This window comes from Sceloporus occidentalis, unplaced genomic scaffold (assembly GCF_023333645.1).
Source record: "Sceloporus occidentalis isolate IW3139 unplaced genomic scaffold, rSceOcc1.0.p SCAF_261, whole genome shotgun sequence".
Lineage (NCBI taxonomy): Eukaryota > Metazoa > Chordata > Lepidosauria > Squamata > Phrynosomatidae > Sceloporus > Sceloporus occidentalis.
In genome coordinates, this window is record NW_028317241.1 from 284,939 (window position 1) to 357,027 (window position 72,089).

Consider the following 72,089-nt stretch of genomic DNA (forward strand, 5'->3'; position numbering starts at 1 on the left):
GACTGAGAATATATATATATATATAGTCAGGTAGCTTGTGGCATACGGATTAACCAGAAACGGATAATATAAAACTTATTCCTAGTGCAAGACAATGTATAGGACTCAGCTTGTACTGGCCAGCTAGAGGAAAATGCTGAAATCTGCGTAACGATAAGAGAGCCCTAACTTCAAATAATAAAAATACCATAGCTGACAATTTTACAGAATATAAAAATATTGTTAGATTGTACACATTACACATAATCTACATAACGGTTGAGAATGTATGTTTACAATAGAGATCTACAGAATGTTTTCCAAAAAAAAAAAAAAAAAAAAAAAAAAGCTGGCTCTTCAAACCCATCTATCCGATGTGAAAATTTTATTTTTTTTCTTGTTCTGGCAGTTGCATTAGCATTTGTATTTTTTTTTTTTTACAAAACATCTATGGAGGTGCTGAGTATTACTGAATTAAAATTAAACACACAAAAAAATATGAGACAAAATAAATTCAAATGCATTTTTTTTTAGGCACTTCAAAAACAGTCAGCGACAGCAGCTTTTTTTTTTTTTTATGTAAAAGACATTTTTTTTAACCATATAAATTAGGATTTGGTGGGGTCCATCTTCCTTACTGACTGTATATAACGTCATTATTATTATTCCAAGGTCATGCATGCCTTAATGACAGTTTATTAGTAACAATTGAAATCTAGTAGCGTGACACCTTTGGCTCCATCAACACACAATTATTCAGTATACCATTTCTTCGCAATAGTATAAAAAATGCAAGGCTAATTTTAGGCTTTTGTGAACATTGGGTTTTAACATCTTAACTTCCCATTTGTTGTCTAATTCGAGGTGTCGCAGGGAAAACAGAGACCACATAACTAAATCTGGTTACTTGGCTTTCAGATTAATATTCTAGAGTCAACCAAGTCAGTAGAGTATCAAATGTGATACTATTATTTTCCTAAATGAACTCTCCAGATAAGAGGTCCTTAAGCAAGACTTCGAGGACCAGTTTGAACATAGAGGAACATTGGACCCATGTCGGTCCTTGAGAAATTATTTCAGAGCCACTTCAGATCACAAGGCAATAGATTTGCTTTGAGTTGTTAATTTGGTTTTAGTTCTTTTTTCGCAAATTCTATCATTAAAAAAAAATAACTGCTCCTTAATCCCATAACAATAAATAATGTCTCTCATCACTAAAAACCAAGGGAATGGGTAGAATGCCTAATAGCAGAACAATAAAGAGAGATCAAGTAAGGAACGGGGAAGATACAGCATCTCCAATAAAAAGGGATATTCCTGTTTCTCCTTTTCACATAATAACACTAACAAATTCTTCCAGTGTTTATTTTTTTATTTTTTTTTTAAATAAATGTCTCTACACTGTTAAAAGTTACTTATACAAAGAGACACTGTATTTTGTAAATATGTCTGCATTTCTACAGGAGGCAAAATATTCCTATGTTTATACGTAGAAATATTTTTCGGGGGGGTTTTTTGTAACTTTTTTATTTTGTTTATTTTTTTTTCTGCCTCCATTTTCGCATAAAAAAAATATTAAAAAATAAAAAGTGGGATATTTGCATTTTTTGAACTTGTTAGACATACTCTACATCCAGACTAGAGTACCAGGAAGCATGTCAGGAGTTATAAAATTAATTCCTTAAAAAAAAATTAAGAAATCGTTTTGATGGCTCACCCTTGCAGTTTCTTAGCTAACAAGGGTTGCTCGCAAATTTCACTTTAACACAGGAACAAATCTCTCTCATTGACTAATGTCAGTGGAACGTTGACTTAAGCCTTCAAAGTTTAGCATTTTTGCCAGTTTCTAAAAAGAAATTTCAAACAGTCCATACTAGTACCGCATTTTTTTACATTATAACACTGATCAAAAAGGCCTATGTTCTTTTTTTTCCCCCTAAAGCACATGCCTGTTATGTCATTTCTAGCTGCATTTGCATGATTTTACAATCATGTTTGAGAGCTGTTCGATTTTTGGTGTTTTCCCAAGGTAGTACAATATGGTCAGCGATTCCAGATCTTGCGACACGCAGCACGGAGAGGCAGATGCTTCGGGATTGATGGTATTGTAGAGGCTCAGCACCTATAAAAACAAGGGGAATTATCATATATACATTTATATATATATATATATATATATATTATAATATGTATTCTCGGTACAGTTTTTATTGCCCGGGATGTCAATATCAGGAGTCATCCTTGATCTTCATCTGTTGACCACAGATCATATCACCTGGAACAAGGCTAGGTGAGTGTAAGGTAAAGGATAACAGCAGAAGATAGATATATATATGGAATGATAGGAACTGAAGGAAGAAAAGGGATGTGTAATGGAGATGAGAATCTACAGCCAGGGAAAGGTAGGTCAAGTAAATGCTTAAGACTTTAGAAAGAAGGTTTTATAACATAAGTTCAGGAAAAGTCTCAAGTTCTCAAGTCTCAAATTCTTAAATGCAAAACCAAATATTGTGAAGCATAAACAAAATGTTACCAATATTTGGAATAATATTGTGTTTGAAGGTTAGACTAATGTAAAGAGGCATGAATGGGAAGAAAATAAGCTAACTGGGTAAAGTTGAGACCATTAAAGGCATTATATTGCAAGCCTTCAAGATTACGTAGGTCCCTTTTTAGGGTATGCCTGAATCGTTAAAAGTGTTAAGTGTACAGACTTTAACATAAGCACATGGGTTCATATTAATGGAATGTATGTATTCCAAAGATGACCATTAATGTGTGTGCCATACACTGACCATTTTCAATAAAAAAAAACACTTTTGTTTTTACACCACAACGTTTATCCATTTAAGCTTTACTTGCCAGGACAAAAGCTGTGCCTGAGCAAAAATTATTGGACTGACTACATTATATGTTTGTCATCAGGGCCTCCATCTAGGGTGGTAGATCGGGTTAGCGTGTGGTGTTGCTGGCCAGTGGCCCACCAGACAATTACCTGGTGTGATAGATGGCCAGTCCTGGCCTGCTTGTCTTTGAATTGTGCGCCTTTGGCAACTTAGAGTGAATTGCTTAGCATTCCGATTAAATCAATCTTTATTAGATTATTCATGCTTTATGCTATTATGCATTATGTGAAACTAGAAATGTAAAAAACGTTTCTTGGGTCAAGTTACTATACACCTGTACAAATAAAATACAAAAAAAAATTATCTGTTCATGGAAATTAGGTGCTTACAGCCTTTGTTTCTGAAATGAAGCCGCCTCAACTTACCCGAGTGTGCTGAGTATCGGAACTCCACAAATATGGACAGGCTCCTGCACAAAAATTAGCGTAATAGCCCTTAGGTTCGTGTATCCATTTCCAGCCAAGATCTCTCTTAAAGTCGATATATAACTCACGTAGACAACAATTGTCCTGGACGTTTCTGTTAAACAAGCATGGAAATTTTCATTAATTAGTAGCGTTAATAAATATCAAGTATTTTTCTGATGCACAACTAAAAATATGGCAAAGTATTAAAAAAAAAAAATAATATGCATAAATATCTTCTTTGAAAACAATCGGAGAATTCTGTTGCACCAAAGTTCTAAACCTTCAACAGATTGAAATATAGCTTACATTTAGTCAAGAAATCTACTTTTTTTCTACAATTTTTTTTCAAAATCTGGTTATTAAATCATCATATTCACCTAAAACAGTAGGCAGCATCTAGGGCTCGCTTCTTCCGTCGACTTGATTGCTGCGACTCTTGTCTGTATGAAGGCAGCAACATTAGCAGAAGATGAGGGGTCCGACTGCCATGTTTCTTCTTTAGATTTTTGTAGTCCACACCAGGGTACATGTATGGATCATCAATGCCTTGAAGTGATACAACGGGAAAGTAAATATTCTGTTATGTGTAAAAACATTGAGATATTGTTCGCATATGTGTAATCGGACATTTTTGCAGGAAAGAAGGAAAAATAAACCTTGACTCTCATCACTTCTCTTTTTTTGAAGCTTATCAGGAAAGGTAATGTAGCCCAAACCAAACAAAGAAAGGGGTTACATGAGTTGCAAGAAAATCAGTTATGGGGAGGACCAGGGGTATTTTTATATTAGTATCCATGCCGGTTCTAGGTAGTTACTTTTTAAGTTTTGCCCATCTACGTAAAATAGATATTTCTAGATGTGTGTCAACCAAAGTATGTAGGTCACAAAGGAACAGTCTATAATTGTGCCATATTGAATGTTATTTTTTTAGTTACATTATGCATGTTCAAAGTTCATGACAAAGTTGCTGCATATCCAGTTTTAGATATTCATGAAGATTTATATATGGAGGCCATTATGACCGGTTGGGAAACAATGAAGAGTAATCGGATGGTATAGGGGATGCAATGGGAGGAAGACCGAGTGGGGTGGGGATGTATATGAAGGACGTAGGTGTAAATGGGGAGAGGTTTTCAAGCACCAAAATTTACCCGCAAATCTCGTCTCTAACTCTTCACTCTTGTTTGGAATGATATAGTTATTTGATGGTACGAAGGTGCAGCAAGGGCAATGTAAACTTATTTTAAATCCAAGATTTCTGTCTGTAATGAAAAAAAAAAAGAACAAAATAATTTTAAAAGAAAGAAACATCCAAATTTAATATGTAAAAGAAATCCAATGATCTTAACACAGATCCACAGAAATAATAGTAACTAGTTACCTTTATGACGGAGCCACTCAGTTACAGCCTCGGTGACATCAAATGATAACCACTCTCCCTCGGCTCTTGTTTTCACTACCTTACTGTCGATGTAACGCTGAGTTGGTGACGTTAAGTCTTTGGACTTAAGGATCTGCAATGAAGGAAAAATGTCACTGTCAGAATTGTGGATCTAGTAAAGTATAAATCAGGCCTACTAATACTCGCCATCATCTGTCCATTTAAAATAAGTGCAACCTCTTGAAAGGGAGCCAGGAAGTATTCTGGATTCAATTCCATTTTCAACAAAGTACGAAAACGTTTAAAAAAAAATATTTTTTTTTTGAAAGAATTAGGAACATTATTTAACTTTCTTAATTTAGTTCTACTGTTAATCATGACAGGCTAAGGGACAGCTTGGCAAAGGATATCATTGAAGGACATTATTTATAAATCAGCAGGAGAGTCACATATTTTTAGGCAATGGATGGATTTGGTCCTAAGCCGTCTAGGACTAGGGTAGGAGGTCTAGTGGTTTATCAATCCCTCTGCCACAAAACCGGAGGGAGGCATATTGCTGTTGGACAAAAAGCTCCCCAGTGCGCCACTACTCAGTGGCTGCTCAATGGCTGCTCAATGGCTGCTCAATGGCTACTCAATGGCTGCTCAATGGCTGCTCAATGGGCGTCTCTTACCTCCCTAAATAGCCCATTTATACTATGGAGGACAGTAGCAATTATCCAGAATACACAGCAAAGGACACTGCGCACCTTTAAATGCGGCATTCCAAGATATGACATCATATGCAAATCATTTTAGCAAAACAAAAGACATTTTTTAATGTTAAGCTACATTACTGTATACAGCGCTGTTTGTAACGCTGAAAGAAAAATAAGGATGTATTTGCCTAGTCAAATTATACAAGACATTATACTAGAGAAAAAGTTCATATTTTGAAGTAAAACTGCACTATTTACCAATAAAAACTAATATTTATTAAATAGAATTTCCTTCAATTGTAGCTGGACCTGATAGCAAAGCCAGCAAAATCCTTTAAAAGTACAAACCCCTTGAGAGCATCGTATATTGTTCTACTATTATCTAATCTTATTGTATACATCTCAAAGTATTGCGGGGTCATCAGTGTTAATACTCTTTTATCCTAAAAAAAATTGTAGGGCTGTTCAAGTTACACAAATATTTATCAAAGGATTTTCTTAACCCTTTATATTGAAAGAGAACTCAGATACAGAATGTAATTTTTTCCCCTCCATTGATGAGACTGTAAGTCTAAAGAAAATAAACTCATCTGATAAATCAGAGAGTCGACATTTCGGGGGGGGGGGGGGAAAGAATCGCAATAAAAATAAAGAGCGTGGGTTAAATGAGTGTGGGTCTTTCTACCATTGGTTCATGTGACTCAGTAAGGTGGAAGCAAGATTGAGACTATGAGAGAACCTACTACAATCATGGTATCCCATGGACTTATTTTACAGACTATACCCACCTTTCTACCTTCTTTTGCCCCCCCCCCCTACAGAAATAACCCTATGCCCTCTCTTGCAATAATCGGCCAATCTAAAGGAAAAAAAAGTACCCACATTTTCAAAACCAACCTCAGACGTAACAAGGTGCCCCTAGAATATTCTACTGCAGAACTGGATGCGTTCCAAAGGCTTATACCATAAAACGGCTTATAAAGAGCCAGCGAGAAAAAAAAGGAAATTAGCATCCATTTATACGCCTAAATTTTGTTTGTGAGATTCGGGATCACTTTGAGACTCGGTGGCAGTGGCTGCGTATACGAGGATTTTATAGCATGTGTCTCAAAACAGGTTTTGAATGCCGGGCTTTCAAGAGTAAGAACTTTTCATCAAATTTCCTGTGGATCAGCATTCATTATAAGGCCAAAGTTAAAGTCGTACCAGATAGCTCTATTTCATCATGTTTCCACAATCCTTAACCTTGAAACTGTAGTTTTTTTGTTTTTTTTTCCAGTTTCAGATGGGTCGGAGAGGGGTGTTAAGGACATACTTTATATATTCAACGCTAGTAAAAAAAAAATTACGTTTTATAGGCAGTATATATTTCCAACAGACCAAAATATCTGCAAAAATAATCAGCAATCGAGCGTAACACCCCCTCCCCCATATTGCATAACTCTACCCTTATTTATTTAAAACTCATATATATTATAGTGTCATGTTTCTCGGGTAACGAATATGCTTCAGAGAATAATGTCGCCTTTCAATTCAAAGTATCACCTTTTATTAAATCTTACTTAATCGAATGGCAAGATTAAACACGTGAGTTTTGTTTATCATTCAATCAGGGAGAACGTAAATGATGAAGCCGCATTCTATATACATCTATTCCAAAATCGTCAATGACAAACGTTTATTTTGTGTTTCATGAGCAAACCGTTCATCGGTGCCTGTGAAACATTGTGTCACATATAGCTAAATAACGTTTCTTTCCAGAAGGGCTGGGGTCGGTTGTTAACGTAAAGTATCCAGAACGTTGCGTGTAGTCCCATATCATGTCACTTCAGGTTAACGGCATCAGGTTTACAGAAACCATAGATATAATGAGTTACAATCGTGCTTTTATGTAAGGATTTGCAGTTAAATGGTCACGGTTCCATTTTTATAATCAACCAGAGCGCTGCTTTAAGTAAACCAAAAAAACGTAAACCGGAAATGACAAGATGCAATTACAAAAAAAAAAAAAGAGTATCTGACGCCCTAGCATCGTTTTTCTGTACCTTATTTTCACAGAAAGGAGGAAGGTTTGTATGGTGGACCTTCCTAAATCAAGGATTTGAACTTATTCCAGTGTCCTTATGCCTTTAGCTCTTTGGCATTACAGAAGGGTTAAAGCTCACACCTTATATTTGGCACAGATAAGAATATTAAACCCTGTTGTAAAGAAACCGAACAATGCTAATATTCACCACCCTTTCTAGAAAGCGGTGCTTTTTAAATATTTCCTTCAAACCCTTTTCAGGTTGCCAAAAATGTCCTTCATTTACAATATCTCTTCACATAACATCATAAATCATTTCACAAACTTGTTTCCCATTCCCACTGTACCTCTTTGACAAATTCCTCATTTCGACCTCAAAGTAAACATCATATTTGCTTCCGATCATCCATCACAATATACTTAGTGAAGGAGTCAAACGGTGGATTTACTAGTACAAAAATTCTCTTCTTAGACCTCCATTGCTAGTACCTCACACTTGGCAGACAAAGACCATTATAGAGGTTGGAGTGTTAGGTGGCCGGACGTGTGCCAACTCAACTTGGCCACGAGACTCTTCAGCTTCCACCACCCAAAGCTTCCAATGATAAATAATGTTATCAGAGACAGACTCTCTGGTAACTCGCAGTACGTACGATTACGCAAAGTTCAAACTACAAATGAGCATGGTTTTTTATTATTAAAATAGCCTTTGGGTTTCTGTAAAAGGGAGATTGATGTGCGATGACCAGATAAAAAAAGTGCATTTCAAAGATTCACACAAAAGGGTATTTAGTCGTGTCCTTACACATCTTTGTGCCAAGCCAATTCAATAAATATCAAAAAAGTATACGTTATAGTGAATAATAGACAAATGATATATTACATTAAGGTACACATCTCTTTCTAAAAACAAAATCCTAGATTTGGTTTAAAAAGTCTGGAAGATTAATTTTTACATTTTTGTGTGGGCCTTAGTTTGCTGCAGGATAACACAGAAACCATAGAAACCATAAGAAATCTTCTAATATATATATATATATATATATATATATATATATATATATATATATATATATATACACACACACACATGTATGGCATGGAACAATTCTGGGCAAAGTGTAAGAAGTACAGCAATCACCATAGAAACCACTAGAATGATTCCGTTGACTTCTCTGACATGCATATGGCATAAACCAGCTTAGCTATGAGAAATTATCGGCTCTGCATTTGATGCATTGCCTTGCCTTGTGTCATCTATAACATTATGAACATCCGTCTTATCTTTCTAAACAAAAACTGCCACTTTTAAAACTAAATTTATTGATCAAAATTTTGCACCGATAATATGGCACAGATGTGAGTCTTGTACCTCTTATGTTAATAAAGTCCATTTTAACTTATTCAAGTGGTTCATACAAATCATCAAGTTGCAACCGCACACAAGTATTCCTAGGAACTCCCTTGGTTTGACCCGGAGTCTCTGAGTGAAGCGCTGCTTCCCTCACTCTCCGGGTCAGTTTCTGCTTTCTCAGGGAGTGGTATTTGGCCACACCCACTTCCCACATATTCCCTCCCACTCCCCACACACACACACACACTAAAGGCTGTCTGAGACTAGTCCCACCTCTACATTTAACTAGCCCCACCTCTGCTCATGGCTAGACCAGCCCCTTCAGGAAGTCTACTCCCCCAGAATAGGAAGACTACCTTGCTAGAAGTTCCTTGTCATTAAAAAAATCATAAAGAAAGAACTTTGATCTTTACCTGATAAAGTTCTATTCGCTGTTCCGAGACCCGTGCTTTTGAGTTCTGTAAACGAAATACTCTAAATTCGGCCTTCACCAGGTTAGAAGCGTTTTTCTCCATCGCAGAGACGTCAAATCGTACAATTCTGAAGTACGGACTGAAATAGTTTGACGGGATGACATCTGCAAAGGGTTAGAAGAGTTTTTTTTTTTTTTTTAAAGACATGTAAGTTGAAAATGATAGCCCAAAGTAATTAAGACAGGATGGCCAACAATGGCCAATTTTGTATTATTAACAATTTAACAAGAAAAAATACACATCTGTAGTTGGTTAGAGAAACATATTATTACCAGATATTAACAAAACATTTCCAGCGATACATAAGGACAAAGATTTATCTCATAGATGGACGGGAAGGAAAAGCATGTAGACATGAATGAGTTTTGCGGTCTAGCAACCAGTCCGGAGCTAAATATATACATCCTTGATATAAATTAAGAGATTTCATAACCAGATATTTAACTCTTTTTACTAAAAATCTATTCTTTCATACAGTATATGTCTGTAGGATAAACCAAATTCTGTTTTTCCTGTGGAATGCATGTACAAAACAGATTTTACATTCAATAAGCACAGGTTATTTATTATATCCATATGCCATTGTTTTTTTGGGGGGTTACAATGTAATTGTGGCTAAAACATGTTTAAAGAAGGTTTAGAATGGACAAATATATACATTGAGGGCTTAGAATGTCAACCGTGCATTATTTGCACTGGGTTCTATTTTAGAACACTGAACTGTTCCTATTGATTCTTACACTATACGTTATATTGTATGTTTTTATATGTGGATATCTAAATCGTGATACGGAATAACCTTCGGGTGGTTCCTAGTAATAAGGTCTGTTATATGTACAATTGCAAGAGAGAAACAAAACAAAAAACTCAGATAATCAAAATGATTAAGGTAGTTTGTAGAATATGTAGAATAAGGTCGAGATGACGCAGTACAGTACAGTAAAATTATTGCCGATAAACCTTTATTTATTATCTAGACATTCATAAACCTGAACAATAAATCTAAAACTAGGTCTCTTTAGATGAATTTGCAGGGTCCCTCCTGTATCTGGGACCCCGGCACAGCGACGTAATACTGAGAGGAGCCATGAGCAGCAGAATTCCACATTGAAGTTGGTAGGCGTAGGAAGACTTCCAAGACCATCTAGAGCATTCCGGAGCCCTGTTGGCCGGATGGATACATTCCATGATTCATCTCTCTTCATTTTCTCTGATTCAGTATAGCCAAAGCTATACAACAGGAGTCTGTGACACAGGTACTAATTTATATATATATATATTGACTCATCAGTCTAGAGCATCTCAACGTCATCGAGCCTGTCTGGGATTACATGTAGAGAAAGAAGCAACCAAGGCGCCTAAATCCACAGAAGAACTGATGTTGTTTCAAACTGTGGTCACAAATATTTATTTAATATTTTGTTCTTCCTTTTTTTTTTTTTTTTTTTTTTTAGAAGCACTTGGATTTTTAAGGAATTAAAAGGAATTAAATTCACGCCTGCCTGAAACTTTTGCACAATACATATATCTATATTACAGATGCACGGACTGAATCAATATAAAAGAATAAAACACCACGATGTATCACTAGTGTTAAACATGACTGTACCTTTAAATCTAGAATGTATTTTGTTATTATGAATATCCTAGGACATAATTATCTGTGACATTTAGTATTAGGCAATGTGTGTTTTATCCCAAAGCTCTTATAAAAATATATGCCTGCTAGCAAGCATTCCATTGGCAACATACTATAAAAGATTAGCAAAGATCAGCAAAAAAAAAAACTAAAATCTCTCTATTTTCTTTAGTTGAGTCAGGAAACGCATTCAGAGTTCGGACTTCTGACAACGGGGATACCGTGCAGCTCGTTTGTCTTAGCTGTGAAAGGATCAGTAGCTTCACTACGTAAAGTCCTTTTCTTCTAATTGTTGCTGGTAAACAATCGCTACCAAGATTTATTTTTATGGCCTTTTGTGTTTACGGAGTGTTCATTCCTTGGTTCCGTGCCAACGTCTTACGGTCGGCTCTTGCCTTTCATTTCCAGGCCCCCGTTTCCACCCAGATCTATGAAATGCAGAAGCCATTCAGCTCAGAGAGGATTTGCAAATATTTACAGTTAATTCTACTTATTAAAGACAGTTTGTTATCCTTTTTCGGTTTGTAGCCAATTTTCCTGGCCTGCTGGCAATTAAAATAATTAAACGTTTTTTTTAATCACTAATCTGCAATGAAGTTTACACACATTCAGAAAGACCTGTTAGGTTTTAACTCTTTAATGGCTCTTGCCTTCTTGAGACAATCTACATGGTCTAAGCGGGGCAAATGTGGCAAATGTTACACAAGGCCTGCCTGGACCATCATTGGCTGCCCCTTACAGTGGTGGCCATTTTGCCCCATAAAACAAAGTTGGCAATTCCTTTGCAGTTCATGCAACCCAAGCACATGTAATAACCTTTAGGAAGGTACCCAACAGCACCCATAGGCATGGCAGTGTGACATCATAGCACTTGCTACCAAAAAAACATGAGCAGCATGATGTCATGACCTCATCTGCCTACAAAAAACACTCTCTTCATCACTTGCAACGTTTGCTCTGAATTTAGCTCAGCCAATGGGCAGCTACAGAAATCTCAAAGTGACCAAAATAGTGCCAAACTACACCCGTGCTAGAATGATCTTCAGTCGTAGACATTTTTTCCTCTCTTCCGATATACAGAATTGGGTCAATACATAAAGAAACCAACCGACCAGCCATGTTTTTATCCTTCCTTTCCATCCCCATCAAAATGTCCAATTAAATTTATACATAAAGAGCTTTTGCGTCAGTTTGGACGTCATTCTTTTAGATACGCTTCACTTTCGAAGAAGAGTAAAACTTGATGCATTCCTGCCCTGATTTTTGTTGTTGCCTGTTGCACATGTGATGAACTTGTTGTTGTTGTTTGTCACGCAACTGCGCGTGTGTGTGCGTGTGTGTGTGTGTTTTTCCGGTCTTCCCATTATGAAACCTATGCTGGCAGAAATCTCTTTTACATAAATGACCAATAAACATACGAGAATTTGGGAAAAAGGACTAATAATTTTGGATAGAATTCGAGCCCTTCTTCTCGGGGGAATTGGAAATAACAGTGGAACCTCTGTTTCCTTTTTTTTTTTCTTTCTCGGTGCAGTAAGAGGCATACACAAGGCTCAACGTCTGTCTGTTGCCAAACAGCCTCGTTGTCACAGCAGCGGTGCAAACTGCCAAAATAACATTTAATTTCTGTCGAACTCCGGTGCTTAGATTATCTCTACGACCAGCACACCGAGCCATGTCTTAGCAAATCCGACAGTAACCCCCGCTACGATCCCGAAATTACTACGCCCTATTTATTCTACCCGACGCTGCAAGAAAGAATGATGGGACCAAACGGAACACATACAGTTCGTGTTGGTAGCAAATGACCCTATCGTTAGACGTGCATGGGATAGGCATTTGCCTAGTTTGAGCAACTTGAGTTCCAGTGAGTTAGAAAAGTAATAACTGTCCGATTGGGTCAATAATGACTTTACTGAGTAGATGGAAGTGGAACCGCCTCCCAGTAGACATGGTAGGGGTTAACATAGTAAGGGAATTTAAGCATGCATGGGATAGGTGCACGGCTCCTTGGTCTCGTCATAGATCCAGGAGCCACGCTAAATGAGGACTTTAGGTCATTAGTTACATTAGCTTCATTTAAGGACACATTTTTATGTTAGTGAAAAGAAAATTACAAGTGATTGACATCGAATCCACAGTACGCTAGGGGAAGGTTACATTTACAAAACTTAAATTCTATATTTGGTGAAATGGAAAAAAAAAGGAAATGTAACTTGTCTGTCTGGGATACAAGCAACACTTAAATAATAATATTTATCCCATTAAGTATTCAATAAAATTAACTACGGTATTTTATGGGAATTTTATAATGTCACTGAGTATAGTAAATACTAATTACCATACTAATACTTTTGAACCATTGTTTAAAATCCTCCGGCCACCCCTGGTCACCATACCTGGGGACTCTCAGGGCTTTTGTCCCAATTTCAGGGTGTCAGGGTGACGGGGCAAATTCTTAGGGTTACACAGTCTGGAGCTGACTCCTTCCTATTCTACACGGCTGGTGATTTTTCATCCTTAACCCTGAAGGTTTAATAAACGCATAAACACAACACAGACAAGATCACAGAGCTTTTTCAGTTACTTTGGCAACAACATATCAGAGCCAGCAAAAAAATATGAATAAGGGCAAAATTTTACGCCTAAAATAATTTTTTCTGCGAAGGATTTGGGGTATTCGGCAGGACTTGGAATGCCATATTTGGCTTCAAAATTGTTGAATTTAGCCGAGTAGGTGGAACAGCACCATTAACCCATTTGGTTACACAAGGCACGCAACTCTTTTAAACGGTTAATGGCATTATCTATGCTGGTTTTTGAATCACCACATCAGCAAACACATTCCACAGATATATATATATATATATATATATGTTTCCTTATGATTTAAAAGCTTTAATAAAAGAGAGTATGAAAAAGTGATCAATGAAACCTCAGCGATATCGCATACAGGCAGTTTCCTGGGAAATTTACTTTTTCTATTATATCCAAAACAGAAAAAGCTGGTTTCCCCCCCACAAATGTTAGCCATCTGTCTACAAATTGCTCCAATAAACTAAAGATGATATTTTTTTGTTTGTTTTATATTACATTTTTGGTTACCCTGTAGCTAAAGAGGTACGTCATTTCTTCATATAATAAAAGTGTGTTCTGTGTCATTACAAAACAGAATACAGTAATTTAAACTTCCCAAAAGTCATGAAATAAATAAAAAAACATCAACTTTTCACAGTATCCCAAGCTCGTTTTTATCTATAGATACATAGCTGTCCCTTATGCTAAGGAGAATTGGCGCAATCACAGATATAACGTAATTAATAGCATTTAACCCTCCTTTGCATTTTTGGCGGATTTTATAGACATTTTTAGTTTAAGGCAAGCTGAGGCCTGCAAAGTAGGCAGATGCTGTGCTCATCCGTGTGTCCTTATGGTGTTATTGGGGTTATTCCTTATGTTAACAAGAAACTTCATGCAGTAGGGTGGCGATGGAGATAGTTTGACAAGGGAGCTAGAAACCGTGGGGTCTCCAGAAGTGGATCTTCACTGTGTTCCTCAGGACCATGCTGGGGAACGCTATGGTTTTCACCTGGAGATTATAGGTTAAGGCAGGCCTGGACTGGCCATCTGGCAAACACTTGGTGGGCCATCAGTGTTGCATACTGACCTACGGATCTGCATACGGATCTGCTGCTGCTGCAGTATGCGGCCACCGGCTGGATATGCCCTGCCAAATGCCAAAACGTAGCATGCGGCCCTACATATGCAACCTGTGACCACAATTATGGAATTTGGCAACTCACAAAATTCAAAAGATGATGTTCACTTCCCCAAAATTACCCATACCTTCCAACCACCCAGAATTTTTCAAGCACTGCCCTGCCGAAAACACTTTTGAGGACAGTGGGGATCATGGGCTGTGTAAGAAATCATATTTATACTTTTATTTTGTTCTGCACATTTTAGGGCTGAATGCAACTTGAGTGCTAGGAACATATGGTATCAATTAAGTGACGTTGCTTAGAGGGTCTTCTGTGGAATGCCGGTCTATCCTATGACTACTCCAATAGGATTCCTTAACGTATACCCTAACCAAATATAAAGGGGTATAAATAGGCATGATTACAAGGGCAAGGTCTCTTTCTACGCTCTTTCTACGCTCTCACCTTCATCTCACCAAGAATATTGAGCCTACTGGTTAGTGAGATCATCTAATCTCCCCTGACCAGCCCAGGAAGCCATGACATTGGTTAAGATATGGGTTCTTTTGCAACACATACCACAATCACATCTCCCACATGGTCTACCGATCCCGCTACCACTCTACCTAAACCCAACTCCACCCGTCTCTGACAACAACCACCAACGAATGTGTCATGATTTGGATACCTGAAATGTCAGAGGATGTGGGCTTCCTCCTGAACGCGCAATTCAATGGGCCACCAGATGCTGAATATCAATATCCATATTCATTCCAGAAATAATTATTTAATCATGGAAAGTCTTGCTTTGTTCTTAATTTATAAGTAAATGCTCAACTTCCATGTTAACCAATAAAAGCAAGTACTTATGGAGTGTTACCATATAAACTGAAAAAAAGCTTAACATAACGTGTGTTATTATTGTGTGACTGAACATGAAAAGAGTAAAATGCTAGATCTGCTAAGACACTTTAATAGTCTTCTTAGTGGAACAGAACCGTGACTATTGAAATCAGTATCCCGATGACTCTTATTGAAACACAACAAACAATTATCAGGATTCTGATGTCATGGGTTCATCTTCTGAATGCAGTCATTAATGGTTCTGTTCCACTTCATTTATCCTGGAGAAACTGATTGCAAAAAAAAAACATGATTCCCTCTTTAACGTTACTCTTTGGAAACATTTTGCACATCAGCCGGTTGTCTAACATCTGGTAATTTAACTAGAAGTTGAGAGACAACAATGTGTACTTCCTGCCCTAGTACTCAACAAAGAATTCCATAAATTAGAGTTTGCTGTATGTCGACAAGAACCCGCTCAGGTACAGAAAAGCATGGTATACGTACCAAGGATAGTCAACCTCCAACATTCAAGCTGTGTGGGCTATGATTCCCAAGACACATGGCCAGTTCTGTTAGTAGTCATTATCTACGGCAGTTGGAGTTCCTTGATCCAACTCGGTTATAAAGCTTGTGTCCTCCAAGTGGGTCACACCACAGGAAGAAATCTGGCACTGAAGACGCTGAGATACAACATTGGTTTATAAAATGTATAATCATCTCCAACCACTATTTACTCTGCAGCGAACATGTCTTCCTCATGTTTGAACAGGATCCGGCCCCGTGCCAATGGATAGTCTTAATGAGCATCTTCGGCGTAGGGTGTACTATGTAGCTTTCCAAGAGTTAAGTAGATGCAAGTTTTTTTCCACTCGCTAATGATAACCTTGCAAAAAACAATGTAGGCTTTATTTTGGCTCACTTGAGAAAACAGATCATCAATAACGGATGGAAATAAATAATGTAATGTAACACTCTCCCGTCAGCCCATTACAATCCCAAGATTTTTAAGGTTTGTTTGCAAAAGCTGTATGATACCAGACAATACGTCGACTATACTTTACAGACGAGGCTCCAGGGTAGATTATTTTAAAATCAGCTCCTTATTTACTACGGTCAGAAAGGAAAAAAAAAAAATCGGAACGCTAAAAAAGTAAGAACAAACAAATATCCTTTGAATTTATGATTTCACACAAGTGTCACAAAGTCTGGAAACCATCACATTGAACACGTTAAAACGATATTTTGATGTAGAACTGAAGTAAGTGGCAGAGACAAGACATTCTCAAGATATTGCACAACTCGAAAAGGGGAATTATTCAGGATGGCATTATGTGTCCCTAGCTCCAGGCAAGGAAATTGAAATGTAATTATTTTTATCGTGCTTCTGCATAATGTCAGTGTAATAAGCAGCGCTTCGGTTTTCAATTTGTCTAATTAACTTTTTTAAACAAAGAAACATGTGTGATAATGCAAGATGACTTAATCTGCTTGGCTTTTACTACTAAATAAATGGAATACACAGCGTGGGAAGGGGGGGTTATGCTGAGAACCCCAGCGGCACCAGCGGCTATCCACTAAAGCTCAGCTTCTGGTTTAATACGCAGCGACTAATGGAGGAGGTAGTATTTAGGTGGAGCTGCCACCAAATTGATAATTACTAATATCTGATTAAAAAAACATTTTATCGTACTGCCTTGTGGTAAACAAAAGAATGGCTCTGTCTTAATCGCCCACTCTGACTAATGAAGCCTATAGAGGAACAGACTTCATTAGCATAGCCATGAAGCCATTTCTAAATTCTTTCCAAATAATAATTGGGTCTTCTTTATAAGGGGAAATCTAAAAAGAAAAACTTATATACACATTGGACAAATCTAGTTAATGTCACTATTTATCTCTGTAAAGGTTATTTACTGTACAAAGGTATCCATAAAAATAAAAAAATAATTGCTGCCCAGAGCCAGAACGTTCTTGTGCCAAAAGGAATTACTTGTTAATGTGGCAGAAGTAATAAAAAATAAAAAATTGGCTTTCACCCAAATTATTTGCTATATTTTTGTTTCTGTGCCTCCAAATTATGACATTTACCATCTGGCTTCAAGAGTGCAGAACTGTGATTTTTATATTTTTTTTCTACCCCTATTTCAATTTGCAGAACTATAATTATTATTACATGTATCAACTTAAATATATTTCATTTTAATCCAGCTAATACATAACTGAATTTAGAAAACAAGTCACTAATCCTATTCAGGTGTTCCAGCTGTGCTGCATAATTACAGGCGGACGGTTTAACCCTTCGGTAAGCAGAGAGGCTCACTTTGTGTTCCTGGATTCTCTCATTTACAAATTACAAAGGTCTGAGCTGCCTTCGCTATAATACAGAAATAAAACTGACTTTCTAGACAACTCCCCATATTTACAATTAACTACGAAGGACCGTGCCTCCCGAGGACCTTGCTTTAGGAGAGATAGTCCCCAAATCCTTCTGTCCCCCTTTATTCTGCCGATGTCTTTCTAGGAAGTCACAAGTAACAAAATGCATAAAAAGAGCTGAAAATTGTAAATGTATTACAAAAAATAACTATGAATTTGTTGCAAAGTAATAAAAGAAATGTCAGGGTTTATTCACTAAAGGTAGAATTTGTGGGTTTCAACGCTCTCGCTTGAGCAGACCAGGTCACCCTCTCGTTGTTGGCCATGACCATTAATCTTGTGCCTTTAATATACTACACCAGTGTCATGTCAATGGCAGTCAAGGGTGGATGGAACATCCATACAGCTTCATGTGTTCCTTTACAGGCTTATAAGGGTTTAGCAAACATGCAGAAGAAGACCTTGCTATCCCAATCTGTGTCAACCTAGATGTAAAGTTGTCATTCTTTTCGTCGGAAACGCAACGACTAAGATTCTACTGGTAGTCTAACTCTCCTTAAAGATCTTCATGATTCAACCAAGAATCCTTCCCTTCCCCCTGTTAACTGTTTCTCTCTTCTCTGGACTACACGCCATAAAATGAGACCTGGTGTGTTATAAAAACCACATCTGCTCGTTTTTCCCCCCAAGATACACAGGAGCTTGTTATGTTTCACTACAGGTTCCTCCATACTCAGCATGGACTGGCTTTGCATATCATTTTTTTGTTTTGTTCTAATGTGTATATTAGTTTGTTTTGATATCCAGGATGTTACCCTTTCCAGGAACAGTCCTCAATTTTGGGTCATTATCTAAATAGCCTTCCTTCCTGGTATTTTTTCCCAGAGTGTGAACCTACTTCAAGCCCCTGGTTTGTTTTTTAATCCTCTAACTGCCGAGGGAGTACGGATTCCTGAAAAGCCAAGTATCTCACATGCATGGCTCCACAGATTTAACACTCATAGGGTTAATATTCCGAGCTCTTCCCAAACATGTGTTCAAAATTAAGCATGTTTACCATGTTGTTGTATGATTCACGTGGTTTTATGGAGCAGGAATATCTGTAGGGCTGCTTGTATGTCTCCGTATGCAAGTTCTCAAGGCGCCAAGCTATATATCTGTATTGTCACCTAGTCACCGGCGCACTGTGACCGACCATCTGTAAAGTCTTTCGGAAAATGTGGCTTTTAAATCGTTGGCCACTCTGACATATAGAGTTCCCATAAAGTTATTTTTATTACGCGGAGGATGTGGCCCATGCAGAATCTTTCCAGACAAGTGATAATGTATTTCTCGGCCTCCTTGTATATTTTTCTTTATAGAGACCCTTTCCAATATATTTAAGATACTCCCCACATGGTTTCCGTGTGGAGCTGTACTGTAGCTTGATTTTTCTTGTTTATTCCACCCCTCTGTCTTTGTATCTTTAACTTTGTGAAACCAAATAAAACTGTTAATTTAAAAAAAAAAACCTTAACAAAAACTCTGATTTATTTAGCAACAACAATTTACACAATGTAACATATGACAAGCTAGAAGACTATGAAGAACTACTGTTCTCAAATGTAGTGCTAGAACAAGACATGAAAACATGTATAACATTTCGAAATTAAAAAAATATATATTTAAAAAAATAGATTTTTGGACTGTTGACAAAATACACTGTTGAAGAACAATACTTCATAGCAAAAAGGAGCTTTTTTGCTGTCATATGAGAAAAAATTAGTTTTCCTATTGGTTTCTTGACATAGCCCACAATCCAAGCCTGGACTGGCCATTGGGCACATGCCTGGTGGCATGATGCCAAACTGCACCTCCAACTCACTCAAGACGTACGCATGTTATTTATTGGATGCTAGCCTTTTAGTTCGAGGGATGATTTTTTCTACTGCTAGTTCTTTATTGGTACGTTTCTTTCTATGAAAATGAGGTCTATTACCCAAAAAAAACTGATCTGGGACAAGAGCCCCACAAATGTCATCTCAAGTCCACCAGTCTGGTCAACCACTTACCTTACCCCACACAGTTTTATATTACTAGGAAATATGAAAATAGAATGTATTGAAACAAAAAAAATCTATAGCAATAATTCAGAGAACGAGCAGTGAGCTTCTTGTCCTTATGAAAACCTTAGTCTTAACAAACCAGGCCTAGCATATCACCGGCAGATACGAAGTATGTGTATTATTCAGCCGGTGATGTATGCTGCTGTAGCTGATTAATTACCAATTTAATGGAACAATTTGTTCAGGGATCAGGGCTCATAGGTCACTGGCCTAACTACAAGCTGTGATGTGACATGAGGGATATTAGTCACGGGGGAAAACTCAGACTTACTTAGTAGAGCAGGTGAGAGATGACAGGCCAGCAGCCGCTTACACAGATAAGAATGTCAAGCTTAACTCACTCAGCAGTCTGGAGCTGTCACCTTCATAGATCTCATCCGGCAAAATAAATTATTCTAAAATCTCTTGTAAAATACACATAATTTATCCTTATTTTGGACGGTTCGAGAATGGTTACTTATGATACATTTGGACCAAATAATATTTGTATATTAGGTTTTCCAGCATTTTTTTTGTTCTAATTTAGCATGTATGCTACCGTTCAAAAGTTTGGGGTCACCTTAAAATATCCTATTCTATTTTACATTTTTTTGAAAGAAAATGAAATTTGGTCTATTAAAATAAAAACATGAAATGGATCAGAAATCCAGCGCAGACGGGGTTAATGTCATAAATGACTATTGTAGCTGGAAACGGCTGGTTTTCAATGGAATGTCTTTATAGGCGTACAGAGGCCCGTTTATCACTCCCAACACTCCAATCCAAGTTTAAGTTTAAAAGGCTAACACATTTGCAATTGTGTTACAGCTAGAAATGTCCTTGTTTTTCATGAAAACAGCTGAGTGACTCCCCCCCCCCCTTACTAACTTACTGTGTTTGTGAGTATGTATGTGTAAGTGGGGTGAGATGGAGTGTGTGTTAGTGAGTAAGTGTGTGTCATTTGCGTAAGTGTGTTTACATGTATTGTATATTGGAAGGGGGAGCAAAGGTCAAAGAAGGCACTGACAAGTTGTTTGGGGGCAATGATGGCACTGACTAGCTGTTGAAGTTGGGGAGCAATTTTCAGGCAAGGACATGCAAGTTTCCATTAATCTCACATGCCCTCACCCGAAGGCAGCAAGATTTAAAGGTGCATGCATTTGCAAACAACTTCTATGTTAGTGAATAAATGAGTTTTTCAGAAATGAAAGGCCTGTCATACTTGTAAAGAGGGGATTATGTGACATTCTGTTTATATTACACACAATAAGATTGTAATATACTGAAGAGAATTGAAAATATATGCATTGTGTTTAGTATGAATACAATGACCATAACACATTTTTACTATATATGTTTCTACACTTATATAAATATATTTAGCAGAGTGACACATCAGTCTTTAATGCTTAACTAAAAGTGCTGGAATGGATGAACTACCCTCCCCCTATTTAATTTTTGCCACTATTTAGTGTTCAGCTTTAGAAAAAAGCCCTTATTCAAATACAGAAGAGTAAAGAGTCTTTTGACGGGAAAAAAAAGCATATCTAGTATTGCAGCATTAAATCAAGATTTAAATGCAAATTATTCTCAGTGTGAGTTTAAAAATAAAAGTGAATCTATGTTCAGCTGCAGCTCCTAAATCTGTTTAGGGGTCACTGGTTTGGCTTCTTGCACTGAACATCTTGCAAAGAAATGTATGCCAAGATAATCAGTCCATGTACCACAGATACATTCTACAGTGTACTGGGAAGGCTGGGTAAGCAGGCGAGGTGCATTGGTAGGGGTAAGGACTATGTTTTTTTTTTCCTTATTTCAGAAGCGATCACACAACATGCTTATAAACGGAGTAGAATACCGGTCCATACATTCCATAGGAGAATCCTTACACTTTTTACATTCCTGTATGTATAGAATGGGAATCACACACTTTATTTCCATTACAACACACTGCACTTTATATGACATACTTTCATGTACATACTGAAAGACTGTCTTTGATAAGGTTTACCAGGCCATCTCATGGACGCTGGTTGGAAGGTCATTCCTGGGGTGGTTGCAGGGATGTGGCCATGGGCGTAGTTTTACCTATGACAGCTAAAATGTTTGGTGTAATGGAGAATGCAGAGGAGAGACACAAAAACAAAAGAAAGAAAATGGGAGCGGAGACAAGATACAAATGAGAAGAGAAAGAATAAAGAGATAGGAGTGAAAATTTAGAATGATGAGGGGAGAAAGAGGAGGGGAAAGAGAAAATTAAGAGCAGAGAAAATAAAAAAAGGAAAAGAGAAAGATAGAGGAAAGACACAAGTGAAGAGATAGAAAAAGTGAGAAGCTAGAGAGAGGAGGATGACAGAAGAGCAGAAACAAGAAGAAGAAGGAGAGGGGATAGAGAAAGACAGAGAGAAAAGAAAGAGATGAAGTAAAGAGAGAAGGAAAAGGAGAGGAGAGAAAGAACATTTTGACTCCAAATGAACCCTGGACAGATGGCACCCCTAGTCCTTGCCTTTTCTCTACATATAGACCCTGGTTATGATGTGGGGCCTCTGGGCAGTGTTATGCTGTTCCTTTCTTAATTTGATCATCTTAGGGGTATCCAAAAAGGACATATGGGCCACACATCTTAAATATTATAGAACAAGATACTGTACAACATATCTATCAATACAACAAGCATTATTGTAGGTCTAATAAACCCTTAACCTGCTCCAAAAATCACCGATTAGAATTAATTAAGCGTACTGAGGGAATGGAGCATAGCAAAGCAACATCCCATGCCAACCTTTCCATTACACACTATGAAACATTTACATAACATAGTCATTTTACCATCACAACCAGAAACATGCCAACCGCAGCACAATCACAGGGGTGTTCCAAAGCTCGGCACGGGTGTAATCCACTATACCCCACTATACCCCCAGCCTGGGGAGAAATACCAACAGCTGTGAGGGTTATAATGCTAAAGGAAAGAAAAAAGAAAACAAGCCCAAGGAAAGTTCATAGAAGGACTAAGCTTATTCCCTTTATAGGAGCTCCTAGCAGCTCCCAGCTGACTGACGATTGACCTCCTCGCCTCCAGACCTTAACCTTTGCCAATGAAACCCCAGCTTTACCCAATTTAAGAGAGTTTGATAACGATATATAGTCAAGGAAGTACCCCTGTCTTAGATGGGGGTATAATATATATGTAACACTAAAACTTGCATAAAATGGTTAACTGAACTGTAATCCACGAAGCTTGGCTGTCAGTTACATTATAATTGTGAATCAAAAAATGTTACATCAAATTCAGCAAGCACTTCTCTCAGGGAGCACTCCATAGCCGCTCAGGTCTATCATCTATAATATTACTGCAATATATCACCTAGAATACGACACAGCCAGCTCAGCAATTGTAAACCTTTCCGATTACGACTTGTCAGAACCTGAGAAAGGGATTATCATGCTGTCCAAACATTAAACTGGATCACATACGGTTATATTCTTACTTAGAAGAATTATTCAGGAGAACGTGACAAAGGAATATTATTTTTACAACAAGGATATCAAAGCCCTGGACTGTACAAAAAGTAACCCGTCAACTCCGTAATTACACCGGACAGCTGGAAAAGTACTGTTTTTACATAGCAATATAGAATTCTATAACAATATAGAATTTGACGTTGGATAGGACCCATTTTGCCTTGGTCTTGTCTTAGGTTCCTGTCTATCCCATTCATGTTAAATACCCTCACTGTATGAACCTCTCCTGCTGGGAGGGTTTTCCAGTTATCTATCACTCTCCCTTTCATTACGTGACCCTCTGGTTTTAGATTGTGACCTCTTCTTCTAACATGTCTCCTCCTCCTTTGAAATAAACTTCTCTCCTGGACATTATTAAATCCCTTTACGTATTTAGAAAATTCTATTACATCCCCTCTCTCTCTTCTTTCCTCCAAGCTATACATATATAGCATGCATTAGTTTTTATCCTGCAAACCATTACTATTTAAGTCATCCTCCACTGAACTCCTTCCAGAATGTCTAGATCCTCCTGTAGATGAGGTCTCCAGAATCGTACACAATACTCTAGGTGAGGTCTGACCAGAGATCTGTAAAGTGACAGAACCAGGGCTGGCCCAAGACATAATGCCGCCTGGGGCGAAGTTTAAAATGCCGCCCCCACCATTATCTACCCTTCCTCTGCTACCACCCCCCGTTATCTAACCTTACTCTCCCTCCCTCCCTATTATCTACCCTGTCCCCGTTTGTACTTACCTTTCAGCAGTCCTGCAGCGAGTCTCCCTGCTCGGTCTCGGTGCCGGCTTGTAATGCTGAGCGCCGGAAATGACGCAATCTTCCGGTGCTCAGCATTACAAGCTGGCACCGAGACCGAGCTAGAGGGCTCGCAGAGGAGAGAGAGGGGTGCGGAGCGGGTACTGACACCTTGGTAAACGAAAAACCACTTGGCGCCCTCTCTCTCTTCTGCTTAAAAAAAAAACACTGCTTGCTCGTTCTGATGCTTTGTTGCATTGCCTTCTTACGTTGCCTAATGCTTTGATCTATACCGTATTGGGGGTTTTTTTACCACCATATATACCAACACCATATATACCACCACAAATAATGTCTTTTGTTTAGTATTATTTTGGACTTGATGAAGGGAGGTTGATACTCTTAAAAGCTTATACTAAGAACTAAATGTCGGTCTACTTAAAAAAAGGTATCACCACATATTTCGGTACTTTGCTTTAGTATTATATATATATTTTTTATTGTTTTATTATTATTGTGTTGATGATTAATGACACATACTCTTGTTTGTTCTCTCTTTCTCTGTCTCAGTTCTGCACTTGTGCAGAAATTTATACGCAGGTTTTTCGATGGAAAAGTAGGGTTGAAGAGTGACTTGAATACAAATATCAGCACATTATGTAACCAGCTGCCTTCCTGAAACCACTAAACTAATAGCCGTTTTAGGATCGCACTTTGTGTTTTTTGGATGACAGAGAACCCTTGAATATTTTAATCCATCTGTCTTCATTCCTCATATTTTGATACATTTTATACTCCCTGGCATTCTAACCTGGCTTCGTTTAAACTTGTCAAAGGGAGCCGACAAAGAAACGATGACACGTATGTGTTTCCAACATGTTAGATTTTCCCCTTCCTTTGCGAGAGAGGCCTTGCCGGGTCTGAAAATATTAAAGGAGAAGCCCCACATTTTTAAGTTATTATTATTGGTAGCGCTTTATGGGCAGCCTTTGACAGTGTTGCATATTTTCAAAGTTTCACAACAGTGTCCGTTTTCATGAAATACAAGGATTTTGGCAGCTATGCACTTGAATTATTTATTTGTGTGTGAAGCTGGAATCCTATTTCATTTGGCTAAATGAACATACCCTGTACTTACCTCATGCCATTGTGTTATATACATAATCCCTAGCTATTTGTTAATGTATGACTAAATATTTCAGAAAAAAAGTTGGTTTTTTTCTTGTTTTATTGTTAAAGGGACAGTCACGTCCTTTCAGAGGTATTTCTTCGTTCAGCTGAATAAGCGTTGGTTAGAAACACAATTTCTTGCCGCTCATTCACTTTCCATGGTGCCCCCTGTCTGTGCCATTGGCATGCTAGGCTACTTTCCAAGCTAATGCGCCATGAAATTAAAAGGGGCAGAAATTCCAGAGAACACAGGGAGGCGGGAGAGGCTTATATCGACAATAATGGATCAGTCACATGAAAACGTCAACATTTTGATATAGCTGTTCCTTTAAGATGAATACGATTGGTACTTTTTCCCTAAGACATGCTCATACCTGCCAACTTCCCAGAGTAGGCTACGGAGAGCCAGTTTTAGGTTGTGTGGCTTTGTTTGTGGGGCAGTACAATGGCTTATACTCTGCATTGGATACTGATATGGGGGGGGGGATTTAAACATGCATGGGATAGGCATATGGCTCTTGAATCTAAGACGAGACCAACAACTGATTAAGGTTTGAGTCTTTACAGCAGGACAATCTGGCAGACTAGATGGTTCTTATTTGCTTCCAATGAAATCTATGACATCACATGGAAACAAAGTATCATTAAGAAACGTATGATACCGTGACTCGAATATTCACGACATCGCACTATATTTGAAGGTGCTGGTCCGTATAGACAAAACATTCTGTAGCACATTAAACAATTTAACCTTAGCAGGTTTTCTTCTCCCAGGAGCATTTAACAAGCCTTTTCTGTTTTTATAGCAGCAACCTATCAGGGTCTGGTATCGTGTGACGTGACCATTGACCCCAGCTAAAAAATATGAACACGAATAAATCTTACTTGATTTAAGAACTGTTTCTGAGAGGGGTTTGGACATTAAATAGTACTAAGAAAAAATATTTCCAATAATGCATTACGTTCGAAAAGTGTTAACATTTAGCAGAGTAGGTGGAACTGCACCTTTAATGTTTGAATTTTTTTAATGTTTCATGGGACAAAAACCTACATAATTCAAGGTCTGTTTGTAGACCTTGAGGTTTATTGCTTGAGACTCATGTTCTTCCAAGGAAGACTTCCTAAGGCTTACAGTCAGACAACCTTTGAATAACCTTTCTAACACAAAGTTAATTTGGCAAGATGGGATCATTCTTAGCTCACCGACTTCTCACTGCTTAGTGAATAAACCTCACGGTCTTTATTCCGGTGTTATCCTTGTTATAGGACACGGCTGGCCTGCTCGAAAACTCTAGATACAACAAGAAAACCTAGATATGTGTTCACAGCTTAAAAGAATAATACAGAGAAAGAAGGGATTTGGAAAGGAATGGTACCTAAGGGGCGAATGAATACCATAATACATTCATGAATAAATAAATCTACGAAATCATATAAAATGGAATAAGATGCAGAGCCATGATGCTGCAACAATATTTCAGGACTTTTGTCTCAAGCATCTACTCAAACAAAAATAAAAGCCTCATAAATTAACATTGAAATGGCCGGAGGGAGTCATAGCAAAGTAAAAGCAGCACATACTATAAAAATCAGATTACAAAGCAACTTCAAAGTTTGCCAACTTGTCTACTTTTTCACCGGGACACCGTATTTTGCAGATTTGAAAGGACTTAAGGAGCACGTGAGTGATATACAATGTTTTAGCTGCAAAGTATCTACGGAAACCAAGTGAAAAGTTGGATCTTTTGAGAAAATGATAGGGTTGAACCAAATATCCTTGTGTTTTAGGCACCGAGTCAGAAAGCTAAATCTCAGGGCAAATTAAGTACAGATATAGTGCACTCGAGCTGAACTTGGCCGTAAGCCCTTGACAAATTCACCGCTAGCTGGATTCCTCACAGCCAACATCAATGGGGATTCGTGAGTTCAGTTGCATGAGTTAGGTTAAAGCTGAGTTCATCTAAGAAGTTCGGTCTACTGGTTCATACAAAAGGATATTTCATTTTTTAATGCAAGATTTATGGCATCAAGGCCGCATATGGGGCCATTTGGCCATTAATGAAAACATCTTTATGTACTAGAGGCGTCAATGAGGTCAATCTCCGGACTGGCGATCACAAGGTGAAGACGTAGGTGCTGGCGACGGCTGGATATATGAGCAACCACACGCTACATTTTTATGGTTGAGTATGCAATGCCTATGTCCAGCAGCCCACCAGGCATTTGCCTACGGTTCCGGATCGCAAGTCTGGACCATGGGGGCGGATGTCCTCTCTTCTGCTCTAAGCTAAAAAAAAAAAACTTGGCCCGTAGAGGCTTTACTAAGCACACGTGAAATATCAAGGTGAATTAAGCATTTGAACTCCCTGACTCCACTATGCATTATCAAGGACCATCCCTTTTTAGTGTCTCCAACAAAGAAGGGTTGGGGTGATTTCATAATTATCCCCAAAAAACAATTATTCCAATGCAATTAATACTAATTATGGTTTAATCTCCAGGATTGCCACAATCTGTGTAAATCAAATCAATTACTTATGTATCTGAAACCAGATTTTACTAAATGGCTTCCTCAGGAAACATTTAAACATCTTCTTTTTTTTGTGATATAAGGTTACACTCTGTAAATTGGTTCTAATTAGTATCACAAATGTTACAAATGCAACAGTGAAATTAAATAGTAGGTTAATTTCCAACCTCATGTAATGGTAGGAAGTGAATAATTATTTAGAATTGCTTCAAGGGAGAAGTGATGAGAAGGCACAGTCTGTTCTCCTAGACACAATGGTCTGAAGAAGAAATGTCAAGCCTGAGAAAAGGAGCAGATATATATATATATTAAATTAAAGGAATTTGGTGCCATAGGATCAAAAATGACAAGCAAATGATAAGCAGAGGCAGCTCTTGGGTTTTATCACAAGACCAACAATGTTTGACCAACTGGTGCCCTTTTACACCTGAGCAACTCATCCAGTTAACTCATCAGCCTTAGTCCAATTGTCTATATAACAATGTCGGCCATATCCATCAAGCAACCATAGACTCAGGTCTGACGGACAGGAAGATGTCATATGTGATGCATCTATCAGAGAAGAGAATATTAGCAGTGGCACCGCTAGTAGCACAGAGCCTAATGGTGTCATATTTATGGACGCACCATCCCTTTTAATATTTCAGTAATAAGAAACTATATTTACATAAGTATATTTGCATGTTGACAATGCCTTTGTAATATCTACTGCCACCATTGGGGATTATATCTCATTAAAAAGAAGTATAAGTTCAACACTTTTAATAAGTTACCTAATGATGCTAAAAACCTGAAATAATTCCTACTGATGGATGATCTTAGTGCACATTAACTTATTATTATTGTGTTTAAGTAACAGTAAGTGTTACCTCTAGATAAAACTGTGAACCAGTCCTAAAATATGAACTACAAAATCCAGGGGTGCAGAGATTATTGTCAAACCCCCAACACAACGCATTGTATTAAAAGTGATTCTGGCATAGAGTTTGAAAAGTAGCCTTACCCCCTATAGCAAATGAGTAAATCTTCCTACTGAGTGGACCAATTCCATACAACCATGTTTCGAACTTTGCAACAAAATTACTCTTTATATTGAACATAATCCCCATTGTACCACCATACTGGTCACCAGATGACTTCAATGAAAAGGAGATATTAATGCCACCGTTATAGGCTGTCGTGGCTATACAGCTATGGAGAAGGCCTAAGTCTTAACTGATGACGTGGCATCTCAAGGAGGATGGTCTGGGCTTCCTGCAGAGCTATAAAACTCAAGTATGAAGAATACATTCCTTCTCCCAGTGAGCTGGAAAGGCAACACATGCCATTTCAAGTAGATTCAGTGAAAACACACACATAAATGTAATTTTTACGCTCCTGGGGCGAAAAAAAACTCCCATGTCTTCACAAATATGTCTAAGCAACTGTTGCCCAACACTGGCCTGAGCAGCCAAGCTCAGCTAAGGTTCATTTCCCGAATAGTGGTATTTTTTCCCCGTTGCTGGACTGAAATACCACAATTTATAGTTTGGTGAATGTACCATCTTGTGCCTAAAAAAACAGCCCATCTCTCCCTCTTTCTTCTGCTCTGCCTTTTTTCCAACTTAATCCACAAACAGCCACATTCCTGGGCATTAAAAAACACAGCTGTTGTCTAGAGTAGGGCTACAGCCCGTGGTACAGGCGGCTGCGCTGATTACGCTCAGGCGTTTCTGGATGAGGATTAACTAGGTGATAAGGGGCCAATTTAAACCCACTGATGCTTGCAACAAATTTTCCCACCAAAAAAAAAAAGAAAAAGTACTGACAAAAAATTCCAAGATATTAAATTAACTATTCTAGTGGTTTACAAACCCAGGTTTCTCCTAAACGTTTTTAACGCACCAGGGTCCCTCCAAAACAGCAGTGTACACAAAAACACATTAACATGTTTTTTTTGTTAACAAATAGAGCCGTTTTAAGCCGTCATCAAGTTCTGCATTCCTTTCCCTCTTTTCTCGATTGTCTAGATACAGACCTTTAAGGCATAGGGAGGTTGGTTGGTTGGGTGGGTGGGTAGTTGGGGGGTTATTCATTATTTGAAACATAAAATGTTCCCAAGATTTTGACAATGGCTAATATTCTATGACATTATTTTGTTGCGCAGATAGATACAGACGGATATTACGGAGACACACAGACGTGCTTTGAGAACATTTACAACAAGAGTGAGAAGACAAGAAAGAATAATGTATTCTGGAACGACCGGTTCCCACAGCATTCCTGGTCAGTAAAAGTATTCAGAGGAAGCTTCACATGAAATTAATAAAATCGCACATCAAAGGAATTACATTTTTTCTCCTCAATTTTTCCTGTCTGTGGATAAATCGAATTTCTCATTTTGTTTTTTATGAGAAAACAAGGTTAGCTGTGGCCTAGGTAGGAGTAAGCTGGAATATTGTCCATGGTGTCGTGTCAAATGAGGTTTCTTATATGAAACCGAAAGATAAATATATGAAACTGGGGTTCGGTTGGATGACCCGGCAGATTTATTTTGAAGCTGGATTGGCAATGACAGGGAAGCCATGGCACATTAACCCCTTAATGAAAATGCATTGTTTTCAATGGGTTTTGGGACCACCCATTGTCCTTAAGGGGTTAAGGACACCGTCTGCTTGATGATGTAAGAGGATGCCAACGGTTGGATCTGTGTGGCCGCATACCATGTTTTTACGCTCACGTAGCATGATCTGCCGGATAGATCGAGCGGCTAAATAAAATATAAGCGTTTGTCTGGCGAGCCAGATGGCCAGTCTGGGCCTGTTCGGAGGCATAGCTAGTGGTCGGGACAGCAGTATGTGGATATCCAGCAGGGCTGTTTTAAATTAACTCTATAATGTTTTAATTGGCTATAAAGCATTATTAATAGTCCTGCCAGCAGAATACCAGCTCTAAATCAGGGCTATGAAACATTTTACGGCGCAGACTCTTTTAGATTCAGATTGTTATTCTCATAATCGTTTATAAAATGCAGACTAATAAAAGCACAAACTATATACCTCAACCAGGTTGGGAGGTTTGATAAATGTCTCGCCGGCATTCATGAAAGTTCTGAGGGTTCCGAAACTATTAACAGGGAACAGACCGATCTTTAACATTCATTTCAGAGGGAATACTTTCCGGCCAATGATTGGCTGCTTCATGTAGCCAATCGGTGGTGTGCAATCTCGGACCACGGAGGGGTTCTGCTGCAGCTGCGGAGATGCAGCTTCAGCTAAATGTAAGTGATTATTTTCAGGTTTAATTAATACATATTACAGTACTTTTGTTCACCTTTTAAGGGAATTTATTCCAGATATCTTTACCCTCGCATGATTTGTTAAAAGTTGCTTAACATTCATAGGCATTTAAACTCTACTGATTAAGATCAAATTTTGGTGACGGGGGCACTTTAAAACAGAAAACAGCGTTACCTTATTTCACGGAAATAGTGCAAGAATCCGATGTTGAAATTACCTGAACTATTTCTGTTTCAAAGCTCCTCAATTCATCACTGTTATAGGGAAATCTTGCCCAGATTTATAGAGATTTGTGGAGCTTATAAATAAAAGCCCAGTGATGGATTTCACCTACCATGCCATGCAAAACAGATGCACGCTACATGCCGTAATCTTATACTGAGCTGGCTGCTTTTGTGACTCCGAGGAGCCCAAATTCTTTACAACAAAACCATCGCTTATAACATGACAACGTTAACCTGGAAAAAAAAAAGACAGCAAAAACTGGAAATGAACACGAGACCCGCAATTTGAAGAGACATTAAAGATTACAAATGAGTTCAGCTTCTCCAGAAAAAAAAAAAATAGTTTTTTTTAAGCTGGTGTCTCTCAGTTGACCAATATTCTCAAAATTCAACCAATTTTTTTTCTCACTGCTCCTGCCATGATTTCTACCGCAAATGGGTACGGTACTTAAGGCAAAAGTTGTTTTTTAAAAGAACAATATTTGTTGGTTTTTTTAAAAGGGGACTTTAACAAGGCTTAAAATTTGGAAGACCCTCTGTTTCTCGTGTCCTGGAGAGTTTTTTTTACATGTGAAATACTTTACACAGCCCCTTGGACTCTTTTATCTCATCGTCTTGCTTGTAGTCCAATGGCATGGATGGTTTATAAGAGGTTTCATTTCCACTGGAAGCTGCTTTGCCGGAGTAACTAAACGGATACTCACCACCGGTCAACAGACACTGGGTCATTTCAATGCTTTAAACTTTAATGTAGACATCATTTATTGATGGGTTGAACTAGAGCTCATTGACTCTGTAATAATTGCCCAGTATCTACTTGGCTTAAAAGCTAATACTTATCACCTTGTCTCGTTTTCTTTATTTTTCTTCCTTTTCCATGCACTTTACATTTTGCGATATGTACATTAAATAATTCCTTCCTAAAATACCTAAAAGGTATTTAGATGGCTCTTCTCCCATGTGAGAACATGCGGACTGTTCATAATACCACGAGTCCATACTGAATGTTGAATAAGAGGCTGGAACCCTGGTTTCCTCTGGTTCCGAATGATTTTAAAAGCTATTGTTGTTGTGCGAACCTGAAAACCCTCCAGCCAACAGGACACTTATCTCAGGATTTCTGCACCAGTCAAGATGATAAAACAAACATCTGTGGTTATATATTCAATACGTGGGGCCGTTGATGCAAGGAAACTTTCACAGTAAAACACAATAAATATATGTTGAAAGCAATCCAGAACAAACAAAAAAAAGAACACCTGAAGACCATTCTCGCGCTAAACGATTCTCATCAATTCAGAAGTTGACGCGAGGTTATAAAATGGTCCCCCGGCTTTTTGGCACTGGTCATTCTTCCTTCATCCCGTACTCAAAATCACACTTAGTATGGAGAAATTCACTTCACTTTTTGGAACCAGGCCTCTTGGCAATTGACATTTTTTTCTGAACTACAGTTTCCAAAACACACACTCTCTCTTTGGAGGCTCAGCAATCGCCAATTAGAAATGCAGGTTTTGCAAATGGCCAACTATGTAACAAAAAAAGAAAAAAGATTCCATAAAAGAAAGCGAGAAACAAGAGCCATAGGCACTGTAACTATTTCTTATAGCAAAACGAATCAACAGCATGCCCTGGCATTCTCTCCCGTCTCCTCTACCCACCTTTACAAAGGCTGCCTGAACCAATCAACCACAATCAGCGACTTAACAGGAGGGAGATAATGTGGATAAGATGCAGACCCTGAGACCAGGAAGTTAGGGTTAATGTCCCCATGGCACGCGTCAGGTGGGTTTCTAGTACATATATGCTATATATTTCAATTTAACAATACTAAATTGTTTTCCGTAGTCTGTGTTGACCTGTAAAATGTAGTATTTTCAACTTTTTGACGTTGCTTGCGTTTCTTGTGTTCAAGGGGTTTGGCACCTGTTCAAAATTGTTAAAACGTGTTTTATTTAACTATGTAACACTCACAACTTTTCCACAAGCCTGATACATATTAGGTTTCCAACTATGTCATTGTAATGTATGGGTAAGCATGTTCCTCTCGCACAGAATGGACTTTGAGATCTCGTAGCTGATGTTTTACTGATGAGTGTTTAAACATTCTTAATACTTCTAATTATACACAAAGGATTGTAAGGGTTTAGCAGAATGTTTACTTTTGGAAACTTCTCGGCCCAGACTGTTGTCTGCTTTCTTTGTGTTATCCCACGTTAAATGAAGTTTTTATCTTGAAGGGGGTTCAAGCATCTCGTCCTATCTCCTTAGACTAACTGTTGAGTGATTGAGGAACTTTTACTCTATACATGTGATATATTATGACTACTAGTATATTTGCAAAAGCTTCAACAGTTGACCATTACAAGCAATTCAAACATTTGCAGATGCCAAACAATCCTTGTTCTTTTGTATCATGAATCTCCGTTAACTCCTTATTTATTCTAATACACTGTAAGCCTTCTATCCATTCTGAATGAAGTGATTCCAATGGGGAGAAAAGAAGTGAATTGTTTATTTTTTTAACATCCATTTTTGCATGTTTAGCTCTTTTAAAAAAAAAAAATAAATAAATATATATATATATATATATATATATATATATATATATATTGTGCCCATTCTTTCCAATTTTTGTGACTGTCAAAAATTACATAAAGGGTTAATAGTTAGGAAGATCAGGTCATCGATGTGTTTGCATCTTACTTTACTTTCCTGTAAACTCAACAGAAGGATGGAAGAAATGGGTATGATTGACATCAAGTCACATGGTGTCCAGTTGTCCATTGTCACTACAGTCAAAAGTTGACAACATGACAATTTGTGGACAGCACACAATTTCATGAAAAGCTTCAAGAATTATGACCGGGTCACCTTGTCTTTAGAAGGTACGAACAATGGCTTCTCATCAGGGAACATTTACCTCGCCACAGGATGAGATACTCTTGGAAAGCAAAAATGGGTCCAACATTAGTGATTAATAAGGACAGATATTTTCCTACCCTGTTTGTAAAAGTTCATGTTGGTTTTCAAATATCTACAGTTTAAAAGACAGTTTTGTTCTCTCGCAGTGAAATAAAAATAAATCAATGGATCTGGTGCGCCAAACAAAGTAGCTAACTTCTTCTCAAGAAAAACTCTCTATTAAGAGGTTTTTTTGCTAAAGGTGGAGGTTAACCTCAAGATTCTAATTTCTCAAAATAACCATTTTGGTTAATTTTGGAGTTTGCTTAAAGTATGAAATACATGTCATGTTTAATGTTATTTTTTTTTTTAAAAGCTAGGAGGATACTTTTATCCTCTCTAAACCAATCTGCTCCAAAGTGCCCTCAACGATACTTGGTAAGCAGTGCTGAGCAGACAAGTTGGACGACGAGAAGAATGGACAACCTCTATATTAGCTTTGATGTTCAAATTCTGGATTCAAATAATCAATTGTTGATTATCTTCTGGCCAGAAGCATTCAATATCAGGCCACTGTCTGAGGAGGTTCTACAGTTCTACCACGGTTCGATGTCATTATACGAGGTCCTACATCAACATAAGAGGCCAAATATCCTTTAACAGAAAGTTACACTCAATATAAACTTCCTTTAACTTCCCAAATACAGGAAAAGCCACATGTCCACCTTTTCATGTTTGAGGTTGTTTGTTATATTTTTATTATGCATGGATTGATGAAAATACTTTAAACCTACAAATAAAAAATGTCCAATTTTAATTATCCATCCTAACGTATTTAATTGAAAGAAATGCTGTCACCCCACATTAGTGAGGAGATTTGCACAATTAAACTCTATGAATAAATGGGGGGGGCAGCACAACAAGCCTTTCTGCCTTTCAACAACTTGCTGCTGTTTAATTCAATGTGGGTGGTAAACTCGCCAAGAAAATTGATCTATTTGGTTTTAGGATTTAACCAGTCCGACAGAAATAGAGGTAAACGCTTAAACCCAGGTGTATCCCACCTCGTAATGAATGTTTTACAAAGAGCTTGTTAGAACGCTGTTTGCTTCAATGAAAAGACCGTGTTATTTACTTACAAGAATATGTGTTATTTTGGTAAGTTAAAGAATCGGCATCATCATCACCAAACAAACACAAAATTTACTTGGATATGGGAATGGTGTCAAATTATAAGGGGAAATGGAATGCCAAAATTTTAATATGATATATATATATATATATATATATATATATATATATATATATATATATATATATATATATTGTATGCCTCCAACCATCAAGTTGCCAAGATTTCTCCTGGTTTGAAATATAAATCCCTTCTCTGTGTCAGGTGCTGCTTTCCTTGTCATCGAAGATGCACAAAAAAAAACTAGCAGCACATACACTAAATACAGAGTGAAGGCCAAGATCTCAAAGACGAGTCACGGCTAAACTAAAAAAAAACTCTAAGGGGGGGGGGATAAGAAAAAAAATATATTTATTATTTATGTGTATTTTTACAGCCCTTTTGGGAACAGGGGCTAGATTTACAGCTGGCACCCCACTGGCTTACTGACTCCATCAGTAATACACCAAGACCTCCCTAACCTCAAATTAAAAAGGCAAGCTGTCATTGACCTAGAACTGTAGGAAAGTCAAAAGCTACTATTCATAAAAGAGTAATTTAAAACAGCAAAATATTTTTTCTGCCAAATTGCAATCCCAGCTCCGCGAGAAAAAAAAAATGTTGATGACTATGGTTGTTAATTAGGTTCGCATACAATTATTTAACGGATCTACTTAACAATCTTTCTTTGTTCTGCATGTAAATGGAAATAATTTTCAAAAAATATATATTATGTCTTTTTATTTTTTTTTATTTTTAAATATGTATACCTGATTTCCGAACCCTGCTGTGCATACACCTTTATACAATAGTTTGCATATCATTTTTTTTTTTTCTTTTAGAAGCCGTTTGAAACTAAATGTATGTTCTCTCTGTTCCTACCTTAATCTTCCAAATCTTGCACCAACAGTGGCAAAGACTGAGCTACTGTTTCGGTACAGAAAAAAAAAAAAAGTGTGTCATAAAGAAAGTATCCCTAGGGATTTCACTGAATATGTTTATTAAATACAAAGTTGAACACTAACAACTCTCACAGAAGGCAAAGAACGGACTCCAGTGTGAGAGGGTACGTACGTAGAAACCTACACTACGCGGGGAAACTGGCAGCATTGATCACCCAGCGAGTAACACAATAAATTTCAAGAGGACATATTACCCCCCCCCCCCCGTAAGTTTTTAATGCACACGATCTTCCTCGACCTTAAAAATCCTGTGTGGCCATCCCTTAAGCAACATATTCATTTAATATGCATGTGTATTGCAGTTTGTTATTACTTAAAATGTATAATCACACAGTAAATATATGGATGATATTATTCTCTATTTTTATTATTATATTATTATATTATATAGCGCCATCATATTACACAGTGCTGTACAGGATTACATGGGCAGTCCCAGAAGAAAGAGTTAGGTCCTTTGTCACAGATTTATCTCTGCATGTACTGTTTCATGCTGATTGATAGCCCAGATTCCCTAGGTGGGAGGTTAAAGGACATGGAGTTTTTCTCTCTTTCCTCCTTTCCTTCAATCCTCTTTTCTCCCCTTTCTCTATTGTATCTTCTTTTTTTCTCCTGTCTTTCTAGTCTCTCCCTCGCCTCTTTTCTCTTCTAAACCAAACATATATATATATATATATATATATAGAACTATACTCGTAACCACACCCCTGACCACACCCTAACCACACCCATTTCACACCCTCTGGCACAACCTCTTCAAGAGTGTACTGGAAAAAGGGTGGCAACTCTAGATCATTATTAACATTGTTGCACTTTTTAGAATTAAACATTGAGGGTGCAACCCTTGGGCAAAAGTCTTCTCTACCTTTGGGCAAAAGTCTTCTCATCTAGGCTAAATATTGGCAATACACATATTACATGTTTTGGACATCTGGATTGGCCCGAAATTTTACTCCATTTTACTATGTTTCCTGGTTAGAGGGGAGGAGTTGAGTTTCTGCCTCTGCATCTTGAGAGTTATAACATTTATGTCACATGACCATGCGTCACATGACAACATTGATATCGCAAGAATCTTTGACGTTGGTCATGAAATCAGCAAAGCCGGAATTTGGGGGTCTCTGTTTACTTTTGCGCTTGTTAATGTTTCTGCAGTGGAAACAGGTGGGGGTGAAAAATTTGCATTCTGTCTTAACTGCCCAAGAATATTTTTTCAGCTGTCAACCCTCTTCAAGAACAACACATTCCGAATGATAAATCTGCACCTGATTCCTTTTGTCCACTGAATCCAGAATGACGTGTATGACTCTTTTCTCTTGAAGATGTCTGAAATAAAATGTTCAGGTTGATGTCTCTCAAGCTTTTATTTTAAAGGGGTCCTAAATACTATAATATAGTAAAATAAAATAATAATATAATAAAATAAGACCCTGAGAGAAGTTATAGCAAAGTTTTGAGACATGATTGATTTTTTTTTTGTTGCTGCAAGAAGACCTGAATTTTTGTAGTAAACAAATAACAAGAATGAAAAAAAAATGGTGCATTACAAAATGAAACAGGATTCTGATTGGCTTCTTAAATTTTTTAACCAATCAGAGGACTGCTGTATTTGATAATGAGTAGAAAAGTAGAAACTAATGTAAGTCCAGTCTACAGGAAAACAGAACAAGACTAAAAAAAAATCACTACAACATTGAGTGTGTGTGTGTGAATTCTCCATATTATCTTTCCTGTACATAGAACCTAAATTATAGGGTTATGTTCTGAATTATTATTATTATGTTCTAGAATAAAGAAAAGGTACGTAAGAAGAAAAAATCTTTGGGTAGAAAAAATCTTTATCCCAGACTCTCATATAAAAATTTTGCCACCTACTAGAATACAATAATAGAAATCTCTATTATTTCATAATTAGGTATTGTGATTTTGATTTGACAAGAACCAAAAAAAGAAAATGATAGAATCCAAACAAAGGAATTATATGAGTGAAAAACCTGGAAGCAGAGATAATGACGGTTTTACTGCTGTACTTGGGAGAAATACAACTGCCGATGTTAAACTTCCACAGGAAGTGTTGAAATTGCAGTTACTGAATTGGATCCAGCATTTAAAAATTCAATTATCCTTCCCAGAACATTTTAATTTCATCACTGTCAACAACAGATATTATCGTGTTAGATTTTAAAGTCCAAACTAACTCCTCGCTCTCTCTCTCTCTCTCTCTCTCGGAGCGGAAAACGTTCAACATTCCCAATTGTTGGACGTGGTGAAGACGAGGGCAGCCCTACTATCTTTGTGTCTTATGAATGAAAGTCTTTCTTGGGAACGGCCTACTCAAGACAGATGTAGTATTTCTCAATGTGGTGTGGGTTGGATATAGCAAGAAAAAGCCAAATAAACATGACCAAGGTCAACGTAACAGAAAGCAGCTTTTTTTTTCCATGGAGGAAGAATAATGCCTCAGTATTAGTTAATCGAGTTAATCTAGAATAAACACGAAAATACTGTTGGCTTTGTTTTGCTGTTGTTTTTTAGTGGACAAAAAAAAGCATTATTTAATCCTCATGAAACCTAATATTCTTATTTTTCCTGTCTGTGATGAAAGGTCCCAGTTCAAGTTTTTAAGTAAGATAGTCTATCTTAAACCAAAAAGAAAAAAAATTTAATCTAATATTAGAGAATTCTACATCTAAAAAGCATACATGGGTATTGGTTGAGCACACCTTGATTGATCCAAACATTGGACTTTCCACCATGCTTTTTGGAGCTTTTAATGCTTTTTTCACTAGGGGCAAGGTTCAGGAGTGATGCCGGCCAATATTTGTCCCGCACAAAGGCTGAAAATACTGATTCTTTCACGAGGAAGAAGAATAATGCAGATCCCGAGAACAGGAAGTTAAGATGGCTGCTTCACCAGTATACACAGAAGGTGAAGATTAGTGTCTTCACTGCATAGAAAAACGTGATGTGGCGTCATATCCAGGCACTCCGTGTCTTAAAGGATTGCGACACCTCTTAATGTGGTAAATATGGCGGCTGGGAGGGTGGCTGGGAGCATTTCCCTGGGTTGGACCCAGGGCAGCGCTAGAGGTACATAGATTGCTGCCTAGCATCTAGGGATTACAGGTGTCCTGTTGACAGGGGAATGTGTAAAACTAGATGTAACACAATGCATTCCAGGTGAGCCGGCACAACCTCCATAGAGTACATAGACCAGTTGGCAGTAACCGGGTCATTGAGCAACAGGACATCAGTAGGGTGATTTCTGCCACCCTAGGCTGGCTACGTCACTACGTAAAGTGGCTTTAAACATGATTACATGGGTTAAATTAGGGCATTGAACTTAATAATATATCATTTGAGCGTAGCAGCAGATCCCCTTTCAATATATTGCTCTGGAAAAGGCATCTTAGGGTTAGGTGACCACTTTAAGTGGAGATTGTGAATGAAAGTCCTCTTCTAGAATATATGGATATTGATACATTTACTGCCTATTTCCATCTGAGTCATTCATAAAAAAATAACAATTATTGTTGTATTCTTTGAACTAACCCTTTTAAAACATCCTAAGTAAGTATAACCTTCCCTTTATAAATCTGATTTTATTTGCTAGGCCTTTTGCCAAAAAAATATCTGTAATTTCCTCTAACGGAAGTAATGGTTTGCATCTTAGTCACTCAAGTGCTTATTATCCTACAGGAACTACTCTAGAAAAATGGTCAAAATGTTTACTTTCGTTTCCTTATGTTGGTGAAATTAATAATAAGGATAGTAATTGAGGGCATTAACAGAAAGGAAATCCAAGATAAACTGTAGGTCTTTTCTAACTGAACAAAGAAAGAGTTAAGAGTTATGATGCTGACCTTTCTATCCCCCTCCGTTTTACTAATTCATTAATTCCATACAAAAATACCAAGCTTTAGATATCCCATAAAGTAATGTCTTGCACACGTTGTAAGTGACCATTTTTAGGAGAGACGGTCCCCCTCTTTGCTCCCCCGATGTTCCTTCTTTCAGGAATTAGTGAACATGAATCTATCTACAGGCCTAAAACTCAAAATAATATGTCAACAAACATCAGAGAGTCGTACTTTGTAATGACAAGTTTTCGGGAGCCTTCCCTATCAAGTCAAAAGCATTTCTCTTTCCTGCTCTCAGTTGCTTTTGACTTGATATAATGGAAGACCCCTGAAAGCGTCTCATCACAAAATACTTAGTCCAATAAAAAAAGGTATTACAAGATTCTGCAACATTCTGTTACTTTGTATCTACTGTGTAAGCAAAAGACAATCGAGGTGATGCTAGGGCTTTCTACTAGAGCGGGAGTCCCCAGAACCAAAGCAAGGTATTCCTCTCCAAAAGTCTTGTCATTACTATGGGATTCGTATTTCTCCTTCCATGAGACCCTTCTTCACCCTTTAGACCTTATAAGAATCCCACCAGTTCAAACAGGCATAAAGACCCTACCTAGCAATTCCATAAGGATAACTGAAAAACCTAGTTCTACTGTTCAGTATAACACATCTTATATGAACCGCCTTAACTGTCATTAGACTGTAAGATTTTGTAACCTTTCACTTTATGTAAAGCGCATCTGCTTTTTTGGAATTCCACAATATTGAACGGAACTACAAGGGTTACTCAAATAACAAATGACATGGGTAATTAAAAAGTCCATATACGCGTGAAACATGAACATAATTGGTTGTTCAATACTGTTAGAATATTGAGTTATGTTCCCAAGAACATTTTGCTCCAGGACAAGTACATAATTTGATGATTTTTGGAGTTGTTCCAATACTTTTGCCACAAGCAGTTGTAAGGGAATGTTGCAAAAGGTTTTTGATCAACATCGAGCTTATTTGAAACTAGTGGCCTAGAGTCCATCATATTGGGACATGATGGTCTCTAGGCATCCTATATACGAGCATGTTTCAAGGTCAGGCTTTCTCCTTTCAGAACAGCTGAGCTGTATAAATAAACCAGTGAGATCACTGGTTACCTCCTGTAACTAGTGAGTATAGAATTTTCATTTTGGATCCTTATAAGATGAAGAATTTAGCAGGACTGTGGAAAATTGACCGATATTCCCAACTTGACTAACTGACAGGCCTGGATTAGCCATCAGGCACACTGGTCAAATGCTGATGGTTCCACTGCCTTCTGCCGCACTTATGTCATCAGGCGACCAATGGCCTTAAGGTGCCAGAGCCGCCTCGTCATCCCTAGTTTGGCCGTGCTAGTTGGCATACAACCTTTATATAGGTTTACATCATATGCATCAAAGCAGTATTCGGATGCTTCCTAAAATTATTTTTCCCCCACAAACTAAAGGCCTACTGGCCGTGTGTAAATGAAAGGAAAATAGAGAGAATTATCAACGGGACTAGCACTCAACATTGCAACAAATTCTCATTGTAGAGAAAGAGAATAGATAATTCTAACTAACTATCTTTAAATCTCTCATCCCAGTTTTCCAGATCTGGATAAAATTCAAGTGCATTTCTATACTGAATTAATTCTCATACTGTATAAGCATCATCCAATGTCACATCATCAAAAGCAGGGTGGTATATTGTAAATAGCAGGAGATCTACTTTAACCAAGAAAGCATAGGTAGCATGGAATCCAATCGGAATGTACAAGAAGATGAAACTACAGCTCCCATGATGTTCGGCTAGCAGGTGGACACTGGTGCATCTTGGGAGTTGTAGTTGTACAACAGCTAGAGAACTCCCTGTTGGCTACCAATGGAACTATGGTTCCTATGACACTCGTCCATCTATCTGGTGTATCTTGATAATGTAAGCTACCTGTTAGCTATCCTTCTAGTGAGTTTATGGATTATGTGGATGTGTAGAAAATACTTGAATTCCATATTGGGGGTTACAAACCCACCCGAAACTTAAACAGTTATATTCTCTTTGTACTATAGCACAAGGTCCTAAGAGAGGCAACGTTGTCTTTTAAATGGTTGGCCTTATGTCAAGCCAAAGTTTTTAGCCGACTTTGGATATCTGCCATTAAATGCCTATCGTTCTTTAGTATGCCGTCAATCATCATATCAGGTTCTTAATCTGCTGCCTTTGAAGGTTATAATAAATTTTTTTGCACAGTGTATAATTATAAACAGCATATTTTGGCTGCTTTGTGAGCAGGAACTTGTGTTTGTTCTATTGTTCTTCTGAGAAGTCAGATTCAGTGATGTCTTTTCAGTAGCTCAGTGATTTTTTCGTGCTGTGTACACAATCGTAACAGATGTGAGGTCATCTGCAGTTTGGCAGGAATTCCGCCTTAAAAAAAGTCAGCAATTTATACATATAAACTCACAGTACCCTGTTTGCTTATTGTTTACATTGAATACTAATCTTTGTTCAGCATTCGTATGATCCTCCTTTCACACATGTTCTTCCGCTAATCCTTCAGGACATTAAGTATATACTTTTCGAAAGCTCAACCAGTTCCTCCGCATTCAATGTTCCTCTAGAATCGCTATTGTTGATATAGTGAAAAGAGGATGAAAATAATTCTAAATGAATACTTTGTAAAAGACCTTATTATCCCGCTATCGACCCTTCATCACTCTACCCAACTCGTTATTTGTTATTGTCTTCTTTTTGTCAAGATTTCATATCCTCCAAATTTTATGAAGACCATCTTTTTCTTTGGCCATTGACTTGTCGATAGTAATTAGAAAGGGGTCATGGCACTTCATTTATGGAAACCTTTATTACAAAAGAGAAACAAGCTATTAAAGTCTTCAAGACTTTCAAAACAAAGGTACTTTGGATGTATGGAAAGCAAAGGGGTTAACTCTTCAATAAATTGACAAGGGTGAACTCTACAGTTGGATCTGAGAGGTTGTTGAGTTCAGCTGAAGTTCCATATGGAGCTGCTGGGTTCATCTAACTCTAGCTTAATCTACTCGCTCCTACTCAGTTCATCTGGAGAGCAGAGTCAACCTTTGAATAAATATGGGATTCAGGTTGGCAGGACTCAAAGCAGCTACTCAAATAGTGAACATCTTGAATGATATCTGAACTCAAGGCCATTTGTCATGCATTCAAGGTGAGAAAACTCAAGGGTCCGTGAAACAACCCAAACCTTGGGCCAAGTATCAGACAAATGAAGGGACCCATGTAACGGTAGGTTATAAATCTAAACGGGACCTCGGTTTCTGAATTTTATTATACTTGCTGCAAATTAATATATAAAAGACCAAAATGCAACTTACTTACAATGAAATTTTAACTTCTGAGCCTTGCTTCTAAACCAGAGGCATAGCACAGCTATTTCCAGTAGACCCAGCTTCACGCAGAATACCCATGACCTTTGAAAGTACTCATAAAATTTCTCTAGCATCCCGTTAGTTGGCTTCCTGTTAATATTATTAATTCTGCTATAATGTAAGGTTTGTAAAAACAGTTTTATCTAATCTCTAGGGGCATGCTCTGTATGAACAGGAACTCTAGTGATAGAAGAAAAACAATTTCTGGGGGGAAAGAACTTTAACAAAAAGACACGACCAAAAGACTTCATAACATAAGATAACATTCAAGGTACAGAAGTGATAAAAATGTGCCGACCGATTAATGCAGCGGCATAACCAAAAGTGCTATGGGGGTCTCCGGAGCACTAGGAAAAACGATATGTGGGGGATCTCTGACTCAATCCGTAATAAGAAAAAAGTTCCATTTAGTGATGTCATTTTTGTGAATCTGTAACACTTGTATCACTCTCTCCCTTCATTTGTGGGGCTCCATAGAGCACAGGGTACAAACAAGCAGCTCCATCTCTAACTGGGCTGTAACCAAAGCATTATGTTGCTAACCCTGGAAAGGGTTAAGCCATTTACGTTGGAGAGAAGCCTGACCAGATACTATGCACCAGTAATAAGTATCCATAATTCAAAAGAGAGCAACAGGATGTCTCTGCCTACAAATCATTTGCTCAGCAAACTTAAAAGGAACAACTCAGCAGGGAGTAAAAACAAGAAAGAAAAAAGGTGAAAACCTCAGAACTGCACTTTATTGTTATGGCCAAATTGGTTGACAATAAACAATGTTAATAAAAAAAGTGTAGTTAAATATATATATATATATATATATATATATATATATAACAGTTCTGTTCATGAAATAAACCCACGCAATGATGTTTACAGACTAAAATATTGTGGTGGACAGCCACCTAATGTGCCCCTAGGAGCAGCCATCTAAACTTCCTGCCTTTTCTAAGAATCTGCATGATTCCTCCCCATTGAGTTATCTCTCCCTGCTACGTTGCTGATCATAGTTGAATGGTTCATGCCCACCCTTTATATATATATATATATATATATATATATATGCTCAAGTACATATGAACATTCGAAAAGAGATAAAATATTGTTTTTGTGTTTCCCTAGTATTTTCCTTTAATATTTTAAGGATCGCAGAAAGATGGCAACACATTGCAAAGCTACTGGCACTGAGGGTGTTAAATCCCAGTGCTCCTAAAAATACCTCCTAAATGGCTTACAGAGAAGTCACAGCAATGCAATATATATCTTAGTACGGATAAAATTAGAGCATATCTGTAATACTTGGGATGAGGTCACTACTGAACTTTGCTAATAATATTGTGGTACGAATGAAAGGCTGGTCTTTCCCATGCATTTGGGTTAAATCTGTTCTGACCTTGCGGTTTGTGCTTATATTTTAATTATTTTTATTTTTTGTTTTCTCTATACTGTGTTGGTGGTTGGGGTGTACCCAAACAAAATGCGTAAGTGAATCCATTAACATATTCAGTATAGCTAAGTATGGACATACAATAGATATATTAATGAATGTTAAAAGACACCAGATTTGTTATGTCAGGCTGTTAGACTCCATAGCCACTGGTGTTTAAGTGAACTTTGGTATTGCTTTTGGGTTAAAACTACGATAATAAGGATAGTTTTATTAAAATAATTACCATCTCAATTTAATTATATAGGAATGGAAAGTTATCCTCATCCTACTCTGGGCACACTCTTATAAATGTGCTCTTTATTCTAAAAGAGCAAACTACTGGCGCCCTCTATTGGTAGATATGGGACATTGCACTATGGCTAAAAAAATGACATTTTTAAGCAAGTGTTTACAATATTTTACTCTAAAAAGAAAACTTTAAGAATTGTTTTTTTACTTTAAGAATCATCTTTTTCTGTTATGCACGAACTATATATCGACAGTCCACAACTCTAGTGTAATTAATTCCACAATTGTTATATTAAGGACATATGCATAAAGTGCATTGGGAAACACAGTGTAACCTTGTAGAAATGTAGACAGAAATCTTGAATTATTCCAGCACTTTTGTTGAGATTAAGCATGGGAGGAGATATATATATATATATATATACACACGTTATTAAAACAACATGAGTAATTTTACCCCAGAGGACAGGCATGGGTGGAGTATGTTGCTCACTGAATTGCCAGCATACCCAGGGGATATGGGTTGATGGACTGTGTTGATGGGCAAAGCTTTGGCTTTAAATGTTTATGGGTTAATTAATACAAACACTTACACCCTGTACATGTGTGAATTTATCTACTCTGCCTCTAGACAAATCTCTAAAAACCTAGAAATACAGAATTTAACAGCAGATAAAACAATTTGCCCTCCACTCTGCCCATAATGCAGCTATTAGCAGATGCTTTTTCCAACATGCTCTGCAGCATCTCAGCAATAGCAAACTATTCTTCTGATTATTAGCTATGTGCATACATTTTCTATAATAATAAAAAAAAAGAATGTGTCCTATTTTAAAGGCCAGGTAAATAGTTTAAGGAAGTTTTTCTTCCTAGATGACTGGTCCATATTATAATGAGAAGTGTCTTTTGGAAAATATATTGAAAAAATAAGTTGAGTTAAATAGCTTAACTCTGGAACTTCAGGGGTTAACCTACCAGTATAACCATTTGATGTTACTCAACAAAACAGCTGTGGGGAATCAATAGCAGAATACTATGGTTTCCAGTATAGGTATGAGTCTCCAGGAGGCAGCTAAAATTGCATAAGAAGATGGTTATTGTTCTGTGTCTGTAAACCTAATCTAAATTGACAGCCCAGAAAACTGATCTGAAAGTAGCCTTCTAATGACTGTCTAAGGGTATGTTTTCCCACATGAAAGCAGTCATAACATATAGTCCCACAGGAGTAATTGGATCTAGTATTGATGATCAATTGTATCAATACTAAACACAGTAGAATTCTAGAAAAATACTAAGGATTATGGCACTTCAGGGCAATTTCTCTCTGCAGGAGGGATAATAATGACAGGCACCATTACTATTACACCTTATATGAATACAGGCAGCAACTACAGTAATCAAGTGGCAGATACTTAGTTTAACAGTAAGTGTATATTATAGGAAGTATAGCAGGCCACATCTAACGACTCTATAAGAGTAGTAACAATCATCATCAGTGTTGGGATCTGCAGTGATGTCACCGAGTGACATCAAAATCACCAAAATAGTGGAAAATGCGACAGGTTCCCATCAAGCAACCCAGGGTTTTTGGGATAGATAGATAGATAGATAGATAGATAGATAGATAGATAAAGAGGTACTCTGTAAATGGGAAATCTCTAATATAAGGAATTAGAACCTGGTAGACCATCAAAATAAAGTACTGATATGGGGGGGTAGCAATATCCACAGGGAAATAGGGCACCAACAGGTCACTTGGCATAGATGCCACTAAGTAAGAGGTAGAAGAGAGATGTAAACCTTTAAGTGCCAGCTGAGTGACAACTACCAGCTACATGTTCTATTAACCCCTCCTTTTCATGGCTGGGGGGTACACTTACTTTCAGAGGAGTAATAAGGCAGCATGTCTATTTTGTAAACCTCCCTGGCATAGTACTCGTCATTCCTCTCCCTCTCGCATGATGTGGCTCTCTGGTTGGCTTTATCCTGCAGTAGGTCCCTGGTGCTGTTGTAGATGGCGATGATGTCTTGGGAGACTTCCTCAGGTTCAGGATAATCCTCTGGGGGACTGTTGAGCTTCAGTTTGCTGAGGATCTGCCCTCTGATCGCCTCAATCCTTTTGCGCATAAATTGATTCATGTCCAAGGCACTGCAGGTAGACAGGGGGAGAGCCACTGGGGCCAAATCCAGGACCATGAACACGCTCAGGAGATAGTAGTGCATTTTCTAATGGGCTTTAATTTTTTTTCTTTAAATATATATATACATATATATATATAATATCTATAAAAAAAAACAACAAACTGATATATATATATATATATACAGAATTTCCTTTACAAAAAAAAAAAAGAATGTGCAAAAATATTGTATGAAAAATGCAAAGTAATTAAAAAAATACCAAAATATAAAAAAATCAACAAACTAAAATAAAAAAGTGAAAAAGGTTCAATGTGATAGGGTCACAAGTCCAACTCATGAAGGTGAAGTAGTTTTAGAGTGAGTCTCCCTCCAAGGTTTAAAGAGCTGGAGAGTAAGTGGGGTGGTAGGAATTCCAGATCACCTCCAGATCCGAATTAAGGCGGTGGAGAGGAAAGGCTAAACATATACGTGTGGTCTGGGAAAGGTAGATCCTGGGGTCCAATAAACAGCAGGGAGATCCTATCCCCCCTGAGCTGAGTAAGAGAGCTTTAGATCCGACGTGTCCTGCAGGCTGCATCCAGCCAGACTTCTCAGCTCTGCGTGGATCAACACACAGGGAAAACTAGCCCACTCTGCAGCATGAACCATCAGCTGGAGGCTGGGCTGCTCTAACTTGCCACTTCCCCCAGCGAGTAACCACTAGGAACTTGCAACAATGTATCTGGAACTTGCAACAATGTATCTGGAACTAGCAACACTGTATCTGGAATCGATTCGCTTGGAAGCAGCTGCAGCTTACACCAGTTGAACGTGGAGCTTCCAGGAGTGGAGCTGTCACTGCTTGTGGAGCTGCAGATTGTCCTTGTCACTCGGGTGATGTCTCTTCCATGTGTCAGCTTCTCACCGACTGAGCTGGCTGCTGCGGCTGCTCCTGCGGCGGCTGCTGCTGTGCTGCTCCTTCAGCTCTGCCTGAGAAACCCTGCCAGCAGATAACATCACGGTCTTACAGGGCAGGGAGGGAGAGATTTATAAGGTCTCACTGAACCACGTGTTTGCCTTTCACCAAGTGACGTGGTGGGTACTGTGGAGCTAGTTGAATGCGGAGGGTTATGCTAATGGGACTGCAGCCTTAGTGAGCACAGTGCCAGTCAGCCCTAGGTGTCTGAGTCAGCCTGCCCAGTAGGTTAGGTAATTAAGATCTTTTTTTATATATATCCTTACTTAATTAGTCATATGTATACCCAGTGTATCTACTGTACATTATTTTAACTCAATAAAAGCCAATACAAAATTCTGCTGATTTTGGATACCCAGGATCAGCAGCAGTTTCATATATTTTTGACATACATGGCATACAGAAACCAATAGGCTCATCTGCCTTTTCTTTTTAATTACTTTTAAATTAATTAATTGTTAATAATATAAAGCTGTTTTCTAGAAATATTATTGAATAAACATGGTATCTAAAGCAATTAAACAGATTTGGGCTATATTATGTTACAATCTGTCTACACTCTCCTATATATACATATATATATATATATATATATATATATATACTCACCCTCTGTAGAGAGAGAGAGAGAGAGAGAGATACAGTATATATGCACATACACATACTATACTCTATTATACTATGCCATAATATACTGTACTATTACATACTATACTGGATAATGGTGTATTAAATTTTAGTATAGTGTATAGACTATGCTGTATTATACTCTGGTAGAAGGCATTATAATATTATATACTATGCTGTAATACACTGTATACCAAGCTGTGCTACTATGGCTTTAACTGGTGTATATTTTTTCAATCCTATAGACCCCTATGTTATACTACTTTATACTGTAATATATTGTAATTCTGTACTACATTACAGTGCCAGACTTAAAGGGTAAGTTCCTGGAAAAAAAATAGGTTTTTTGGAGCATGGAATACAATGCTATAAACAGTAAAGCAGGTTAGCATTAGGAAGAACTTGGTTTCATTTTGTGACTTTCCCTGTATGGGCACCACACTGAGCTGATTCTTTATGGCAATGCTAATGAAGTCCATTCTTCCTTAGATTTTCATTACTCAGAATGTCAATGTCTATGCGATTAAGACATATTAAGAGTCATTCTATTTCTTACTACAGGCAGTATGATAGGGAGTCAGGGTGTTTGTCTAGTAGATTGGGGCTCAGATAACAGAGCGAGAACTCATACAAATGACTGATATGCAGCTGTCTGAAAACATTACATTATCCAAACAGCAGAACTATTGTTTTGTTTATTAAAAAAAGAAAAAGAAAAGAAAACCACAATATTTTTGAAAACTCATTTTAACTGTTTGAAATCCACCTTAAACTATAATATAGTGTATCCAGCAGTGTATTCTGGCCTAGACCTAGGGTGGTAGGTCTGGAGGGGAATGCACCCCCTGTGGCACATTACTGGGGCAGATTACGCGATCTCAGATATTCCTTGTAACCGACCTCTTTACTCTACAGACGTTGAGTAGACAGCACGCTCTCCATGTCTCCTACCCTGCACTTGGTACGCAGGATACGTGGAGTGGAGATCCTGGTTCAGGTGGGTCCAGGGGAGCTGTCATACCTTAGGCCCAAGGCAGTGCCCCATATAATAGCACTACTGATTATACCACACTACAGTTATGTATAATATAATACATCGATATCAGTGGACACCATAACCGGAATATAATAATCAGTGTATCAGTGTAATAAGCGTATCAATCTGTATCTGTGAGACCCTCAGCTCTTCTAGCTGTAGCCCCTGTGTTCTTCAATACACTTCTGATTACGTAACGTTTGGGTAATGTTATAACATGGAGCTTTAACTGATATTACTCATCATAATTATATAACATTGGGATTTGAAAGTGATATAAACCTTATTATTCACTGATCTGTGTATTATCTATCTATCTATCTATCTATCTATCTATTGTTGGGTTATATATTGTATAATGCCAGCGTATGCATTATGGGTTATATGTTGTTGGGTCTCACTTGCCATAGCGTGGTCCGCTTCTTGTATATTTTGCATATGTTGCCCCTAACCATGTATACATCATGTTTTGGTCTATACGGCTGTTTCTTGGAACATGTTGTTGAACGTGTAAAATTGGTTCTCACCCTCCTGCACTATGGAGCAAATAAAACCACAGGGTTTTCAGGGGCCCATATTATGCCCCGGTGGCAGGGTAACGTGAAACCTTTTATAACACAACGCATTGCGCTTAAATCCACCACAACTTATATTTAAGTACTATTTTTTACTTCTGTACCTTAGCAGTGGAAAATATTTAAATACATTTCAGTTTTAACAAAAGTACCTTTTACGTTAAACGTTTATTGTTTATTCTTAAAAAAGAACAAACTAGAACAAACATGAATATGTTACATTTTTCAAACTGCAACTCCTGTGACACTCAGCCATATAGTACTGCTGCAGCTGGAGAATTAACACCCTCGCTGTGCCAGACTAGTTTACCTTAAATATGCTGATAACTGTGGCAAAAATTGCATATTCAAGGTGCAGTTCCACTTACTCTGCAGACTTAAATGCTTTTAGAAACCAATGCCACGGTAAGTAATACTGTTAAATGCCCAAACCCTTCTTTAATCATGTAAAATTATGTATCATTCATCATTTTTGTCGGGAGCACTTCATTGTCATGTGGCAGAAAAAGTAGGCACTGATACATTTGTTGCCATAGAAACTGAAAAGCTTCTTATAAGATGTTTATTATGTAAACAGACATCCGGAGGAAAGAATAAAATGACAGATCTGCTAAGGGTTGTTTGCTTAAGAGACTAGAGAGTGTGTAAGGCTTTGTCTAGGTGGAACAACTCCTTTAAATAACGTCTGAGTCTCAGACGTACTTCTTCCTCCTCACCCCAAGACTATCTGAAACGGGGGGGGCAGTTTTTTAACAAAAGGCGACAAATAATAATGTTTTTCTACAATTATTTAAAAAAAAACTAAACATTACTATTTTAATGTAAGATTCGTTTTGTGGCTATTCCTTTAACATCTACTAAACAACATGTTATGTATCATCCTGGAAGACTGTTCCGCCGGTGGCTCTCAAGGGCTAGAGTTGGACACATTTGACGTATGGGAATTTATCGGCGTCTCAATCATTTTGACAGATCCACCTGTATTAATAAAACGGGTCCCTGCTTCACTCCTGTGGGGTCCGGGGGGCCCGAATGAAAAAAAGCTGTGTCCTAATAAAACAGCCAGAACGTTTGTTGCATGTCAAACATTATGAGGCTCTACGAGATGAAAAGAAGTCCACGTATCTAGCAGTCCCTTCATTATAGACCACGCTCGAGTTCAGCCAGTCACTTGGGGAGCAAGCAGAGGGGTTAAAGAGCTGGCCCCCGAACTTTTCAGTCGCTCCGGAGAAGAGAAGGCCCTTCATCAGAATTTTTGTATATCATAAAAGATAACGAGGCCTGGCCAAGAACTATCGAACAACTTCTTAATGTTTGCGTTGGCACCGAACTCTGCACAAGGGAATCTTGCACCAGAATAGCAGACTAACCAGCTCACAGTTGCCGTGGAGACAAGTAACAAGGAGTCTTCCCAAAGGAAAGGATACAAACTTACATTTTAATGAAACGTCTGCTGGATTCTTTTTTCCTCCTTTCCTCTGAAACTGGATTACTGGATTGTTGTCTAAAAGAAAAAAAAAATGTAACGAAAAAATGTAACGAAAACCTTAAAGTCAGGTGTGACGGCAGATCGGCCCCATTCGGCCCCCCCGTCTAGTCGGCAGTTTCTCCTGCTGTAAATACTCAAACCTTAATCAGTCGTTTGTCTCGTCTTAGATTGAGGAGCCGTATGCCGGTCCCATGCATGTTTAATACCCTCACTGTATTACCCTCTACCACTGCTAGAAGGAGTTTCCACTTATCTAGCACCTTCTCAGTAAAGCAAAATATCCCTATTTAATAGTGTTTGATTATTAATACATATATGTTAGAGTCTTTCTCTAGGTGTATACCATGGAGGAATGGATAACTCTCCTTAAGTTATCTCTCTCTTGTAGTTAAGTTGCTGATTGTTTTTGATTGGTGAAGGTAGCCTTTGTATGGGTGGGGAAGAAGAAGGGAGTGAATTTCAGGACAGTAAGTTGATTATATACAGGCTTGGACTGGCTTGCTGGGCAAATGCCTGATGGGCAATTCTTGACATCGCTCCATACGCACCCAATCTGACACTCCAGCCACTGGCTGACTTGCAGTAACGTGCGTGATGTCATGCCAGCCACGCTTACATCATTAGGCAGCCGTTGGCCCTCAAGTGCCAGGGCAACTTTGTTATCCCCAGTCGGGCCCTTCTATCTTTCGCTTTCAGCTTCCCCGTGATCAAAAACCTCCCCTGCGTTTTAACCAAACTCCCCAAAACAGTTGTGATTATACAAAAATCAAAAGCACAAGCTGTAGGAAGTTTTGATGAATGAATTTAATTATTCTAAAAGCCGCGGTGACGACAGTCCTCTTCTAATTAACGTTTCTATAGGCTTAAATACATTTGGCTTCTGTGCTTTTTCAAACTGCAGAAGTTCCTTTCAGAGGTGGTTGAGAAAATATTTGATGACACATCAGCTATTAAATGCTGTCTGCTTAAAACTTTTTTTTTTTTTTTTTTCCTGTTTCACTGAATGTTGGCTCAATGGCTTAGAAAAATATTGAAGAGAAACCAGAATTGAATTGGTGAACTTTAAAGTTTCAGTTATTCCACATTACAAATTCCTAATGATCGCTAAAACTAAGGATACGTTACACAATAGGAAAGAATGGAATGTCTAACATTTTTTAAATCAATATTTTGTAGATTTTTTTTTTTTTTTTTTTTTAATAATGTAAAATATGCGTTCCTATGTTTTCTGGATTTCCAGTGATGAGTTCCCTCTTTTATGGTAAACATTTAATGGAAAGAATCCATATATTCTAGACGTTAAATATCTGAAGTTTGGAAGACAAATTACCGACTAGACCGCCGTAGACTCAAGCCAGATAAATGCAGACTGAAGATTAGGGTTGGGATCGTTTCGAAATGTTTTCAAGGGGCGGCTTTATAAGTGAACTTTTTGTAATACACGGTAATTACAACATTAATATTTACGGTTGGAGACGCATCCAAAATTTCCACAACTCAAAAGAATTCAAGTGTTTTATTTCAGATCTCCTAGCTTCTTGATGCTTCATCAGCCTTCGTCGGGAATAGTTGTTTAACCATCGTAATGAAGGAGCTTCACACAACATTGTGTATCGTTAGCTGGTACTATTATACTAAAATACCAGTATATGTATATATTAAATGAATATATTAAAAGAGGTGGATAATTCAGCTATTTATCTAAACTGCATTTTTATTTGGAAAATCCTGAAAATACCTTTATATTGAGAACGTTTAACCCCTTAAAGACAATGGGTTGTCCTTAAACCCATTAAAAACAATGAATTGTGAGCCCGTACATGTACGGGCTTTGTCAGGAAGGGGTTAAGGAGCAACGTTACAACGTATCGTTGGACCGGACCCAGAGTTGTGCCCCTGGCCACCTTTCTTATTGCCCAGTGCTGGGATATGACATCATAAGCTGGAGCTTCGTGTCTTAATGAATCACAGCACCTTTTACTGCATGCTGTGGAGGCTGTGCTGACTCTGCAAAGTCCTCCATACTGTAAATAGGATGGTTGGGAAGATCACAGATTGCCTTTGTAACAGGCCCATTGAGCAGTGGCACACCAGGGGCCTGATCGCCCAAGAGAACGATCTGCCCCATGGCTTTGTGGCAGAGGAACTGCTGTCCCTCTTGACCTGGGGCAGAACGCTCCGCTGGTTATTTTGAAGGAGCAGTGTGATGTCATGGTGTTATCGGATTATGTGCAAGAATATGTTGATCTACTTTTTCAAACTCATCTTTGAATTATTTGTGTTTTCTCCCGTGGTACAGTAATATAGCAATAAAGCATACTGGATACGATTATCAGTATTCTCATTATTTTTTTTTCTCAATTCTCCGTTTATTGAAAGTAAAACATAACAGTGCACAATGTCACAGCAATTGAAGGCACAGTGGAAATAGGTACAAGGCACAACTATAAGAACAGCAGCCGTCTTTACAAATGTAATCCCAGGAGATAGGTACAGCGGAGCTCCAGAGGACACGGGATCACAATGGTCGGACTGAAACACGTAAAAGATGTGTCAAATACATAGTGCAGCGCATCATAAGTATGGAGCAACCAATAACGGAGACCACAATAAAAATAGTACCCAAAAAGAGCGGAGAACCACAGAAAAGGCATAGACCAGGCCAGTATTCTCATTATTGACTTCCTGGTTATTGTAGTATATTAATATCCTTGTAATGATGTCACGTGTAATGATTTATTGCATCAGGCATATTGGCCATTCCCTATTCTGTAATTGGTTGCATCATTGACCTCTTAACTGTTATCAAAAGACATAGATGGATTGTATACCAATCTCATGACCACCGTAGTATGAGATGGAATGGTCCAATCAGCAGGAAGATTCCATGTTGCATGTTGGCCACTTTTCACGCATTGCATATTTTCTTCAAAAAGAAAAATAAAGACAGTTTTGATAAGGCCCATTTGTTCAGAAAGAAATATTTGGGGGTCTGTGACCCATGGAGGCTGCAGGGGTCTACAGCTCATCCTTGAGGCGGTTGGCTATGACATCATGACCCAGGTAATACACAAATTATCTTTACATCGGCAGAGACAAAGCACCATACTATCCGCCATATGAATATATGGTGGTTCAAGACGAGGTGTGAAAGGTTGTCCATTGCTGCCTTGTCCGTTACCTACAGCAGGTATACATCATAGTGCCAGCATGTTCTCTAGACATGTTCTCTAAACGTGTCCTATTTTAATAAAATTAGTTAGAATTATCCTGAAACGTGAGCCTGTCCATTGCCCTTAAGGTATTAGAGATTATAAATTAACTGGGATTCCAGTTGAAGCATAATACTCAAAGTGCCCCCAACCATGTATCCCTTATCTAGCAGGAAATCAGTCCCTGTTCATTTCAATGCAACTGGAATTTTTTTTACAGTACAAATAGACATAAAAAGCCTATTCAGGTTCTAGGCGAAGGAATGTAAAAGCTGCTGTTTATTCATTAACCTTCAGAGAACAGAAGAAGATCAAGAAAAGTAAACAGTATCATCCGATATGCCAAAGACAGAGGAAATTTGAAACAACTAGATAATAAATTCCATACTTGGGTTTCAAAGATGTCTCAAGAACAAACAATTGCTCAAACACCTGCTTGTAATAAAAAAAACACACAACTGTTTTTGTGTCTTAAACATATATAGGGGCTGAGGGTATATGCCAGGTGGGCCTTTGCGCTGGTGCCCCCTTAATAAAGCCCCCCACTCGTGTAAGAACTATACACGCATGTGTGTTTTATGTTTAACTGTCTCAGTACCACAGCGCTGTTTGTTGAATTTAAGAGAAATGTTGGCGTCTTAAACATACTCCGGAGGGGGTCATTACTAAGCTTCCTTTGTGTATTTCTTCCCCTAGAATGGGTTTTATAAATGAGGGCATTTTTTATTCTCATTTTTTATTCTCATATTGCATATTTTGTTCATGAGACAGATAATGAGTGGCAGAGATTTCTGTTCAATTTAGTATATATGAAAATCAAAGAATATAATAATATAATATATATATATATATAGTGGCTGTACGGGGAATTGCACACAAATTTAGATTAAATAACAAAATATTTAAATCTCAACCTCCTGAGCAAAAGGAATACTATACTGCAAGGGTGGTAGATATGTGGAACAGTCTCCCAGTATAAGTGGCAGAGGCTAATGTAGTGAGGGTATTGAAACATGCGTGGGATAGGCATATGGCTTCTGAATCTAAGACAAGAAGGACTAAATAAGGATTAGGTCTTCACATCAGGGAAAATGGGCAGGCTAGGTCAGATCTGCCGGCAAATTCTAAATTTTTAATAGAAATTTCATTCTACTCTAATAGGAAAGCTACAGACTGGAGATCTATACAATTATTCCCTGTATCCTCAGTTTTTCACCCAAATTGGACATGTAATATTGTGTTTGTTGAATCGCTGAACACATCGAGATTATGCTGTAAATCAATAGCTGTATATAAAAGTTCACAAAATATTTGAAATCTGTATAAAAAAGAAATGTCTTGGAACTAAATTTCATATTCATTAAGTGTTCTAGAAATGCTATTAGCGGGGGACGCAGCGAAGCATGTTCACATTCACACACATTTCGGAATGTCAGATGTACTTACATTTCTCTGAATGATCAAATGGAGGGCTTATGATTACATGGGGGTCTTTGTGTTTGGCCCATAGGATTAAAAGAGGGTTAAACTTCTTTAAATAGTTAAGCCTCCTCATAATGTCTTTGTTATTTGACCTGACAGACACCCATCCGTGACAAGTAACCGGATCAATTTCAAAAGAAGTCAGCCTACGTCTGAAATTGCAAAGGGACATTTTCAGGTTTAGCGGACGGTTCGTTTACATTGTGTCATAGTCTGCGTACATATTTGAAAATATTCCGCCGACGACCGTCTGCCTCTTTAAAGAGACATTAACCTCCCACTTCTTTCAACAAAAATGTATTAAATGAAGGTTCGCTTTAATCATTTGAAAATTATTACATGTTTTTTCCTTGAAGTTTTAGATTCCTCGTACCTCTTCTTTTCATTAAAGTGGATTGGTCACTGGTAATATTTTTTTTGTACCCAAGAAGACTGATTTTTTTTTTTTTTCAAAAAAGTTTTTTTTTAAAATGTGGGTTTTAAGAGGTTTTTTTTGGGGGAACCGTGTTGTTTTAGATAAATAGACAAAAGTCAAGGTACCTTTTTAATAAAGAAATCAAATGTATCTATATTTTTTTTAATTTGACTTTTTTATTAGCAAACTGGTAGGAAGCTTATAGGCCTGAAGAAGGGACTTCAGTGTCCCAAAAGCTTGTGTTAAAGTCTTCCCTCACAGCCTGTGGCTGGCAGGTGACAGATATAAGTTTTATAACAGCTGTCATGGGCCGCTATTTTATTTCCTACGGTAAGCATATTTTGAGTCGTTATTTTTTTGTATGTGTATTTTTTTTTATTTCATATGAATTTTTACCACACTTTTCATTTTGTAGTCACTGGGAATGGAGGAGCTGGGTCCAGAAGGACTAGGTTTTTGGTGGTGGAGGTGTGTTGACCTTTTGACAGCCACCTTCCCTTGAAGACTTTGGTGGTTCACTTCAGTTGGGACCAAGTACTGGCCTGTCTTTCGTATTCGGCCATGGAGGGAAGGAAGTTGTTCCATATTCCCATGGGGGGGTGCAGGCCCCATAACAGGATGATTGGGGAACTGGTTTCCTTTGGGATCGATGGTAATCTTCACATGCTGATTGGAAGCACGGCACCTTGGGCTTCAGGAAAAAAATAGCCATTAAGAGTCTTGGTAAAGCTCCAAATACAGAGGCAGGGCAAGGGGTCTTCACGTGAAGACAATCGCTGTAAAGAATTGTATATTACCAGATGATTTTTTTCCCTTTCCATATGTTAGACTGTGGGCCCAGTGTAAGCGTGCCTCGCGAGGTTTACGTGGCTGCTTCACATTATATATGCCTCCTTAAACCACACAATTGACCATTGTGAAACAACTAAAAATAAAACCCGGCGCATGGCAGCAAGAAAGGTTAAACTAACTTGTGAGCTACAAACAATAGTTACCAAAATAACTCATTTGGATCTTAATTTTGCTGTAAAAACAAACTACACCCAGCAAACAAGAGCAATAAAACCCCTTGTATATCATACTGTTAACTTAAAAAGTAAAAGCATTTGTTATATCACAGAACAATCCTTGAGTAATAAAAAAAATATATGTTAGCGTCACCCATAAAAAGGTATGTCTTCCTAAATAAAACAAAATGTTTATTACTAATTAGGGGACATACAGTATATGTTGTTTGCATTATCTGCTTCTTCTTCTTGTTCTCGGAGTGTTTTAAAGGGAAGCCACGGCTCTTTCTATCGGTGATAAGTGAAGCAGACTATGTTTGACTGTCCTGTTTCAGGGTGATCTGAGCAACCTGTCATTGAGAAATGTCTGACGCACTCAGTCGCTACCTGCTGATAGTAGGGTGACCACGTTTCCTCTGCTTTTCAGGGACACCTGCCAACCAGAGGCTGATCTGCGATCTGCCAACCAGCCAACCAGAGGCTGAGCTGTCATCCAGAGGGTTGAGCGGCCAAGTGCCAACCATAGGCAATACCACTAGACTATGAGTTGTGAGTGACACTTCCTGCACCGTGTCACTCACTCTCCATTATACCCGCTGGTGCAACATCCGATGATGTCACGAAGACATCAGCTTGCTGCCGAAGCAAAAGCTTATTCATGCACTGCAGTCTGCAGATCACTCATTCCGGGACAGTACATTGTCATGGAATGAATGTGTCCGGGCCAGTGCCTCAAAATTCGGGACTGTCCCTGGTAATCCAGGACATGTGGTCACCCTGGTTGATTGCACCATGTATTTTACACTTCCAGTGCTTCTCCCCCTTGTGGCTGCGTCCAGTAATTCAGGTCAGTGAAATCCTCCCATGTCATTATTATTATTATTATTATCTTTTATTTATATAACGCCAACAATTATGCAGCGCTTAATACAATACATATATTCAAGGGGTCTGACAAGACGAGAATTGACAGACTAAAAGAAACCGATACATCAGGTGGAGAGGCTCGGCTAGCAAGCTTCCAATCAGCCCAGGGAAAATAGTTCCACAGCTGATAGAAATCATCTCCAGGGTATAGGGGCCACTTTATTATCTTTTAAACACTGTGAAACACACATACTTAGCAAACATTTTGAGCTCCTAGAAAAGAGGGAAAATGGGACACAGGCATGTGGTGCCCCAAAAAAGGGACTGACCCTCTTATATATTGATACATGGGAGCTATAATGCTATCAGGTCTGTTGAACTTATAAAATTCAGAATTTTGGTAATATTAAGGACTTGGGCAGACTCGATGGGGCGAATGGTTCTTATCTGCTGTCACGTCTGTTTCCACGACTGGCGTTTGTCTCTGCATCGATGATAATCGACCCCAAGTGGTGTTAATTAGCAGGGGGATTATTGTAGAAGATCTTAGTTTTATGATATTAACTGGTTCAGCTATGGTTGGGAAGGCTTTCCACGAGATTTTGTAGAGTTTCCTTGGCAATTTTTGCCCATTCATCCAGTAGAGCGTTAGTGAGGTCAGACACTGATGTTGGACAAGAAGGCCTAGTCACAATTTCTATTCCAGTTCATCCAAAGGTGTTGGATGGGGTTGAGGTCAGGGCTCTGTGCGGCCGGTCAAGTTCTTTCACACCAAACTCATCCAACCATGTCTTGCAAGGGGGGGGGGGGCAGGTTCATATTAACATCTATGTTTTTAGAATGCAATGTCATCAAAGTCCCTGTCGGGTGTCCCAATTTTTATATCTACTTTATGTATTAAGTGGATATAGAGGCAAAGGTGATAATTGTTGACCTTATTTGCATGTGCCTACCCAGAATCCCTTGTGGTTGTGGCAGCACCATGAGATTTCTGAGAGAAAAACAAACCTTCTGGCTTGTCTGGTGTCTGTAGATGAGTGTTTAATAATCCTTCTACTACCCCCTAGACGATGAGTAATCTCAAAACACAATATCCTGTCATATTCTGCAATTTAGAAAGAAGTAGCCACTGAAATAAACATATTATGGTTTTTGTATAAAATATGCCTGAGTTTATTACGGTATGCTGATTTGTCTTTTTATTTAGAAAAAAAAAAGTATGGTTTTACTAAACCAAAGACACCTGGAAAGTTACTTTGCAGACCTTCTTGGTCTCATATTTCCTGTTTAATGTTGCACATTATGTGGTCGAGTTTTTACAATTTGTGGTTGTTTTCTAGATTGCATTTCTTTGGTTGTACAAGGATAAGCTTTGCTTAACACGAAGGAAGCAATCTTTTCTGAAATTGCTGACCGGATCATTAAACGGGTAGCCAGCTTTCACAAGCTGAACACAGTGAGGAGGTGCCCGTGCAAAGGCTTTAGACATGAAACCGCAGCACGGAAACCCGTGATAATTGGGGATTTCAGGAGGTTGCGTGTCTTTGGGGTTTTGGGGATCTGCAAAGTTGTAAGGTTTGACTATAAAACAAAAAAATCAGTACTTGCTTAGGGGATGTGTAAAGAAAATATTATCTAAGCTTGATGGAATCTTGAAAGGAACTTGTCGAGAGAGAGAGAGAGAGAGAGAGAGAGCGAGAGAATGAGAAAGAGAATTAGAGAGAATGAGAATGAGAATGAAAGAAGTGAAGATGGTTAAAATAGATGACACATCTATGGGTTTTGGCAGCGGTCCCTTAAGAAAGTGTTTTGGTCTTAGTTTAGAAAGTTTTAAAGGAGATGGAGTTTAAATGCGTGAAGCTGCGTATTAAGGAGCATTTCACAGCCTTTTTGGCAACACACGGCTTCTGCGTGGTGACGTCAGACACCTTTGGCTACCTCTGTACTTTGTTACACACAAGTTGTGTATGAACTCCGGGGGACTTTCAGGTTCCAAGGTTGCGGAGCGAAAGCTGAAGAGTGTCAGAGTATCATGTGTAGGTGAGTCATTGTGTTAAACAGGACGATAAAAGGACATAGGTAACTTTACCATAAATTGCATCACACTTGGTATTTGGGGACTTTAATTAGAGGAACTGTTCCACAAGCCTTTTAGTGGTTTCTTTTGTGTCACGTGACAAATTAAACGTTCCCTTAAAATTTTGAATGAGACAAAATTCTAAGTTATAAAAAAAAAATATTACTGGGAAGGCTTTAATAGAACCGGGAAACATACTCTGTTTCTGCATTTAGTGACCAAACTGTTAAATTTAGCAGAGTGGGAGAAACATTAACTCAGTCCACAGCAGGAGTGCCAGAAGTTGCTTGTCCTTCGAGAAGTCGTAATCCACATTAACTGAAGTGGACTGGAGTTGGCCAAGAATCACATGGAATGTAGTCCACCAGAACAGAAGTACTAGAGGATGTCTACCTCTAATTGCAGAAGAAGGCTTAGCAAAATTGATCAATAGAAGCCTCTCTTACCCTGAGAGTGATGAATGTGAAGGTGGAAGGCCGGAGAATAGCTTTGTTAAATCCCACCAAGCCTGTGGTTTGAGGAATGTCTGACCAATCATCCGAGGCAGAATGCGTTCATTATTCTCCCAGGTTGTTCTTCGGTAATTTAGAATGTATGGCTTGGCCACAAGCAAGTTAAGAGCTTTCCGTTGGATGCTTATTTTGTTTCGTAATTAAATTAGACTTACAATCAAATGAAGCGGAGGTTTTACGGGCAGAAATATTGAAGTGACCGCAAAAAATTGCGAAAGCGGGCAATGTAGGCATTTGAGCTGATACATGGTCACTTAAAATTTGGAAATAGTCCTTGTTAACTATTAGGAAGCCCCCAACAAATATATATATATAGAGAGAGAGCCTTTTCTGTGCACCATGGAGAATGTTGGTGTTGCTGGATGCGGTGGGCAGAGCTAACACCCAACTGTAACTATAATTAGTATAATATAGTATTAGCATACCTGGGAACTTCTGGGGGAGGGGCTTTGTATGAGGTGGCTGACCTTGTGATTGGCTGCTGCTACTACTATTGACTTTATTGGGAATTCTACTGAGCATGTGCAAGAGGCATACTATGGAATGCTCCCGGCTTTCAGTGGAGGTAGTGGGGGTGGGGTTAAATGAAACAGGCGTTCTTTAGTTATTGGAGTTATTCTATTTAAATACAAATTTGAGTTTATGTAAAATGAACTACAGTATGCATTTAGTATGGAAATGGGGCTGAAGTACTCCTTTAACATATATATATATATATATATGTTAATGTATTTTTTTTTTTCTTAAACATCTAACATAGTAAACAAAACATTTGCCAAGTTTTTGATCAAATGTCTTCTAATGCACATTTTTCCTAAAACAGATCACAGATATTTCTAGTAGTGTCATAGCAGGTTCCAAAAATTTCTGGCAAAATGTATGTTTCACTCAATTTAGTAGGGCGCGAGAAAAAAAGATATCGTAAAAAAAACCCCCACAGAACTATGGTTTCTCTCTGTTCACGATGTAGCCAAAGTACATGCAAAAAAAGTAAACAGAATTATCGGTGGTCAGTTTAACGGAATACATTTTTTTTGACGATCCTTTCATTGCTTACCGAAACTTACCTATGTATATATTTAGCGCATCAAGGAATATTTATGTTGTAATGAATGGAGTCCTCTTAATCCTCTCAATGTTAGAAAAGTGAGTAAGACATTGAAAACAAATTACATTTTAAACATATCTGGCCGGTAAAGTCAGGAAGTAAAGAATTTGTGTCAAAATCGTATGAACTCAAAGCCAAATCGTGTAAAACATGTCGTTGCGGCTAAAGGACATATTGCACACTAAAAGTTATTTTAAGATGTAAAATTAGTATAATTTATGGATGACATACATTTAAAATAAATTATTTAACTGTGACCCAATCCATTTCACGTGACAGCACAGTTATATGTAAATAAGCAGTAAATATGTATTGGAAATCCACGTTATGTGTTACACTGGATCTATAGCACAGTGGAGGTAGGCCTTGTGTATTTAGGAAACCTGGCCCCAAAAGTCTGGGCAGTTATGACTCCGCTCAGTATAAATATACATGGTGGGACCAGTGTACCTAGATACTCAAGGAAAAACTTTGCGGATCCCGAGAACATACATTTTTAGCTTCCTAAGCTCAAACGGTATTGATGAAATGCCTCAGTATCAAGGGATTCAGAGACACTGAAAACCCACCCCAGGATGCACTGTTACCACTCTGGAGAGCAACCACAAGCGCCATAGCGATAGATGTTGCCTCTTGCAAGATGGTGGCACCCACTAAAGTCAATTAGTGCATGTCAAAGGAACCCAGTTTACTAACCACAAAGTGATTGGTAAAATACATTTTTTTTAAAAACAGCTCGGTCTTAAAGGGGTTAAAAGTGAAATTGTGTTCTCATGGGAACGCCTGTGACTAGCCACCATTATTTAGCAGATTCTGATGATACCATGCCTTATAACCCCATCACCATGTGTTTGCTACTGCTGGCTGTGGCTGGAGATGGAGGACTTGGTGAACGTACTTGTAACCCATTATTTACTATCACAATATCAGCAGTGTTTTAGCGAGTAGGCTGATTTCCAACGCATCGGCATCACCTCTACTACAATTATCGGCACATACAGCGCATGATTATGCTAAGGCAGCAGTAATTAAACCTGTTTCTTCAACAGAGTTTGCATTCATTCTTTCTCACAAATCCCATGCTTCTTGTACATTGTGTTGTTGCCATACTTCTCAAGCAGTCTTTGACCCTCTGTCTCAATCATGCTACTAGATTGTAAGCTCACAGTTAGCAGTAGTGTTGTATTCTCCTCTTACAAGGGGTAAGGTTGGACTATTGAGAAAATAATTACAGTCATGAAACATTTCCACTTTTTCCCCATTTGTGTATTCTCCGATAAGCGCACCTTGAGATATAAGGGGTTCCTGGTATTTACCTTTACTCTCCATGCCAGTAGCAATTACAAATCTGCCGGTCCGCTACAAATAAAATGTAATAATAACAACATTGCAATGCTTCACAGATGAACAGGGCCCTCCTCATCTGTTGTCTCTAAGTCAAATTGCTATGTTACATACGACTTGTTATGACAAATCCTCCCATTGTACGGCGCTATGGAATTTAATGGCGCTATATAAAACAATAAATAATAATAATGCCAGAGTGCTAATTTCTTTGCTTGATGACAAAATGCAAGTATAATGAGGAACGTAAATTAACATTGCGTGCCAGGAATAATTGTAATACCATAATCTGACCCCTGCAGGGGTATTACCCCAAGTATCTGACACCCCTCGGTAACACACACACATACATACTCACACACTTATACACTCTCACTCTATCACACACGCATACTCCCTCCCTTACCAGCATTCATCCCCTTACCCCAACCACAGCTTTCCTTTCTGGCTGCCAGGGGGGGGGTCACGTAGCCCCGCCACGTTCCTGTCTGGTCCAAAATTCCTCACCAAGGGGCTGGTGAACAATTTTAGACCGGTACATGGGCACCCCATGCAGCCCACTTCCCACTGGACCCATCTCCTTATCTGTTAATCTACCCCAATACACTTGCTGAATAAAAAATTAGCATTAAAATCTTCTTCCTTTCCTTACAAAAGGTGGTGAAATGTTGACCATTTATTCTTAAAAGCAATAATGTCTTTGAATAGTAAAGTTTAACCTACTAAAACTGTAATTGACTCAAATTATTATGATTATTTAAGTTACGCTGAGTAATCATAAAAAAAAGTAAAAAAAAAAAAAACCTAAGGACTTTAGCACTGTTTTCTGACAAAGGGTGTGATTGTCCATTTTTTGTTTCCACAGTAATGCGTACATCTCTAAAAACAATGGCAAACCCAAGAATCACTTCGGAGACTTAATTTCTGCGGTGACTCCATGGTTACGTCCGCCTAAACAAAAATATAACAAAATCTTGAAATTTTCTGCCGATGGAACGTTCCTGAAAGCCTTGGCTGTTTTAGTTACAGCCTCAGGTCATGTGTTTGTCAACCGATATATCCAGGCAACTAACGGCCGCAGGTAACATTACGATATCCTGGGAAAAATTATACGTGAAGATAAAAAAAAAAAAAAAATTGTTTGTGGTTCTTAACTACTGAGATCAGACAAAAAAAAAAGAAGAAAAAAAGAAAAATAGAGATTGAAATTTTGAATAAATACAAAAGCTTGCATTAAAGATGAAGTCCCATGCAAAAAATATTTTTTGCTCCTTGAGCATAACCCCCAGCGCTGTATACAGTAATGTCGGTCGGCAAAAACCTGGTTTTATCTCATTTTGCCCCCAATATACTGTATCCAAATAGATTATTCACAACCACAGTAATTACTTTACATAGAAACACAGTTTGATGGCAGATAAGAAGCATTCTGCCTTAATCCGTCATTGGTCTCGTCTTAGATGCATTAGCCTCTACCACTTCTGCCGGAAGGCTATGCCATGGTAAGAAGGGCGGTGGAGGCAACATTTGTAACTGCTGCTCCTTATATTTGTAAACATTTAATACTTTAATAAAACTTTATGCAACTTGCTACCTTCTAACATTTTGTTTACAGAACCATACAGGTCTCGGTTATTCTGCAAAGTTCTGTGTACATTGCGTGATGCCAAGTAACACAAAAATATTGTTTAACTGTTTTATTGAGACTGATTTTCCCATCCACACATACTGCTTTACTAGTAAACAATCTATGATGGTTGAAAGTAATGTAAACTTTCTTCTGTAATAAGGTACGGGCATTAAATGCTGCGACTCACTCTCAGAATTTCTCTAATTAGCACAAAATTTATCAGTCACTGCTGTGGTCGTGTTACCTGTGGAACACAATGCATTCTAGGACCCCCTTTATTAAAGTTTACAATGCAGCATGACATTACAGGGAATCCAAATGTTGACTCAACGTGTCATTTTGCCCGATCTGGGTTTTACAGGCCGCCTCTTTAAAGAGTTTGTCAACACATGCTTATTGCCACCAAGCCCCTTGCCTGAAGATTTTAGCCAAATCCCACTTATCATTAAGCTGTAGACTTGGAGCCATCATACGGAGATCAGAGGTAATCCCTCAGAAGGGCTTTCCTTCCACCCTAATCTCGTAGGAAGGCAGCCTCTTCACTTCACACTCCAACAGTAAATCCTCACATGAGGTCACTTTAGAGCACAAGACAAACTAGAAAAGCCGAAGTGTCCACCCTAGAGAGACGTCAAGGTACAATGCAGGCTCCTGGAAGCTCTAAAGACGCACTCCTACCAGGAATGTAGGTATCTCGGCATCGTTAAAATGTATGTGCAATGGGCACAAAAGGACCTTTTTCTGTTTTTTTGGTGTAGCCTAAACGCCAGAGAAATATTTATCCGAAGAGGATCTGCATTCCGGCGGCGTGTGAGGAACCGAAATAACTACTGTCCTGAACACCTGCCCCTCCTCCGCTCTTCTTTCAAGGCTGCTAAGCTTTCAGAGTAGAAGTGATCAAACCGATCGCGGGACAAGTAAAGATGGCCGCTCACACATCAGCATACAAAACAGGATTTGTAATACATAAAAACCCATTAAATTAATCTGCAAACAGCCGTTATATCCATCAGGCAAACATACTAAAGGATTCAGTAAAAGTAACACATACATCGAAAAAATAATGTCTCGACAAAGCTACATTAACATCGCTCATGTTTATAGCAGTTATTAATGTAGCTTTGTCAATACATTATTTTTTGTACACACAATGTTTACCAGATGGATTAATGTAAAATTTGATCTTTAGAAAGCACTACTTTAACCCCATTAAGGACAACAGGCGGTCCCTAAACCCATTGAAAACAATGCATTTTGAGCCCGTACATATACAGGCTGTCATTAAGGGGTTAAATAATTTCATGGGGGTTTTTTTTAGCATCCTTTGATATCCATTAGGTTAAAAGGTTTTTAAATAAAATAATTAAGCCCTGGTAACCTTGGACAGACATCGCTGGAAGCTAATGTGTTGTTTTTAAGTAGAATAATTTGAAGCACGCTACCGGAATTTGTTTCAAGGATCTCCAAATGTTCTTGCTCTGCCAACACAAAACAGTAGACTTATTTTATTTTTATTTTTTGTGTAAAACACATCTACCACCCAAGGTGATGCCCTGTGATGGATTTTCCTTCTTGTTCCGTTGAGACCTGTATTTACAATTGAAGTGATGGAATATTAAATCACGGAATATTCACAATTTCAAATCGACAAAAAAAATTAAAAACCTTTGAGTGACCTTGGCAGGATCACCCACCATTACTTCAGTATGCTGAAAATGAAAATTTTTAAAAAATTTCAGGATTAAAAAACAACATCCAGCAGAATAATCAATGCAAATGATATTTATATACATATTGTAATTTTAGCTTCCATAATATAAAAAAAAAAAAAAAAAGGTATTTATGCCATCTGAAAAATGTTATGCATTCACAGAATGAAGAGTTTATTTAAGTAAACAAGATAACGTGTTATCTTAAAACTCTTCCCCTCCGCAACGTTATCTGTCAGAATCACTTCCGCTATCTTCCTGTTCAGCTCAGAGTTCCGGATCGGCATTGGACTCCCCGTCATCACTGTCCTTATCCCAGTCTTTCATGGACGCCCCCAACATGAAATCATCACGCAATATATTCCATTGGGAAGTATCTTCAGACTTCACTGAAACCTAGAGCGAAAAAGAAAACACTTTTTTAAAAAATATTTTTATACAAATAAAATTCAAATTAAAGGTGCTGTTCCACCTACACTGCTAAATATATAACAGTTTATTCACAAGTTTTGCTGTGACATAACCTGTGACACAAACTAGACACTGATAGGCTGTTAGACAATGAAAAATATTCAATTAGCTTCTTCTGTGGTCTTTTAAGCGATGAAGAACAGAACAAAATGACAGATGACCCCTGGTTTAAATTTCAGAATCCTTAAGCATGCAATTAGCGTTTTGTCTAAGTGGAACACCAGCTCTAATAAAGGGTCACGTTATTTTTGTCGTATATAAATTAGGAACACAATAAACACTGAGCAGGTCAAGTTTGTAAAAATCTTTGGCAGGGTACTCTGATGATATCATTTATTAACCCCCAGGTGCCGATTCATTAGAACACTCTTGGCATGTTGCTACAATGGAAATGTGGCTTCAATAAAAATATTTAAAAACAAAATTAATATATATGCAGTATTTTAGGAAAGGGTGAAGCTGATCTTTTTAGATCTGCTTGTCTGACTTGGGGTCTGGGTTAGTCTTACGCCGAGCAATGCGTCTTCTGCGAAGAAAATCTTTTGTGCTTAGGCAACCAATGTTTTCTTTTGGTAAAAGCATTTGAAAGAGTGTTTGTTATAAAGGAGTCAGCGGATGTGAGTCTATCAGCTGGCTGCAGGTGTGTTGACATACACCATAAGTGGAGCAACAGCACCACCATGTGGCCGTTTTAACGTATTGCAGTAGACGGTCACCTTTTATGTTGAGTTGGACATATTTTATATATATTTACAAAGACAAATGTGTTTGTGTATTTTATATATATATATATATATATATATATATTTATTTATTTAAATTTTTTTTTTCCTCTCTGTAGTGCAGTTTTCATACTGTTGACTATTTGAAGCAGCCACCAGCAGCAGGTAACAGATAACGGGAGTTATTTTAGTATTTGCACTTGAGTTCCGGTAAGACCCCTTGGAACTCAGTAGGAGAGAAAGAAAAAAAAAAAAAAAAAAAAAAAGGACACCACTAACATATTGTGTCCCTTTAATTAAAACCACTTGTCTGCAGATCACGAGAAGTTACGTTACAAACTTTAAATAGATCAAAATGGATCCGTATCTTAGTTTCTATGATGCCACACGAGTTCATTTGTAACAAAAAGCTGTCCATGGAATGTTCCTGTCGGGAGCTACACATTGTATTTCTTTGCAACGAAACAACTCTTCTGTGGTCGGGTATATATGTATATACATAGAAAGAAAAAAACAAACGTAATTCCGATGCCACGACAAAATAAGGAAATAATCCCCGGTAGACCAATAAGTCATAGAAAACTGTGGGCTTTAATACTGGTATGTGCAGGAGAGAGTAAACGCTTTAAATCGGAAAATATCTAGACACGGCTATTACTTTAAGTGTGCAGCAATTAAAATATAAGAAGCTCATTTTTTTTGATCAATAATTAAAAAACAAACAAAAAAAAAAGTTAATCACCCGCCCCCATGAAGACTTGCTTAAAATCTATTCTAGGGTTCAACAATTTTAGTGGTTAAAATGGATTAAGAATGTTTACAAATGTCAAGCACTTAGCGCTCGTCCCAAATAAGAGCCAAGTCTTCGTTGTCATTGTCCTGCTCACTAAACAAACACCTGCCAGATCCTAATCTCCGTTCGGCTTCGGCATTGTTCCACCGTCACCAGCTCTCCTGCAACGAGGTCATAGGTGACCCACGTTATGAAAAGCCATAGAACCGAGATTAACGATGGCTCTTCATCATTTTACAGAGGTCAGCAATCTCAAGCAGCTTTTAGTGTTTACTTGTTGCCACAACCTCCTACCCTAAAAAGAAGTTTAAACTTAAATTTAAAATACTTGTAGACCTTAACAGTACAAGTGTATGGCCTTTACCTAGATGTCCTACAAAAATTTAGGTTAGCATAGGTAAGGCGAGAGTAGAGATGACCAAAGGACGCAGAATATCAACTCGCTGCCGTTTTTTGTGCTCTATATAACTGGAATATTTAGATTTAAAATGTTCTACTTGATGTATCGGAGAGATGACCAATGAGCAAGAGGGAGTCTATGGAGAGAAAATAAACCTATCAACATCCGAGCCGTACAACAGATCTACATCAATGAGACAATGAAAATGAGGATCAAATAGAATGACAATGATTCCATCATACGAAGAGAGATTCGTTTGGAAGCATTCCCATCTCTGCGTGGAACTCCTGAAAGTTGCACAATTGCAAGTTAATGATGTTTTCTAAAGTTAAAAAGACAAAAAATACGTTATTGCCAGGAAATGGCAGAAATGCGAGCAGGGATATGGCCTGGGGGCAACAGAAATGAAACGATCCATGACACGCTGGAATATGGCCAATGTTGGCACCACGGGCAATGGAAGTATGTATGTGTATCAGTGTGCAATGATTTGGAACATATGTTTGCGAGTCCCTGTGTCTTAGATGGGGGGGGGGGGTTTGATTTCTTTTGGATGGTTTTGAGCAATTACATTGTCAACGCTGTGAGATACCACTCATAAAAATAACAGCGCAGGGGACTTACTGCCCGCTTTATTCATGGATCGCGACACCGCCAATTAATCCTAAAGACCAAACAGATACGTCTATACAGATATTTGCCAGGTCTGTACGCTTAAAACAGACCACACAACAAAACGAAGCTCGCATCATGTTTGTTTAGCTGTGTCAAAAAGGGAGGTAAAGGGGATATTACTTACGGGTTACACGTACAGGTACCGTTTAAACAAGCGAGATCATTAACGCAATCCTATCTATTCAGCCATCAATTCACGCAGATCCTTTGTTTACGTGGAATGTCAAGGATCTTCACACACCAACAGCCAACAATGCTACCACTTGGAGTTATTGAAGCTTTGGTTAAAAAGAGCCCAGACCACCCACCACCTGCTTTTAAAGACCACCCCCCCATTAGTCCTCCCTCTTCAGTTAATGATGGTGTTGTGTGAACGCTAGCAAAAGAATGCTTCAGTCCGGGCCCGGGAACAATGGCCAACTTGACGGTTACCGATATATTTCTAAACCTTTACGTTTAAGATTTTGAATACATGTTTGCTTTCGCCTTATTAAAAAGTATTGCATTTGAGTGTTAGCTTTGTTATTAAACACACCGGGGGGGGGGGGGGGGGGGAGTATTTCACGGAATGTATCTCTTGCTTGTTGTGAACTATTAGACTAAAAAAAAAAAAAAAAAAAGTGTTATTCCAGAAAAATTTTGTTCAATAATTAAAGAGAGAGAGAAGACCTGCCCCAGGAAGCGATCGGATGGTAAGCACTACTGTTCTAATGTTTGGGGTCACTTAGTAATGTCATCTTTTTGAAAGAAAAGCAGATTTTGTCCATTAAAATAACATAAAATGAGTCAGAAATCCAGTGCAGACGGGGTTAATGTTGTAAATGACTATTGTAGCTGAAAACGGCTGATTTTTAATGAAATCTCTTCATAGGTGTGCAGAGGCCCTTTATCACTCCCATCACTCCTGTGTTCCAATGGCCCTTTATCACTCCCATCACTCCTGTGTTTCAATGGCCCTTTATCGCTCCCATCACTCCTGTGTTTCAATGGCCCTTTATCACTCCCATCACTCCTGTGTTCCAATGGCCCTTTATCACTCCCATCACTCCTGTGTTCCAATGGCCCTTTATCACTCCCATCACTCCTGTGTTCCAATGGCCCTTTACTACTCCCATCACTCCTGTGTTCCAATGGCCCTTTATCACTCCCATCACTCCTGTGTTCCAATGGCCCTTTATCACTCCCATCACTCCTGTGTTCCAATGGCCCTTTATCACTCCCATCACTCCTGTGTTCCAATGGCCCTTTATCACTCCCATCACTCCTGTGTTCCAATGGCCCTTTATCACTCCCATCACTCCTGTGTTCCAATGGCCCTTTATCACTCCCATCACTCCTGTGTTCCAATGGCCCTTTATCACTCCCATCACTCCTGTGTTCCAATGGCCCTTTACTACTCCCATCACTCCTGTGTTCCAATGGCCCTTTACTACTCCCATCACTCCTGTGTTCCAACGGCCCTCTATCACTCCCATATCGGAATAGTATGTTTTTCTTACTTTGTGTTACCTT

At 38.2% G+C, this 72,089-nt stretch overlaps 1 protein-coding gene and 1 pseudogene across 2 annotated transcripts; both read right to left on the reverse strand.

Annotated features, from left to right (window-relative positions):
• Nucleotides 1-1,942: 1,942 nt before the first annotated feature.
• LOC149275862 (transforming growth factor beta-2 proprotein) lies at nt 1,943-47,552 on the reverse strand. 2 transcript variants are annotated; one of them, XM_089504222.1, is made up of 8 exons: nt 47,204-47,552; nt 36,060-36,074; nt 9,165-9,328; nt 4,674-4,806; nt 4,444-4,554; nt 3,670-3,838; nt 3,251-3,404; nt 1,943-2,101 (listed from the first exon to the last, which is right to left on the reverse strand). In XM_089504222.1, the coding sequence occupies exons 1-8, from the start codon at nt 47,550-47,552 to the stop codon at nt 1,943-1,945; spliced, it is 1,254 nt and encodes a 417-aa protein (XP_089360348.1). The 2 variants fall into 2 exon arrangements, with proteins under 2 accessions (XP_089360348.1, XP_089360349.1); XM_089504223.1 differs by lacking the exon at nt 36,060-36,074 and having other exon boundaries at nt 47,210-47,552.
• A 20,192-nt stretch (nt 47,553-67,744) lies between these two features.
• LOC149275863 (RRP15-like protein) overlaps nt 67,745-72,089 on the reverse strand; it is a 17,231-nt pseudogene continuing 12,886 nt past the window's right edge.

What these genes read in the sequence shown, in the direction of transcription:
- LOC149275862 (XM_089504222.1), bottom strand. Translation starts at nt 47,552, where the DNA reads ATGCACTACTATCTCCTGAGCGTGTTCATGGTCCTGGATTTGGCCCCA. An exon ending in GTTAGAGACGAGATTTGCGG is followed by an intron (nt 3,839 to 4,443) that starts GTAAATTTTGGT and finishes TATCACTTCAAG; the next exon opens with GCATTGATGATCCATACATG. An exon ending in GATGCTGCCTACTGTTTTAG is followed by an intron (nt 3,405 to 3,669) that starts GTGAATATGATG and finishes CTTGTTTAACAG; the next exon opens with AAACGTCCAGGACAATTGTT.